This window comes from Nicotiana sylvestris, chromosome 3, assembly GCF_000393655.2.
Source record: "Nicotiana sylvestris chromosome 3, ASM39365v2, whole genome shotgun sequence".
Classification (NCBI taxonomy): Eukaryota; Viridiplantae; Streptophyta; class Magnoliopsida; order Solanales; family Solanaceae; genus Nicotiana; species Nicotiana sylvestris.
This window is the reverse complement of record NC_091059.1, coordinates 149,302,017-149,374,105: the sequence shown is the minus strand read 5'-3', so window position 1 is coordinate 149,374,105 and position 72,089 is coordinate 149,302,017. Positions and strand designations below refer to the sequence as shown.

Below are 72,089 nucleotides of genomic sequence, written 5' to 3'. Positions count from 1 at the left end.
TGGGAAGAAACCCGGGGAAAGTTTTCGCGAGTTCGGGTTCCGCTGGAGAGAACAAGCAGCTAGAGTCGATCCTCCCATGAGAGAGGGAGAGATGGTGGACTATTTCTTACAAACATTGGATCCAACCTACTTTGGCCACTTGGTGACAACAGTTGGAAAATCTTTCAACGAGGTGGTCAAGATAGGGGTCATGATAGAAGAGGGTCTGAGGTCTGACAAAATCTTGAACTATTCGGCACTTAAGGCCACGACCCAGGCTATTCAGAGCGGCACGGGAGGTGCGCTGAGAAGAAAGAAAGAAGAGGTTGCCACGATCGAGGCAGGCAGTTGGTCCAGGGCTGGCAGGCCACACTACAACCAACCCAGTCCTCACAGGTCAAACTACCCATACAACCCACCACAAAATTTCTATCCACCTCGAGAACCACATTGTTTCGTACACCAGGCCCAAGTATACACTCAGCCTTCGGTTCGCCCGCAATGGCGTGCGCCGGTTCCCCAGAACATATATACGCCACCACAAAACACCTATCCTCCACCGAGGGCGTATAGAAACCCTTCAGGGGCAGGCTTCCGGGGAAATCCAGATGCTAGGAATGACAGGTTGCGGAAGCAGAGAACTTTCACGGAGTTGGGAGAAACCTACACCGCTTTGTTCCACAAGCTGAGGCAATTGGGTTTGGTTAGTCCTGTCCAGACTCGAGAACCAAATCCCCCACCTCAGAATTTGGATCGATCAATAAGTTGTGAATACTGCTCAGGGATGCTCGGGCATGACACCGAGAAGTGTTGGAAGTTAAGGCATGCCATACAGGATCTTATCGACACCAATAAGATCGAGGTCCAGGCACCGGAAGCTCCTAACATCAACCAAAACCCACTACCAGCGCACCACGAGACTCACATGATTGAGTTGGTGTATGAGGGAGGAGAGTTGAAAAAACCCTTACAAACAGTGATGATGATCCAATCCGCCCCGAAGGAAGTCTCAACCAGTGGGGGAACGAAGGTACAGTCACAGGGAGAAAGCGTCAAGCCAGTAGTGATATTGGGAAAGAGCCCGTCCGCCATAACAAGCAAACCCGAGCCAAACAAGTTGGTAATATCAGGGGTTCCGCCCGCACCTGCTGTTGTGTTAAAGGGGGCATATAGAGAACTGGTCACCGTAAATCCTGTAGTCCAGCTGCCGATGATTGATAGCAAGACTGTGCCTTGGAAATATGAAAAGGCGGTGGTGATGTACAAAGGAAAACAGGTAGAAGAAGTTAGTTGTGAAGCGCAAGGACTGACTCGATCAGGTCGATATTTTGCTCTGGTGGAGCTAAGAAGAACCAACCCAGTTGCAACCAAGAAACCTATGTCCGAAGAAGAGGCTGAGGAGTTCCTGAGGAAGATGAAAGTGCAGGACTACTCCGTGGTCGAACAGCTGAGAAAAACACCGGCCCAGATCTCGTTGCTGTCATTACTGATCCATTCTGAGGAGCATCGACGGGCTTTGATGAAGATATTGAACGAAGCTCATGTACCCAATGAGATTTCTGTAAACCACCTGGAAACCATTGCCAGCAAGATTTTCGAGGTGAACAGGGTAATATTCTCAGATGATGACCTGCCAATGGAAGGTACGGAGCATAATAAAGCTTTGTACCTAGCTGTCAAATGTGAAGACTCGGTGGTAACTCGAGTACTGGTGGATAACGGCTCAAGTGCCAATATTTGCCCACTATCTACCCTGAATCAACTAAAGATCGACCACGGAAGGATGCACAAGAACAGTATCCGTGTCTGAGGGTTCGACGAAAACGGAACAGCCACTGTGGGGGATGTTGTACTTGAATTGACCATCGGTCCAGTCCTGTTTACCATGGAATTCCAGGTGTTAGACGCCACAGTATCTTACAACCTGCTGTTAGGACGACCATGGATTCATGCAGCCAAGGCGGTGCCCTCCACCCTACATCAGATGGTGAAGTTCGAGTGGGAAAGACAAGAGGTCGTGTTACACGGCGAGGATACAACGTGCACCATGGGCGGAGCCATTGTACCTTTCATAGAGACCGCTGATGACAAAGGTCCTTGGGTCTACCAGATTTTCGATACAGGGTCGGCCAACAAAATTTCTGAAGGAGAAATCATCCCGCACCCTAGGGTAGCTGCCGCAACAGTCATGATGGTCTCAGAAATGCTGGGTAATGGATTTGTGCCAGGAAAAGGCCTGGGAGTCGAGCTTCAAGGGATTGTCCAACCTGTCTCCCTTCCTAAAAATCTGGAAACTTTCGGATTGGGGTTCAAACCAACCGCAGCAGATAGGAAGCAAGCGCGAAAAATGAAGAAGAGGGTCTGGTTTCTGCCTAAGCCGGTGCCACGTCTCTCAAGGTCTTTTGTCAAAGCAAGTGCTAGGGGGTCACCGGTCCCGAAGATTCTAGGACCAGTGATCGGTATAAATGAGGACCTAAATCAGAGTTTTGAGAGGCTATTCGCTGATGTCAGTGTGGTAGAAGCTGGAGAAGGTTCCAGCAGAACAGAGATACAGTTTGTGGGGCCTGAGGCCAAGACCAACAATTGGACAGTTACTCCTCTTCCTGTCCGAGGGGAGTCTTGGTAGTAGGCTTTGATTTATGTTTTGTGTGTTTTGTTTTGTCCGGATTATTCCAGGGTGTAATCCAAATTTTACGTTTGTCTTGTAAAAGTGTGAACCCTTTTATCCCGCAAGTTTAATAAAGTTCTCTCTTTTGTCCTATTTTAATTTTTGTTTTGTTCTTTTTTCTTTCTGAACAGTTCTCTTTTTACTGGTTCTAATGACATGGCATGCACAACGGATCTTCGACCTAGTCTAATAAATCAATCTGAATCCGACTCAATGATGCAAGAGGTCGTTTGTGATGATGAATCTGAATGTGACGAAGGTGAAGCCTTCGAAGAGATAAACCGAGAACTGTGCCAATTTGAAGAGAAACCCAAGCCTAACCTAAATGACACTGAGGCTGTGAATCTAGGAGACGCTGATAACGTCCAAGAGACCAAAATTAGCATCCACATTGAGCCGAATGTCAGGGAAGAATTGATCAAAACCCTCATGGAATTCAAAGATGTTTTTGCATGGTCATATGACGATATGCCTGGATTAAGCACCAATTTAGTGGTTCACAAATTGCCCACTGACCCGGCATACCCTCCGGTCAAGCAAAAACTAAGGAAATTTAAAACAGAAATGAGTGTAAAAATCAAAGAAGAAGTGATTAAGCAGTTGCAGGCGAAGGTCATTCGGGTCACTCGATATCCCGAGTGGTTGGCCAATGTGGTACCAGTCCCAAAGAAGGATGGAAAAATCAGGGTGTGCGTCGACTACCGCAACCTCAACAAAGCAAGTCCCAAGGACAATTTTCCATTGCCCAACATCCATATCTTGATCGATAATTGCGCTGGGCGCGAGATCGGATCCTTTGTAGATTGCTATGCGGGTTATCATCAGATCCTAATGGACGAGGAGGATGCGGAAAAGACAGCGTTTATTACGCCATGGGGAACTTACTGCTATCGGGTAATGCCGTTCGGATTGAAGAACGCCGGGGCAACATACATGCGAGCAATGACTGCTGTGTTTCATGACATGATACACAAAGAAATCGAGGTGTACGTCGATGATGTGATCATCAAATCTTAGCGTCAGGAGGACCATGTAACAGACCTAAGGAGATTTTTCCAAAGACTCCGAAGGTATGATATCAAGCTTAACCCGGCCAAATGCGCATTCGGGGTTCCATCAGGAAAGCTGCTAGGATTCATCGTCAGTCGACGGGGGATTGAGTTAGACCCATCCAAAATTGAATCCATCCGAGATTTGCCACCGCCAAGGAACAAAACAGAGGTAATGAGTTTGCTGGGTAGACTCAATTACATCAGCAGGTTCATCGCTCAACTCACCGCAACTTGTGAGCCCATATTTCGGCTGCTGAGAAAGGATGCTGCGGTAGGTTGGACGACAGAGTGTCAGGAGGCCTTCGACCAAATCAAAGGGTATCTGTCTAATCCACCCGTATTGGTCCCGCCTAAGCCAGGGAAGCCCTTAATTCTTTATCTGACGGTCCTGGAAAATTCATTTGGTTGTGTGCTGGGGCAACATGATGACACAGGAAGGAAGGAGCAGGCCATCTACTATCTTAGCAAGAAATTCACAGTACATGAGGTCAAGTACACTCAACTCGAGAAAACATGTTGCGCCCTAACTTGGGTAGCTCAGAAGTTGAAGCACTACCTGTCTTCATATACTACTTATCTCATATCCCGTTTGGACCCATTGAAGTATATCTTTCAGAAACCTATGCCCACGGGAAGGTTAGCAAAATGGCAAATTCTGCTCACAGAGTTTGATATCGTCTATGTGACGAGGACAACCATGAAAGCCCAGGCGCTGGCCGATCATTTGGCAGATAATCCCGTTGATGAAAAGTACGAGCCCTTAAGAACGTACTTTCCCGACGAAGAGGTAATGCATACAAATGAGATGGAATTAACTGAGGAACCGGGTTGGAAGCTTTTCTTCGACGGAGCTGCAAATGCAAAAGGGGTTGGAATAGGAGCAGTACTCATTTCTGAAACAGGACGCCATTATCCTGTTACGGCTCAACTACGCTTCTATTGCACCAATAATATGGCCGAGTATGAAGCTTGCATTCTGGGTCTGCGCTTGGCTACTGACGTGGATGTCCAAGACGTCTTGGTCTTGGGAGACTCGAACCTCTTGGTACATCAAATTCAGGGCGAATGGGAAACACGAGATCTAAAGCTCATACCATACCGACAATGCTTGCATGATCTGAGAAAGCGATTTCGATCGGTGAAGTTCAAACATATCCCGAGAGTTCACAATGAGGTTGCGGATGCCTTGGCCACTTTAGCATCAATGTTGCACCACCCTAACAAAATGTATGTTGATCCTCTGCACATCCAGGTCCGTGATCAACACGCTTACTGTAATGCCATAGAAGAGGAGCCAGATGGCGAACCCTGGTTTCATGATATCAAGGAATACCTCGGAATGGGGACATATCCAGAACAGGCCTCTGGAGGCCAGCCCTTCGGCGTTTGTCGAATGGTTTCTTCCTCAGCGGAGGAGTGTTGTACAAAAGAACCCTAGATTTAGGATTGTTGAGATATATAGATGCCGGTCAAGCCACGACAGTTATGTCAGAGGTACATGCTGGAGTTTGTGGGCCACACATGAGCGGATATGTATTGGCAAGGAAAATCCTTCGAACAGGGTGTTATTGGCTCACCATGGAACACGACTGTATCACTTTCGTAAGGAAATGCCATCAGTGCCAGATACATGGAGATCTGATCCATTCTCCGCCAACAGAGTTACATACGATGACAGCACCCTGGCCGTTTGTAGCATGGGGCATGGATGTCATTGGACCTATCGAACCAGCAGCATCCAACGGCCACAGGTTCATTCTTGTGACCATTGATTACTTCACCAAATGGGTTGAGGCTAAAACCTTCAAGTCGGTAACCAAAAAGGCAGTGGTGGACTTTGTTCACTCCCATATCATCTGCAGATTTGGAATCCCAAAAGTGATCATCACGGATAACGGTGCGAATCTTAACAGCAGCCTGATGAGAGAGGTATGCCAACAATTCAAGATTACCCACCGCAATTCCACCCCATATCGTCCCAAGGCGAATGGAGCGGTCGAAGCAGCCAATAAGAATATCAAGAAGATACTGCGAAAGATGGTGGAAGGATCCAGACAATGGCACGAGAGATTACCCTTTGCTTTGTTGGGTTACCGCACTACTGTCCGGACTTCCATAGGTACAACTCCTTATTTGTTGGTGTACGGAACTGAAGCCGTAATACCGGCGGAGGTCGAAATTCCATCCCTCCGGATTGTCGCTGAAGCCAAGATTGATGATGATGAATGGGTCAAAGCTCGGTTGGAACAGTTAAGCTTGATAGACGAGAAAAGATTGGCGGCAGTGTGCCATGGTCAGCTGTACCAGAAGAGAATGGCAAGAACATACAATAAGAAGGTGCGCCCTAGGAAGTTTGAAGTAGGGCAGCAGGTATTGAAGAAGATCCTCCCGCATCAGGTCGAGGCAAAAGGCAAATTCGCCCCAAATTGGCAAGGGCCTTATATCGTGACCAGAGTATTGTCCAACGGTGCTTTGTGTTTGACAGATATCGAGGGGAGATGTGTCGACATGGCTATCAATTCTGATGCAGTCAAGAGATATTATGCGTAATTTCTTTAATTATGGCAATTATTGGTTCGTTTGTTTGTATTTGGCATTTATTGGATAATGAGATGACGGAGGCAATTCTTTCTTCTATCCAAACACTTTTAACCCTTGCTTCCCCTTTTGAGCCTTAAGTTATTCTTTCATACCCCTCTTTTGGAATCACTAATGGAAAAGACATGGAAAAAAAGAAAAAAGGAAAAGAAAAAAAAGAGAGAAAAGAAAAGAAAAAAAAATCTTTAAAGGAAAATGAAAAGAAGGAGAAAGAAAAGAAAAAAAAACAACAAAGAAAAAAAGAAGATAAAATCATAAGAAATACAAAACCGTGGGAACTACGTTTGACCTGATTCCTCAAAGAGGATACGTAGGCGCCTCACGGCTCGGTCATAGTGTGCATCACAGTGTATATAGGATGCATAATGTACATAGTGTGCATAATAGGCACAGTGTGCGTAACGCACGTAGCTCAACCTAAGTGTAAAAATAAGATTCCCCAAGCAAGAAAACTGGGGCAGAGGTTATGTTTTAAGTTCCAACAAAGGTTTGATTTCCAAAAGTTGTAGCACATCACCCATCAAATTATTTTCATTTTTATAGCCTTTCTTTAGCCCCACACCAAAACCAACATCAACGTCCAAAAGACCTCCCGATCAATGTCCAAGAGATGCCAAGTCAGGCAAATAAGGCCGAGAATAATACACCGATCACCAGCAAAGAAGAGGATCGTAAGACTGGGAATGAATTGATGGTCAAAGGAATCTCCAGAAGAGAGGGTCGTATCAACAACACCCCGATTCCTCGAAAGAAATAAAATGAGAAAGTCTTATCGGTGAAAACCTTCACAGGCACCGAAAGGCGACGTAAGATGAGGGATATAAAATGAGAGAGTCTTATCGGTGAAAACCTTCACAGGCACCGAAAGGTGACGTAAGATGAGGGATATAAAATGAGAGAGTCTTATTGGTAAAAACCTTCACAGGCACCATAAGGCGCCGGGAGATGAGAGAAAGAGAGAGTCTCATTAGTGAAAACCCCTCGAAGGGCACTATGAGGCGACAAGACAGATCAACAAAAAGCGACCACATTCGCAACGAAATGGACACTCATTTATCATCCCCAGCAAGTCAGACCATCGGGCAAATCGATTGATACAAATAGACTGGGTCGGGAATCTATGGTGCACGTCATGATCACGAGGACCAGTCATGTCCTCCAGATAAGTTCTTCTGAGTTTCTTCTCCCACCAAATATTGGTTCAGAAAGATTTTCTCCTTTTTCTATCTTTTATTTCTCTTCCTAAAAATTTGTCTTAAAAAGGATTTTTTTTTCAAAGCTTACTACCAGAGACCGAAGGGGAATTCATCCAATGCAGGATAACACAAACAGTCTTAAAGGCCGGCCCCAGGCAATGCAATGATCGTGCCTCGCAGTTTTTGGAGGAAGTAAGCTCCCAAAGGGAGTGGTTTCGGGAGTAAAAGCAGATTCCCACAGCATGTGCTTAAAGAGAAAGCAGAAAAGGGAACAAATTGAAAACCAGCCCCAGCAGGCTAGAGACCCCCAGCAGGCAATTTTGTCCACTAACCAATTATGGGGACATAGAGCAAGAAAAGGGGAAGAGAGGAAAAATCATCCGCCGGAAAGGCACCCTCTACCACCACGATTAAAACTAATTAAATCCTTTTGTCTGCTGCAGGAAAACAAAGGATTGATGATGGCAGCGAGATGCAACGCCAGGGAAATCACCAAAAACCGGGGCAGAAAATTTTCTGCCGATTGTCAAAAATTTTCTCGGAAGAATGGGGAAACAATTTCAAATACATTTAACTTCTAGGTCGCCCACCAGTATAATGCGAGAATACTTTTAAGTTCTAGGTCGCCCACCAGTATAATGCGGGAATACATTTAAGTTCTAGGTCGCCCACCAGTATAATGCGAGAATACATTTAAGTTCTAGGTCGCCCACCAGTATAATGCGGGAATACATTTAAGTTCTAGGTCGCCCACCAGTATAATGCGGGAATACATTTAAGTTCTAGGTCGCCCACCAGTATAATGCGGGAATACATTTAAGTTCTAGGTCGCCCACCAGTAAAATGCGGGAATACATTTAAGTTCTAGGTCGCCCACCAGTAAAATGCGGGAATACATTTAAGTTCTAGGTCGCCCACCAGTAAAATGCGGGAATACATTTAAGTTCTAGGTCGCCCACCAGTAAAATGCAGGAATACATTTAAGTCCTAGGTCACCCACCAGTATAATGCGGGAATACATTTAAGTTCTAGGTCGCCCACCAGTAAAATGCGGGAATACATTTTAAGTTCTAGGTCGCCCACCAGTATAATGCGGGAATACTTTTAAGTTCTAGGTCGCCCACCAGTATAATGCGGGAATACATTTAAGTTCTAGGTCGCCCACCAGTAAAATGCGGGAATACATTTAAGTTCTAGGTCGCCCACCAGTAAAATGCGGGAATACATTTAAGTTCTAGGTCGCCCACCAGTATAATGCGGGAATACATTTAAGTTCTAGGTCGCCCACCAGTATAATGCGGGAATACATTTAAGTTCTAGGTCGCCCACCAGTATAATGCGGGAATACATTTTAAGTTCTAGGTCGCCCACCAGTATAATGCGGGAATACTTTTCAGCTCTAGATTTTGGAATCAGTAACCCCACCTAAAGGCGGAAGGTTACAACAGAGACCCCCAAGCAGGAAACAATAAAATCTCCAGCACCAAGGAGCGGAAGGCTGCAAAAGCAAGCGCGCGATTCAAAAGGAAGAAGGAACGCGTCTCAGAAGAAGCAGTTGGGAACGTTATAGCATGCCCAACATAACGATTTTGATGAAGAAAGCCATACCACTGAAGAAACCATGGAAAGGCTTAAAGAAGAGGGCTATGTTCCCAGCAGATCAAGCGAAGTGATGAAAACTGGTATTCAGAAAAGGCGAAGGACCAGTATCATCCCCCCAAGTTCACAAAATAAAGGCATCAGAGGAAAGCGCTGGCCGACAAGAAAGCAAGGCAACAAGAACCAGTCGAGGATAGATGAGATCTCATGATCCATAGTCTAGCTTAGCTTCTTGTTTTTCCTTTCAAACAATGTAACAAGGAGATCAGTGAGCAGTAGCATCCTACAGCAGCATGCAACAACGCACAATAGCAGCGAGCACTACAGTCACACGGTAGTCCCAGCTACCAAAATTTCCCGAACTACATTGACCTGATTCCTGTTCAGCCCAGGATATGTAGGAAACCTCTGAAGCAAAGGTTCGGTCAAATCTTTTTCAAAAAATGCTTCACACGGAGTACTCGGACGAGCAAAAATCGCCCGCTTTATCTTTGTGTGAAAACCCTTCGTGTCTTCGTGCAAAGAGGGGCAGCTGTAAGCACGTGATTTTTACTTCACGGACAATCGCTCCAAAAGAAAACAAAAATAGTGACAAATGACTCCGCTGTACAATTCTTTCGATTTTTCGTGGCATGTGTTGTTTAGTCATTTGTGGTTCGGTCCATGTTGCATTTGATCTTATCAATCAAAATACAAAGTATGTCTGTCATGGTAATCAAACCGTAATTCGGTCATTGAAAAAAAATTCAAAAAAAATATATATATGTGCATCGTCCGTTCTAGTTTGTGATTTAACTTGCTTAAACATTTTAATTTGGCGTGATATTGGTGTTGAAGTGTTACATTGTTGTTTGTTTTAATTTCATTTGTTTTATTATTTATTTGTTATTTTTCATTTTTTGTTTTAAAATTAGAAAACAAATAAAAGTGATAAAAATTGATTTGGGCCCAAGAAATGAAACAAAATAGGCCCAAAACCACGTCCAAGGACCCGGTCCAAACCAGGCCGGCCCAGGCACCTCCCAAAACGACGCCGCATCAGGCGTCTGATCTGAGCCGTTCAAACACACCCATCCAACGGTCCACATACACACCCGTAACCCGACCTGTTTAGCCGGTCCAACCCAACCCATCACTTAAACCCAAACGACCCCGTTTTAATACCAAACGACCTCGTCTCACCCCTCACCATCAGATCCAAGCCGTTGAGATCATCTGATCCAACGGCTCAGATCTAAACCCCTAGACCATATATAAGCTTTCTATCACACCCCACGCCCCCTATCCGAACCCCCCCTTCACTCATCTCCTTCCCCAAAGCCTGAAACCCCCCAAACCCTAGCAGCCGCCCTGATTCCCCTTTCACCAGAACCCGGCGGCATGAACGCCGATAACCCCCTCTTGAACACCCTAAGACCCCCTCACTCTCCTGAACATGGATCTGTTACTCCCTAGCCTCAAATCACCTCCCATCGTCTCGAATCTGGATTTGAAGATTCGAGACAAAACTCGATCTATGCCAAACCTCACCATCTTCATACCAGACACTCCCCTGACCTCCCTCGTGACCAAACCAGGCCTGGTTTGGTCCGAATCTACCCACAACTTCTAAAAAACCAGATCTGAAAATCCAGACCTTAGAACACATGAACCTGGGGAATCCGGCTAGCCTTAACGGGGGTTTGAGGTCTAATAGACCTTAATCAAGGTGTTCTCATGTGAGAACACCCTGATTAAAGTTTGTTCGGCCTCAAAGGGTCAAAGTTGAGTCAGATTTGGTTCAGTTTTGTTTGGACATTTTTTGGTAAGTTTTCTTTTCCTTTTTGTTTTATTCAACTGCTAGTTAAGTTGTCAGCATGTTTCGTTGTGTATGTTTGGTTATTTTCTTTTGTTATTTTCCATTCGGATTTCTTCCATCTATGTCAAAGACCTTTTATTGGGTCAGTTGATTTTCTGTGTGTTCTGAATGTATTCTGTGGTATACATGATCGTCAATTAAATTAGTCGTCAAATGAGTTAATTCATATAGGTTCCCAGTGATTGAACAAAGTTGTCTGAAGTCATTCGGGACTCTATACGTGTTGTTTATATGAACGATTGATTGTTATGTGTTACGATTAATATAGTCGAGTCGATGTATGTCGTCAATTAGTTTCAGTCATTAATGGTAACAACTTGATCCGTGTTGTTTATTTCTACTGTGATCGTATTTGAATCCCATTAGGAACTGAATTGTATTGCCTATTGGTTTTGTTCAAAGTTGAATTAAAAGAACATCTAGGGGGTAGGTTATAATGGCAGTTCAGACTTTGAGCTTAAATGGATGCCATGTTCACTTAGTTCAGATGGTGGGCAGCATACGTATGGTCAGTTGTTTTGGATTAAAATAGCCTGACAGCACATGCTGTCAGATTATATTCCTGCTGCCCATACTTTGGTTAAATAAACAAGAGATTAGGACACTTTAACAACAAAAAGAGAGAGGGGCTGTCAGGGATTTCATGGGAGTTTTGTTATTTAAAATGAGTGAGTGGAAAAACAACAGGGAGGGGGAATTTTGAGTGGTCAAACAGACTGTAAAGTGTTAAGGTTAGGCTATAAAAGAGGCAGACTTTCCATTAGAAGGGAGATTTTTCTTTTGGGAGCCGAAAAGAGGAGGTTCTTCTGAAAAAAAAACTTAGAATTGAGAGAGGTCTTGTGAGTTAAAGGAAACTGAAAAAAATATAAGGAAATTTCCAGAAACACTGTAACCAAACACTGTCTGAAAACTACAGAAGAATTCATATTGGTCAAGCTGTCTTGGCCAAGTTCTGTTGTTTGCCCTGATTGAGCTGCTTGTGATTGTTGAACTGCTGGTGTTGCTGCATCGAATACTCTATTATTTCTTTTGTTTCACTACTCTTTTCTGGGATTGCTTGTTTGGTGCTCGACCAGCTGTTGGTTTTCTTTGTTCTGGAAACTGTTGCTGGTTGTCTGTGGACTGTGGAAAACACTTGTGGTTGTTGGTTTGTTGCTGTGTATCTGCTGTTGCTGTGTTTGTTGCATACTACCCAGCTGATCATTCCTTTCTTCTTTTGTTCTCTATACCAGGTACACAACCAATACACTGTCAAATGTAATTGGAAAATTGAGCATGAATACAAAAAGAAAAGACCTGAAGTTGACTTTCATACATAGATTGTTACATTAGATATCATGTACTGTATAATAATTTTCATTCCTGTGTTGACAATAGAAGTAGCCTGTATGCCCAGTGTATATCAATATAGATTAGCTGAATGATAGTTTATATATGTATGCTGATAGGTGAAAATATTCCCAATGAAATAGGTTGTATCTTAGACTTAGTTTAACTTTGTAGTATGTCCTTTAATGTAGGCCAAGCATGAAAATCGTACTCTACTAGTTAAGTTCTTTCCTTTCTGATAAACTGCTTCATATAACTGGTAAACCATGTTTTAAGACAAAGAACACGGAGACTGCAATCTCAACCTCACGAAGGTCAAGCCCAGGTCGAAACAGACCAAGCAGGCCTGCATCGAACAAACAATGGCCCAGGTATGGTCCATCACGCATGGGCTGGATTTGGGCCCTTAATTTTTGCTCGGCTGACTGTGTACGTGGCCGTGCTTCTGATTTTGTGCAAGCACTCGGAATTCTGTATAGATAACTTGCAAGCATGTAATTAACTAGGGCTATCTACTGTTTTCAATTAGTAGAGACAAACGCGACAAGAAACGTAGTTGCTATAGGATATCCTTTTAAAATAAAGGACGAGATGAGCCTCGACAAAAAAATAAAGAAAAACGCACAAATTGCGGGGCCCTTGTTAAATATATATATGTTGAAGCATTCAGTCCCTAAGGTGGGTCGTTTAGCAAATCTCACGACCCTCCCGGAATAATAACGCGATAGCCTCTTTAAGCGCGCATTTAATAATTTTACCTTCTTAAATTCGGGTGCGCATTTATGTGACCCAAATCCAAATCTCGACGGATTCGAAATGTGTTTCTAATCACGGGTACATTGATTGTGACGTGGTTCGAGATGCATGTCCATGACGTCGCAAATTCCTTTTAAAAATAGAACGAGACGAGCCTCGACAAACAAAATGTACAAAGCTGCGGGGCCCTCTAGATGTATGTATATATTAAAGTATTTAGAATTCGGGATATGCCGTTTAACGAATTTTTACGACTTTCCCCAAAATAACAAGACGCTAGTTGCTTTAGGCGCGCCTTTAACAATTTATTTTCCTTAATTCGGGTGCACATTTATGTGACCCAAATCCAAATCTCAACCGAGTCGAGATATATCGATAACCACGGGTACATTGATGTAACGTGGTTCGAGATATGTTTTCACGACGTTGCAATTCTCGTAAAAATAATAATAATGACAAAAGCGGTTAAAAGATAAAATTTGCACATGGTTCATAATTGTATTTAAAATCAGATAAATAAGCCGAATATAACAGTTGAGCGACCGTGCTAGAACCACGGAACTCGGGAATGCCTAACACCTTCTCCCGGGTTAACAGAATTCCTTATCCGGATTTTTGGTACGCAGACTGTAATATAGAGTCATTCTTTTCCTCGATTCGGGATTAAAATTGGTGACTTGGGACACCCTAAATCTCCCAAGTGGCGACTCTGAAATAAATAACCCAATCCCGTTTTGATTGTCCTTTAATTGGAAAAACTCCCCTGCCCCCTCGCGGGTGCGGAAAAAGGAGGTGTGACACCGGTCTCTGTTGCAGCAAAATAGTGGCTATTTTTCATTGACTTGGTAAACGCTGGCTATTTTTGAATGATCAATCTGAAAACTGACTAGACCGTGCTATTTTTATCGAGTTACGAGGTGAAAATAGTACGGGCTAGTCAATTTTCGAACTGGTAATTAAAAAATAGCCAGTGTTTCCAAAGTTATTGAAAAATAGCCATTATTTTGCTGCAACACGAAAAGTTCCAGCATAATATACTAGAGATTGTTGTACATGTGTATGAACTTCCAGCATATTATGATGGAACTCCAGGACACGAAAAATTGCATCATAATGTACTGGATATTAGAGCACTTGTGTATGAACTTCCAGCACATTATGTTGGAACTCCAGTATATTATGTTGGAACTCCAGTATATTATGCTGGAAGTTCACATGTAAAAAATTGGAGCTCCAGTATATTATGCTGGAATATTTTTTGAATTTTTAATAGTGTTTTTCTTCAGATTTATCTTTACATGAAAAGTGACTAAATTTCGATTAATTTTGAAACTGTGGTTATTTTTCAATTACCACTTATAAATCTGATTATTTTTTAATTTCACCCAGTTACGGGTTACGGAAAAATAAAACTATATGACCTCTCAAAGATTTTTATTACCCATATTTTCATCATTGACCCGAAGTAACCTTCCGGCCCAATTTATTAACAAGATGTACCCACCTTCTATTCCTAATATATTTCTCTTCCCGAGGCCACCTTTATTCCTATCTTTTTTTCTCTTTCTTTCATTGTATTTGATGCATAGCTTTTTCACCCCAAGACTAATTTCATTCCCATTCTCTTTCACTTTATCAAATTAAGCTTAGGTGTTATGAAACAATAAAAGAAGAAGAAGAGTATTGAAGAAAAAAATAGAGAGAGAATTCTTATTGCTTTGAGATGATTTACAATGGAATAGAACCCTTTATTTATAGGGAGAGGGTGACTTAGCCATCAAGTAATAAACCCTAGAATCTCTCTAAATATGGACACTCACCATAAATAAAATTCTATTTATAACACTCCCCCTTGAATGTCTATTCAACAGATAATGTGCCTTGTTAAAACCTTAACTAAAATAAAATCCAGTGGGAAAAAAATTCTAGAGAAGGAAAAAGAGTACTCATATCTAACAATTCGCCTTTTGGTTGCCTCATTAAAAACCTTGCAAGGAAAATCCAGTGGGACAAAACCTTGTAAGGAAAAAAGAGTGCAACACGCATTAACTCCCCCTGATGAGAGCATCAATTCAAATCTTTAAGCATTTGCATTCCAATCTTGTGCACCATCTTCAAAAGATCTTTGGTAGAGATTTGATAAACAAATCAGTCATATTAACTTGAACGAATTTTTTTCACTTTGAAATCATCATCCCTAATAGATGTATTGTCTTCATATGATCTTGTTGGAATCGTCAGTTCAATATCTTCACATGGAGATGAAAACTCTTGCTATCATATTATCATGCTTATAGTTATAGCAAGATACATTTGTGCACAAATTGCACTGAGGAAGTGGTACCTCAAGATCAAGAATTGTAGATGCTTCAAGCAACTTAAATCCTTCATGGATTGTCATATAAGTTAAGTCATATAAGCCATATAATAGACTTTAGATGCATATCAAGTTTTCATGTCATACTAGACATATAAGATATCAAAACTGATTGCACATATCATTGACTTTATACTTTTAAGTATTTGAACAACATAGACAAAATTATATGTCTTTCATATGAAACCAATTTTATTCGAATTGTGTCTCTTCCATTTGACCAATAGTTTTGTGTCTGTAAGCGACAGACTTAAGATCCTCATCTATATTTAGCGCTATCATAGATGTCATCGACGAACATTTTATATCGATTCTAACATTTATTCATAAAGACATAGCATAGAGATCTCTTCATTCATATATTCAGGTACCTGAACCTCTCTTGAGATTTTATGGAGTGTTACGTCATGTGATCTTCTAGATCACTTGCCTCCTTATTATGATCATTTACTCATCTTCTTTATTAAGAAGTTTATTTGAAACGATTTGTCTATGCGCTTTAAAAGTACCATAGACTTTGTCCTTCTAGGACTTAATAGAAGCATTTGCAATGAGAATATAGTTACTTTCTTTGGGTCAGCAAATGCATTTGGCATGCTTTGCATTATATTGCAAATGAATTATCTTTTTATGAACTTCAAGTTCATATTATCGTATTCGAGGATCTAGTTATACAAATGATAATTCATTTCACGTAACTTTTTCTCAATTGTTTATCATATCTCCCCCTCATGTTAGAAAAACTAACTTGTTTTCTTAACTTTGAGAACTCATCTTTGTGTGTTATGGTATTAATCAAAATATATCCCGCACATCAATAATAATAAGATAAAATTATTTGGTTCATGACCCTGAATCACTTATAAGGGGAGAATGTAATATACTTTCGTATATGACTATATCAAACTGATATAGATAACTTTGTTCTCATAAGCAATTGTTTAGCTATTAAGTGGAGGCACTCAATAAATTATTTTGCTAAACCAACTGCGATGTAAACCAACTTATCAAGATGAACTATCTTGAATAAAAAATCTGGAAATTATGTTTGAAATTAAATTATTGAGCAAGTTACCTCGTAAAACACCATGTTGCGAGTTAATAATAATTGCACATGTAACCATCTCATAGATGCATCTTATGTGGTATATATGACAAGTGAATGGGCCCATATTCACCTTTGATATTTCCAGCATTCACGGGATTCAATCCCAATTTTAGTTGGCCAATTAATTAATGAGAACAAGCAATATAAGAGAATTCGTAAAGAACTTTCTAGTTCTTTAATATTTACTCATGTGAATTCTCTATTATTTTTGCACATCATACTTAAATTGATATGGCTAAACTAGCTATGCCAACTGGATATCAATAAACTCCAAGTTTATTATGATATGGGTTTTTATATCAATAAACTTCTACTTTATTGTGGCATTCTTTGTTTGTGTAATACAAACTGGAGAATAAAGCAGGTAACATTTTACATACGTATTACCCAACTACAAGTTGTAGTAATAGAAGATATTAAATCTTTCCTTTATTTATAGTCTCAATATAATCAACCGTTTTCGCGTATACTTTGGAAACTGAATAAGTTTCTTTGAGACTTACTACAACACAATACCTTATTGGTAATCAATTGTGTTTCTCCAAAATAGTATAATTGACTCTTGTAGAGTTCTCAATTAATTTTGTACTACCACATATCATCAACATCCATATGGTGAATATCTCTTTTAAAGAGAAAGTTATACCATTATGGTTATGGTCAAAATTATATGCAAGATCTGTTTCTTGCATTACTGTTGTCTTTTAATAATCACATTACCAAAATATTTTAGCGTGCAATAGGTACGTGATCAATGACCATTCATGCCATAATAATGACATTATTTTCTTATATCATCTCAAACCTCCTTCTAGAGGTGAGTGTGGTATATTCACTGCCACTAGTACGTTCATATTCTTTCAAGAATGAATATGTATTCATAAGTCAGATGTTGTTACATTCACATCATGAATGGATCATAATCATCTATATGTGCTTTACAAAATCTCATGTCAAATCGATGACAAATATTACTTTCACAGAGTGAACGATTATTTTGAGAATCCTTATTATTCTCATTACCATAATGATGATGATTATAATTTCGTCTATTGCCACATCCACATCCATTGATACCTTTACGGTAATAATTTTGTCTTCTTTCAGACTTATTACATACTGCTATCACATTCTCTTAAAGGAATGGGAATGGAGCAAATTCAATGGGACGGGTTTTCAATTCTTTGCCCACAATCATACATGAATTTGATCATGACAAGACATAGAAATTTTACCACTTTAGGTGGTTATAATTTCTTTCAAACTCCATTAGAGTTACAATCAAAATTTATCGTCTTTGCTTGTGCTTAAAATCAAATTATAGAATGTCAAGAATTTAAAAGAGAAAAATAAAGTAAAATACTTACTTTAAATCCATAATTTAATCATGAAGGAAGTTCATGGAACAATTGACAATCATTATGCTCAATCTCAAAGCTTCTACTCAATTGGTTAGAGTCTCGTGCTGATAACGTGTTATGAAACAATAAAAGAAGAAGAAAGTATTGCAGAGAAAAGTACAGAGAGAGAGTTCTTACTGCTTTGAGATGATTTACAATGGAAAGAACCCTTTATTTATAGGGAGAGGGTAACTTAGCCACCAAGTAATAACCCTAGAATCTCTCTAAATATGGACATTCACCATAAGTAAAATTCTATTTATAACATTAGGTGATTTTTTCACCCTCTTTCTTTTTTTGTACCTTCTTCGTATTTTTTTCGTTCTTTGGCTATTTATCTTTTTATTTTATTCTTTTTCTTCCTCTATCTCTCATTTCAAATTTATATTTTCTTTCTCTTTATTTTTTACTTCATACTGGAAAAGCTTGTTTGAGTACCTACAAAACTCAAAGAAATTTTAATTCAATTCTTAAAAAAATTTACTCGATTAAAGCTACGGTGAATAATAATAGAGGCGTAGTAGAAGTCGTGAGGTTTTTTAGTCAAGCTTTGTGTATTTCTAATGATATTTTATTAGTGGTTATAGTAATTTTTTTTTTGAGGATATGAAATCGTATGGTAGCTCAGCAGGTTTTTCTTTTTTGTACGAATAATTGCTTCCTTTCTTTTTCTTATTTTTCTTCGTTGGGTCATAATGGTATTTTATAAGTGAAAATCTTTTGAAGTGGGTATTGATAGTGGGTTTGGATTTAATGGGGTGGTTGAGCGATATTTGTATTGCAATTTTACATAAATATTATACATACACAGTTATACATGCACGAAATTATATTATATCTTTGTATATTGCTATGTAATGTATAAAAATTATATATATTTGTCTTGTATTGTTAGTGTATATTGAGTGTCTTGTATTGTTAGTGTATATTGAGTGTATCCCGAGTGTGTGTGTTTATCCAAAGTGTATATTGAGTGTATTTGTTGGGTTTTTAAGCTTATTTTAGCTTAAAAGAGGGTGAATGAGAAATGGAGAGAAAATAAATTATTTGAGTTTTCCTCCTTGACAAAGGGACATTGTCCCATATTGGAGGAGGAAAAGACTTTTGATGGGTATATATACAATTGTTCTTCTTCTAGCCCTTAAAGAGTTAAGAAGAATGCAAGCATCGAGTCGTCATTGTCGCTCGCTCGGCTTCAGCTTCAGCTTCGGATTTAGTCAATTGATTGATTAATTTTTTGGACAAGATTTATTTTTTAGTAGTAAATATTAACGTAATATTATTAAATATTCATTTTTTGTAACGAAAAATTAATGTTAAATCCAAATTATCCGTTTTTTGTAACAGAAAAGTAAATTTCTCTGCGTTTGAATTCCCGTTTTAATTTGCATAAATGACCATTTAAGTTATGGCCGTTTTACGTAACTGGACTTTGAAGAGTTGCACCAATTCGTTTGAACTCAACAGGTTGGCTATAAAAAACAGTCTATTCTCTCAGATTTTCCATACGAATTCTGAATTCTCCTCCTTTCTTCTGCATTATTTTAACTACTAAGAAAGCAACAGTAAGTGTGATTTGCTACTGATCATTGTGCTCACTGAAACACTAGGGTTTGAAGTACCGCTACACCAATGTGTAATTCGTTCTATCCTGGGAGAAAATAATCCACAACCTCGGGTATTAGGAGGGGATTAAGTTCCTTAAGGAAACACTGTGAATTCAGGGATCGGATTAAATTCTGTTTCTTTTATATTTCTGTTTATACGTTATTTTATCTTCTCCAGAATTATTTTACAAATACAGTTTACTAAAAAGCTTAAGGAACTTAATTATTTTCTGTATTTGCGTTATACTCACTGTTCTAGAGACTAAAACCTTTGTAGTTTTCTACTCCCGTTTTGGAGATTAACGCCTTCGTGGCGATTTTCTAATCCATTGGAGATTAAAATCTACGTGATTTTAATATTTGTTTGTGTCATTCTTTTACAGAAATGATGAATGACAACGGGAACCAGACTGTTCCTATGGTGACTGCCAATGCATCGACAAGTCGAACAACACCAGCATTGGCACCGGCAGAAAAACCCGAAAAATTTTCCGAGATTGATTTCAAGCGGTGACATTAGAAGATGTTCTTCTACTTGATGACTTTAAGTCTACAGAAGTTCATTAAGAAAGATATTCCTGTTCTGCCCAACGAAACTCCAGACAATGAACGCTTTCTCGTGACTGAGGCATGGAAGCATTCTAATTTTCTATGCAAGAATTACATTCTTAGCGGACTGGAGGACGATCTATATAACGTCTATAGTAATGTGAAGATGTCAAAAGAACTGTGGATTGCGCTTGAAAAGAAATACAAAACTGAAGATGTCGGGTTGAAGAAATTTGTTGCCGCTGAATTTTTGGACTACAAAATGGTAGATAGCAAGTCTGTTATTATCCAAGTCCAGGAATTAGAAGTGATTATTCACGATCTCCTTGTTGAAGGTATAAGTCAAATTAGTACTGATGTTGAAAGTATTAATTTTATTATTTGTATTAACAGAATTTTCCTTGAAGGTATTGTCATCAATGAAACATACCAAGTTGCAGCGATGATTGAGAAGTTGCCTCCTTTGTGGAAGGACTTCAAAAACTACTTGAAACACAAACTCAAGGAGATGTCGCTTGAAGATCTCATTGTTCGGTTAAGAATCGAAGAGGACAACAAAGCTGTTGAAAAGAAAGGTCGTGAAAACTCAACAATAATGGGAGCAAACATTGTTGAGGATGCTCCTCAAAATAATAGAAATAAGAAGAAGGCTTCTGGACCGAAAAACAACCAAAGCAAGAAGCGGTTCAACGAAAATTGCTACAACTGTAGAAAAGCTGGACACAAATGTCACAACCCCGGTTCGCCCTCCATGCACCATCGTGACGGCACCTAGTCTCTATGACTAGGTAAGCCTAATTTGCGGAAGTAAAACAATTTAAAACCGAAATAAAGTAGTAACAGTGTTTAAATGTGCCGCTCGACTCACACCATGTTTAACTCTTAATACCAATACATAAATCCAAGACCCGAAAACCCACGAATCACAAGCTAAGACCAATACTACATAACTCTAACTCCGGAATGTCTAATAAGAACAAAAAAATACAGAAGGGCTAAATACTAATAGCAGGAATAGAAAGGGACTTCTCGGTCTGCGGACGCGGCAGATGTACCTCGAAGTCTCTAGAGCAGTTGCCTCCTCAAGGATGATAGGCCTAAGTAGCGGTACCTGGATCTGCATATGAAAAACATGCGCAGAAGAGGCATTAGTACACCACAGCGGTACTTAGTAAGTGCCAAGCCTAACCTCGGTTGGGTAGTGACGAGAAAGTTCAGGGCCCTACTAAGATTGAATAAATATAAAGATGGCAGGATAAGATAAGCAGTACAATTGAAATCTACAGTAAGAATCTACATAGGATAATAAGAGTACAATAATGGAAACAGAGATGAAGGCAAACAACAAGGAAGTACCACTCATAACAAGGATGATAAACAGGGATCTCTTGGTATCCCGAGGATCTCTTGGTATCCTCAATATATGCTAGGGATCTCTTGGTATACCGAGGATCTCTTGGTATCCTCAATATATGCTAGGGATCTCTTGGTATCCCGAGGATCTCTTGGTATCCTCAATATATGCTAGGGATCTCTCGGTATCCCGAGAATCTCTTTGTATCCTCAATATATACTAGGGATCTCTTGGTATCCCGAGGATCTCTGGGTATCCTCAATATACGTGTCAGGGATATCTTGGTATCCCGCACCTCAGTTCAGATCATAAATACATACGGGGGATCTCCCGGGATGCCATCCCGTAGTCCCAAAGTAAAAACACACAGCAGCAACACAAGAATACCCAATTAAGCTAAATTTCGTACCAAGTAAACAATTAATTCTAGCCTAGCATGATTCATGTAATGCAATTAAGGCAGATTAAGCAAATAGGCAATTAAGTCAACTAAACATGCTTTTCTAAACTAGCAACAGGCTAAATTCATAAGTAGAATAAAACAGGAAAAAGAACTCAATTGAAATACTTAAGGAAAAATCGGATTTTCAACAATTAGCTCAAGTACGCGCTCGTCACCTCATGTACAAGGCATTTCAATTATCAAATATATTATATCCTAAGGGGAAGGTCCCCCACACAAGGGTAGACAAGCCACTTGCCTCGAACCGACTCAAAAATCAACCTGTAACCACGCTCTTGTCACGAGTATTTGACTCCAAATGGCCCAAATCTATTCAATTTAATTGCATAATGTAAATAACACTTCAAGTAACTGATTCTACAATTAAATTGTAAGCTAATACGCGAAATTATGTAAAATGACCAAAATGCCCCTCGGGTCCACGTCTCGAAAGTGTGTAAAATTTATATTTCTAGAATTCTCACACTCTCATGAGTTCATGCATAACAAAATTACCAAAATTGGACCTCAAATGGTCCCTCAAATCATTACTCAAAGGTCTCCAATACTAAGCCCTAGTTTCCCCAAATTTTCACCCTTAATTTCCATGATTTCTAGTTCTAATCCGTGAAATAATAGCATAGGAACGAGTTTTAGGTCCAAATTCCTTACCTCAATGAAGTTCCCTTGAAATCCCTCTTTCAAATCATCCCAAAAGCTCCCAAGCCGTGATAAAAATGGTGAAATAAACCCCAAAGTCACAGAACCCTTTTTAAAATAATCTGCCCAGCAGTTTACGCATTTGCGGCCTTGGGACCGTTTCTGCGGTCCCGCATTTGCGGAACAAGGGGTCGCATCTGTGACTTACACTTAAAGTCCAATTTCCGAACCTGCAATTTCCCGTCCGCAGGTGCGGTACCGCTTCTGCGATTAACTACCCGCATCTGCGGAACCTGCTGCTTCTCCACAACTCCGCTCCTGTGATCGCTGAGCCGCACCTACGGAACCCAAACCACACGTGCGGTTATGATAGCACCAGCAGCTAAAGCTGCAACTTAAACTCCAAAACTTCCTCCGTTAACCATCCGAATTCATCCCGAGGCCCCCGGGACTTCAACCATGAAGCACAAACATCACCTAATACCTTATTCAAACTTGTACCAATCTTCAAAACACTTCAAACAACATCAAATCAACCAAAACACATCAGATTCAAGCCTAAGTTTCTAAAATCTTCCGAATTCTACTTGTGATAAAAAACCCAACCAAACCACGTCTGAATCACCTGAAATTTTGCACACACATCCCAAATGACACAGCGGAACTACTGCAACTCTCGGAATTCCATTCCGACCCTCGGATCAAAATCTCGCTATCGAATCGGAAACTTCAAAATTCAACCTTCGGCTTTTTAAGCCTAAATTAGCTACGGACCTCCAAAACACAATCCGAACATACTCCTAACCCCGAAATCACCCAACAGAGCTAACAGAACCATCAGATTTCTATTCCGAAGCCATCTTCACACTGTTCCAACTACGGCCAACCTTCCAACACGTAATCTCTCATTTAGGGACTAAGTGTCCCAAAACTCTCCGAAACTCAAAACCGAACATCCCGGCAAATCAAAATAGTAGAAATAAACTCGGGTAAAGCAGTTAATAGGGGATTAGGGAGTTAATTCTTAAGACGACCGGCCGGGTCGTCACATCCTCCTACACTTAAACATTCGTTCGTCCTCGAATGAGCGTAGAGACATACCTGAAGTAGTGAAAAGATGAGGGTAACGGCTGCGCATATCCTGCTCGGTCTCCCAGGTCATCTCCTCTACTGGCTGACCCCGCCACTAAACCTTCATGGATGCAATATTCTTTGACCTCAGCTTTCTAACCTGCCTGTCCAATATTGCCACTGGCTCCTCAACATAGGTTAGATACTTGTCCAACTGGACTGAACTGAAATCCAACACGTGTGATGGGTCACCATGATACCTCCGGAGCATCGAAACATGAAATACCAGATGAACTCCTGCCAAGCTGAGAGGTAAGACAAGCTCATAATCAACCTCCCCAACATGCCTCAATATCTCAAAAGGGCCAATAAATCTCGGACTCAACTTTCATCTCTTCACGAATCTCATAACGCCCTTCATAGGCAAAACCCGAAGCAGAACCCTCTATCCAACCATATAGGAAATATCACGAACCTTTCGGTTCGCGTAACTCTTCTGTCTGGATTGGGCTGTGCGGAGTCTATCCTGAATCACTTTAACCTTATCCAATGCATCCTGAACTAAGTTTGTGCCCAATAATCTAGCCTCACCCGGTTCAAACCAACCCACCGAGGATCTACACCGTCTCCCATATAAAGCCTCATACGGTGCCATCTGAATGTTGGACTGATAGTTGTTGTTATAAGCAAACTCCGCCAATGGCAAGAACTGATCCCAAGACCCTCCAACACAATCATACACGTACGGAGCATATCCTCAAGATCTAAATAGTGTGCTCAGATTGTCCGTCCGTCTGAGGGTGAAATGTTGTACTCAACTCCACCTGAGTACCCAACTCATGCTGAATAGCCCTCCAGAACCGTGATGTGAACTGAGTACCTCTATCTGAAATGATGGACACCGTAATACCATGCAGACGAACAATCTCCCGGATATAGATCGCCGCCAACCACTCCGAGGGATAAGTAGTACACATAGGAATGAAATGAGCGGAGTTGGTCAGCCGATCCACAATCACCCAAATAGCATCAAACTTTCTCAAAGTCCGTGGGAGCCCAACTACAAAGTTCATGGTGATCCGCTCCAATTTACACTCCGGAATCTCTATCTGCTGAAGCAACCCACCTGGTCTCTGGTGCTCATACTTCACCTACTGACAGTTGAGGTACCGAGCTACAAATCCAACTATATCCTTCTTCATACGCCTCTACCAGTAGTGCTGCCTCAAATCCTGATACATCTTCGAGGCACCCGGATAAATGGAATACCGCGAGCTATGGGCCTCCTCCGACCCTGCATCCTCAATACCCCATCATCACCAATAGTCACATCTCTGGCATCACCGTGCTGAACCTTGTCCTTTAGGACAAGCAAATGAGGGTCATTATACTACTGCTCCCTGATACGGTCAAATAAGGAAGACTGAGAAACCACACAAGCTAGAACCCGATTGGGCTCTGAAAGATCCAATCTCACAAACTGGCTGGCTAAGGCCTGAATATCCATTGCCATAGGCCTCTCTGATGCTGGTAAATAAGCCAAACTCCCCAAACTCTCTGCCTGGCAACTCAAAGCATCAGCCACCACATTGGCCTTGCCCGGGTGATACAAAATAGTGATATCATAGTCCTTCAGCAACTCTAACCACCTTCTCTGGCGCAAATTTAGATCCTTTTGCTTAAACAAGTGCTGCAAGCTCTGATGGTCAGTATAAATCTCACAGGGAACCCCGTATAAATAATGGCGCCAAATCTTCGGGGTGTGAATAATGGCAGCTAACTCAAGGTCGTGAACAGGGTAATTCTTCTCATGTATCTTCAACTGTCTATACGCATAGGCAATCACCCAACCGTCCTACATCAACACTACTCTGAGGCCAACCCTCGGGGCATCACAATAGACCATATAAGACCCCTAACCTGTAGGTAGTATCAAAATTGGGGCAGTGGTCAAAGCTGTCTTGAGCTTTTGGAAGCTCGCCTCACATTCCTCTGTCCACTGGAACGGAGCACCCTTCTTGGTCAACCTAGTCATAGGGGCTGCAATCGATGAAAACCCCTCAACAAAACAACGGTAGTAACTCGCTAAGCCAAGGAAACTGCGAATCTTTGTAGTTAAGGATGGCCTGGGCCAACTCTGCACGACCTCTATTTTCTTAGTATCCATCTAAATACCTTTACTCGATACCACGTGGCCTAAGAATGCCACTGAATCCAACCAAAACTCACATTTCGAGAACTTAGAATATAACTTCTTCTCTCAAAGTCGGAAGCACAGTCCTCGGGTGCTACTCATGATCTTCCCGACTCCGGGAATACACAAGAATATCATCAATAAAGACAATGACGAACAAGTTAAGATATGGCCGAAACACACTGTGCATCAAATGCATAAAAGCTGTTGGGGCATTGGTCAACCCAAATGACATAACAAGGAACTTGTAATGACCATACCGAGTCCTGAAAGCAGTCTTTGGGATATCTGGCTCCCAAATCTTTAACTGATGGTAACCTGAGTACAAGTCAATCTTAGAAAACACTCGTGCGTCCTGAAGCTGGTCAAATAGATCATCAATATGAGGCAAAAGATAACAGTTCTTAACTGTAACTTTGTTCAACTAGCGATAATCAATGCACATACACATAGAACCATCCTTTTTCTTCACAAACAAGACAGGAGCACCCCAAGGTGATACACCGGGACGAATAAAACCCTTATCAAGAAACTCTTATAACTGATCCATCAACTCCTTCAACTCAAGAGGAGCCATACAATACGGAGGAATAGAAATGGGCTGAGTGCCCGGCAACAGATCGATGCCAAAATCAATATCTCTATCAGGCGGCATGCCTGGAAGATTAGCTGGAAACACATCGGGAAAATCCCGTACTATTGGGACTGAATCAACTGAAGAGGTATCAATACTGACATCTCTCACATAAGCTAAGTACGCGTCACACCCCTTCTCAACCATACATTGAGCTTTAAGAAAAGAAATAACTCTACTGGGAGTGTGATATAAAATACCCCTCTACTCAACACGCGGTACACCTGGCATAACCAACGTCACGGTTTTGGCGTGACAATCAAGAATAGCATAATGGGGCGACAACCAGTCCATGCCCAAGATAATATCAAAATCTACCACGTTGAGCAATAATAAATCGGCTCTGGTCTCAAAACCACTAAGAACAATCAAACACGACCGATAGATGTGGTCCACAATAAGAGAATCTCCTACAGGAGTAGAAATATAAACAGGGGAACTTAAAGAATCCTGAGATACACCCAAATGCGGAGAAAAATAAGAACACACATAAGAGTAAGTAGATCCTGGATCGAATGGAACCGATGCATCTCTGTGGCAAACCAATATAATACCTGTGATAACAGAATCAGAGGCAACAACCTCGGTACGGGCAAAAAGGGAATAGTATCTGGCTTGGCCTCCCCCTCTAGGGCAACCTCTACCTCCCCGACCTCCACCTCTAGCTGGCTGAGCAGGTGGGGTAGCAACTGGAGCTGTAATCATAGCTTGAGAACTCTGCGGGGCACATTGTGGCTGAGAGTCTGTGGAGGTGCACTCCTCCCAAGTCTAGAGCAATCCCTCACCACGTGGCGTGTGTCACCACACTCAAAACAAGCTCTAGGAGGACGTGGCAGCTGTGACTAGCTCAGGCCAGGTCTGCTAGACTGACCTCTGAAAGCACCCCGCACAGGAGGCGCGCTAGAAACCGGAGATGCATAATAGGGCTCCTGAGGCCTAGGAGGAGCTGGAATACCACTGGCTGCTGGAAGAGCTGAATGAACAAGGCGACTCATATAACCCCTACCATGATAACCTACAGCTAGGGCACGGGCACTAGAGAAATGGCCCGACTCTCGAGACCTCTTGGCCTCCCTCTCCTCTCTCTATCTAGCATGTATACCCTCAATCCTCTTAGCAATGCTCACCACTTGCTGATAAGAAATATCCATCTCCAATTCACGAACCATGCTAGACCTGATGTTGGGAATAGTGAAAGAAACCCCACTCGATCCTGATATACCCATGGTACGGAGAATGAGGTAACTCTCATCTAGAAATCCCAGAGCATCCTCCGATGCTAGGCCGCTGAATATATGAGGCTTGTACTTCTTGAACCTCTCAAGCCTCAGCTGCTCCTCCTAGGAAGATGATACCCTGTCCTCGGGCTGAGCTGGCACTGCAGGTGGCACATGAATAATCTCAGGGACCTTCTCAACATGCACTCGCTTCTCAGGAGTGCGGGCAGCGAGAGTCTGTGCTCCTCCCCCGGCCTGAGATATAGCTACATCGAGGGGAGGCAACCCTGCCTGAGCCAGAGTGGTGTATATGCTCATGAACTGTGCCAGAGTCTCTTAAAGGGCTAGAGTAGTAGTAACAGTAGGCGTATCAGGTGCCTGGACTCCGGCTGGAACTATGGGTGGTACCTCGGCGGCAGCTCGCACAGGTGCTCTGGCTGCACCACGTGTGCGTCCTTGGCCTCTACCCCAGCCCCGACCTATGACGGCTGCAGTAGGGGGCGCGGGTGCCTGATCATCTTGGGTAGCACGTGTCCTCACCATCTGTGAGAGAATAGAAGACAGAAGTTTAGAATTGTGATGTCAAAATATCGCATGACAAAGAATCAAATGAAGTGGAAATTTTTCTAAAAGTTACATAGCCTCTCGTAGATAAGTACAGACATCTCCGTACCAATCAGCGAGACTCTAAAAAATCGGCTTATGATCCATGACTCCTATGAACCTAGATCTCTAATACCAACTTGTCATGACCCCGGTTCGCCCTCCGTGAAGCATCGTGATGGAACCTAGTCTCTACAACTAGGTAAGCCTAATTTGCGAAAGAAAAACCAAAATTTGCGGAAGTAAAACAATTTAAAATAGAAATAAAGTAGTACCAGTTTTTAAATGTGTCGTCGGCTCACACCATGTTTAACTCTTAATACCAATACATAAATCCAAGACCCGGAAACCCACGAATCACAAGCTAAGATCAATACTACATAGCTCTAACTTCGTAATATCTAATAAGAACAAAAAAAATACAAAAGGGCTAAATACTAAAAGCTAGAATAGAAAGGGACTTCTCGATCTGCGGACGCGGAAGATGTACCTCGAAGTCTCTAGAGCAGTTGCCTTCTCAAGGATGATAGGCCTGAGTAGCGGTACCTAGATCTGCACATGAAAAACATGCGCAGAAGAGGCATGAGTACACCACAAAGGTACTCAGGAAGTGCCAAGCCTAACCTCGGTTTGGTAGTGACGAGGAAGGCCAGGGCCCTACTGAGATTAAATAAATATAAAGATGACAGGATAAGATAAACAGTACAATTGAGAATCTACAGTAAGAATCTACACAGGATAATAAGAGTACAATAATGGAAACAGAGATGAAGGCAAACCACAAGGAAGTACCACTCATAAAAAGGATTATAACTGGGGATCTCTTGGTATTCTCAATATATGCTAGGGATTTCTTGATGTCCCGAGGATCTCTTGGTATCCTCAATATATGCTAGGGATCTCTCGGTATCTCGAGGATCTCTTGGTATCCTCAATATACGTGCTAGGTATCTCTTGGAATTCCATACCTCAGTTCAGATCATAAATACGTACAGGGGATCTCCCGGGATGCCGTCCCGTAGTCCCAAAGTAAAAACACACAGCAGCAACACAAGAATACGCAATTAAGCTAAATTTCGTACCAAGTAAACAATTAATTCTAGCCTAACATGCTTCACGTAATGCAATTAAGGCAGTTTAAGCAAATAGGCAATTAAGTCAACTAAACATGCTTTTCTAAACTAGCAACAGGCTAAATTCACAAGTATAATAAAACAGGAAAAAGAACTTTGAAATACTTAAGGAAAAACAGGATTTCAACAATTAGCTCAAGTACGCGCTCGTCACCTCACGTACAAGGCATTTCAATTATCAAATATATCATATCCTAATGGGAAGGTCCCCCCACAAGGTTAGACAAGCCATTTACCTCGAACTGGCTCTAAAATCAACCCGTAACCACGCTCTTGCCACGAGTACTCGACTTCAAATGGCCCAAATCTATTCAATTTAATTGCATAATGTAAATAACACTTCAAGTAACTGATTCTACAATTAAATTCTAAGCTAATACACGAAATTATGTAAAATGACCAAAATGCTCCTTGGGCCCACATCTCGGAAGCGGGTAAAATTTATATTTCCAGAATCCTCACACTCTCAAGAGTTCATGCACACCAAAATTACCAAAATCAGACCTCAAATGGTCCCTCAAATCATTACTCAAAAGTCTCCAATACTAAGCCCTAGTTTTCCCCAATTTTCACCCTTAATTTCCATGATTTCTAGTTCTAATCTGTGAAATAATAGCATAGGAACAAGTTTTAGGTCCAAATTCCTTACCTCACTGAATTTCCCTTGAAATCCCTCTTTCAAATCGTCCCAAAAGCTCCCAAGTCGTGATAAAAATGGTGAAATAAACTTACGGAACCCTTTTTAAAATAATCTACCCAGCTGTTTACGCATCTGCGGCCTTGGGACCGCTTCTGCGGTCCTGCATGTGCGGAGCAAGGGGTGCATCTGTGACTTACACTTAAAGTCCAATTTCCGCACCTGCGATTTCCCATCCACTGGTGCGGTACCGCTTCTACGGGTAACTACCCGCATATGTGGAACCTGCTGCTTCTCCACAACTCCGCTTCTGCGATTGCTGATCCGCATCTGCGGTTTGGGTTATGACAGCACCAGCAGCTGAAGTTGCAACTTAAACTCCAAAATTTCCTCCGTCAACCATCCGAATTCATCCCGAGGCTCCCGAGACTTCAACCAAAAGCACAAACATCACCTAATACCTTATTCAAACTTGTACCAATCTTCAAAACACTTCAAACAACATCAAATCAACCAAAATACATCGGATTCAAGCTAAGTTTCTAAAATCTTTCGAATTCCGTTTTTGATAAAAAAACCTAACCAAACCACGTCCGAATGACCTTAAATTTTGCACACACATCCCAAATGACAAAACGGAACTACTGCAACTCTTGAAATTCCATTCCGACCCTCGGATCAAAATCTCACTATCGAACCGGAAACTTCAAAAATTCAACCTTCGGCATTTCAAGCCTAAATTAGCTACGGACCTTTAAAACACAATCCGAACACGCTCCTAACCCCGAAATCACCCAATAAAGCTAACAGAACCATCAAATTTCCATTCCGAAGCCGTTTTCACACTGTTTCGACTACAACCAACCTTCCAACACTTAAGCTCTCATTTAGGGACTAAGTGTCCCAAAACTCTCCGAAACTCAAAACCGAACATCTCGGCAAATTAAAATAGCAGAAATAAACTTGGGAAAAGTAGTTAATAGGGGATCGGGACGTTAATTCTTAAGATGACCGGTCGGGTCGTCACAACAAATCTGCAGATTGTCGTGCTCCAAAGAAAGACAAGAAGAAGGGTCAAGCAAACATGGTTGAAAAGCACGAAAATGTTGATGACTTATGTGCTATACTTTCTGAATGCAACCTGGTGGTAAATCCTATGGAGTAGTGGATTGATTCTGGAGCCACTCGGCATGTTTGTGTTGTTAGAGAATCGTTTGCTACATATGCTCCTGTTGGACCCAAAGAGACGCTTTCTATGTGAAATTCTGCAAGGCCAAAATTGAAGGATATGGCAAGATATTTTTGAAAATGACTTCTGGCAAGGTGGTGACTCTGAACAACGTCCTTTTTGTTCCCGAAATTAGGAAGAACTTAGTACTGGATTCTCTTTAAGAATGAGTTTTAAGTGAGTTTTTGTATTTGATAAGGTTGTAATAAGTAAAAATGAGATGTTTGTAAGAAAAGGTTACCTCACTGAGGGACTTTTCAAACTGAATGTAATGTTAATAAAACTTCAACTTATTCTTACTTACTTGAGTCAAATGATTTATGACATATACTTTTGGGACATGTCAATTATAAAACCTTGTGGAAAATGATTAATTTGGAAGTATTGCCTAAGTTTGAATGCGACAAATCAAAATATCAAATATGTGTGGAATCTAAGTATGTTAAACATCCTTATAAGTCAATTGAAAGGTGTAGACACCTGATTTTTGACCCTCCCCGAGAATTTTTACATTTTTAGCATAAATATGTAATTTAGGTCTAATATAGCTATTTTGACTATTTTACTTTATTTCGTTGCAAAAAAGAAAAATTACAAAAATATATATATAAATTTTTAGTTTATGTATTTCTCATAAACTTTAAAAAATACAAAAAATAATACCTTATTTTGTACTTTACATAATTTCGAAAATTACCAAAAAATATAGTTCTATTAATGCTTTGTAGTCATTTTAAATTTTGAAAAATACAAAATATTACTTTATATTTTATCTTTATATAAAAACGAAAATTACAAAAAAAAATAGTTTTATTAATATTTCGTAGCTATATTAATCTTGAAAAAATATTAAAGATATAGTTTTGTTTAAATATTAGTCTTATTTTGGTAGCTATTTTTCTTACATAGGATTAGTCGAACAACGTCGTGTTCTTAATCGGGTCCGGGCAAAAGAATAATATTCGGGTTCAAACTACCCGGTTTTAGGCCTAATTTTCGGACCTAGCCCATAATAATCCGAGTCCACCACACATGGGGGACACGCGTGGGGAACACGGACGGAACACGACACATGGGGAACCCCACCACGCGTGGGGGACACAAGCCTTGAACCCCACCACGCGTGGGGCTCATTTTTCTTGGCATGGGGTATCAAATACACGGGCAAAACACATTTGGAAAACGGACTTTGAAATTTCTAAAAGAGGAAAACACTGTTCATCTTCTCCTTCCTCAAGAGAAGGAGAACAAAAACCCTAACGGGGCTCCACCCAAACACCACCTCCATCGTCGTCCCTGCCCCCTACTCCCTCGCGACCAAACAGTCTACCAGCCCCCCTCGACCCTATTGTCACTCTTCGGCGAACACCACCGGACAACCCCGACCGGAGCTGCTCCACCATTTTCAGCTTCGCTGCATTTCCGAGCAGCTGTTTCTGCATGCTTTCGCCTTCGTCGCACCCCCCGTCGCCAAAACCACCATCACCAGGCACCACCAAACAGACCACCACCCAAACACCACCCTAAACCATCGTCAAACCTACCCAAAACCACCACGACCCTTCCACCTCTAGCTGCCTCACCCGTCATCGTCACGGCCCAAACAGTCCAGCAAACACCACCTCCGTCAACAACCCACCACCAGTCGACCATCCTCCTGTCTGAACTCCCGTCGTCACCCTTCCAAACGACCCCCCATAGCCTCTTCCTTCCTCACATCCAAACGACCCCTTCTACTGCAGCGTCACGCACCAGTTGCTGCGTCGGAAAAAAATACAGGAGCTGCTGGCTGCGTCGCTGCGTTGCCGAGCAGCTGTCGCCGCACTTCTTCGCCAACGACCCCTTTCGCTTCATATTCACGTACCAGTTGCTGCGTCAATAGGAAAAAACAGCAGCAACCAACCCCTCGGGTCGTTAACAGTCTTGGTCCGATCTTTCTGTTTTCTGTTGAGGACGTCTTTGTTCGTCGAGGTCTGGTGCGTCGAGGTTGTTCGTTGAGGTCGATGTTGAGGTTTGGTCCATGGCTCTATGCGTTTCTGTTTGTTCAGGTTAGTAAACCTCAATGTATTAGATAAAGAAACTTTACGTTAAATGTTCGAAGATGCAATATAGAAATTGGTATGATAATTTTCTGCTTATGTTTCACCGTATACATTTTAGTTCATCTTTGTGTTATGTTATTATTGTTTACTTGATGTCATTTGATTTAGTTGTATTAGTAGTCCTAGGACACAGTTTGACGTTGACTCGCTCGTCCCTTCATTTTCTTAGTTTATTTGGACAAAAATTAGTATTAGTACCTGTTGTTACTACGCCTGAAACACTCATTCGCTTAACTTCTTTTATTAAACTTTTGACAAGTTATGATATTTTAGTTGTAAAGTGGCTGTAGGGTTTGGTATTGTTAAAGGTATTAAAAATGGCATCCTTTAAAAAATAGAATTGAGACGAGCCTCGCCGAATAAAAATACAATTTGCGGGGCCCTCATAGATATATATATATATATATATATTAAAAATACATAGACTTCGGAACGGGCCGTTTAGCAAATTTCACGGCCCTACCCAAAATAATAAATGCGCTAGTTGCTTTAGGCACGCCTTTAATAATATTATCTCCTTAAGCTCGGGTGCACATTTATGTGACCCAAATCCAAGTCTCAACGAAATCGAAATGTGTCTCTAATCACGGGTACATTGATTGTGACGTGGTCTGAGATGCATTTCCATGACGTTGTAAATCCTTTTAATAATGAATGAGACGAGCCTCGACAAACAAAAATGTAGAAGCTGCGGGGCCCTCTAAATGTATATATATTAAAAATACTTAGAATTCGGGACATGCCGTTTAGCAAATTTTACGGCCTTCCCCAAAATAACAATACGTTAGTTGCTTTAGGCGCGTCTTAATAATTTATTTTTCTTAATTCGGGTGCACATTTATGTGACCCAAATCCAAATCTCAACCGAGTCGAGATATGTCAATAACCACGGGTGCATTGATGTAACGTGGTTCGAGATATATTTTCACGACGTTGCAATTCTCGTAAAAAATAATAATAAAAGCGGTCAAGAGTTTAAAACTTGCACATAGGTTTAACATGTATAAAATCAGATAATCAAGCCAAATATAACAGTTGAGCGACCGTGCTAGAACCACGGAACTCGGGAATGCCTAACACCTTCTCCCGGGTTAACAGAATTCCTTATCCGGATTTCTGGTACGCAGACTATAATATAGAGTCATTCTTTTCCTCGATTCGGGATTAAAATTGGTGACTTGGGACACCCTAAATCTCCCAAGTGGCGACTCTGAAATAAATAAACCAATCCCGTTTCGATTGTCCTTTAATTGGAAAAAACTCCCTTACACCCCCTCGGGTGCGGAAAAAGGAGGTGTGACAGCTCTGACGACTCTACTGGGGATTAGTGACCCAGAACTACTGGTTCAGGGTTAGAAATTCGAGCTCAGAATAATTGTTATTATTTGGCTTTATTTATTATCTGATTTTATTATATGTTTGGGCTCAATGTGCTAAATAATGCTTTTACCGCTTTGATATTATTTGAACTGTATATAAACTGTGCCAAAACCCTTCTCTTCTTACCTCCGGGTATGTGCTTACTGGTTGAGACTCCCCATTCTGTTAGTGTCATACCCTAAATAAAAGAGGCTCGGAAAGTTTCTAAGCCGGTTGGCCTTTTGGTTCCCGGAAAGGAGCTCCTTCCTCAACTCGAGTTGTCCGCTCGGGTACACTGTCTAGAACAAATACCCAGGTTATGAACTTAGAATAACTCAGCTTCATGCCGGATCCCTAGTAGGAACGTTTATTTGCATCATGTGCATTTGACTTAGGGGACTCAACACAGGGGTTGAGTCCGTCTAGGACAAGCAACCTGAAAATAATAGACCATCTTTGGCATCCTATGTGCTACGTGTTGTATTTATTCAAGGGTGAATGGGTCATTTGGCGGACCAATCATATTTGCGGACAAATGACACTCCTTATCATGCTGATCACGTTAAATAAGAAAGTTGCACGATTTTTTTAGATAAGCATGCTATTATATTAATTAAGCACATGGGGAACATTGTGGAATTCAAGAAGCCTTGGTATTCCACATGTCCCCCAAACTTCATTTTTGGGAAAAGCACACGGGGAACATTTGTGGAATCCAAGAAGCCTTGGTATTCCACATGTCCCCCACGCTTCATTTTTGGGAAAAGGCACATGGGGAACATTTGTGGAATCCAAGAAGTCTTGGAATTCCCTATGTCCCCCATGCTTCACATGTTGGAAAAAGCGCATGAAGAACATTTGCGGAATCCAAGAAGTCTTGGAAATCATTATGTCTCCCATGCCACATTTTTTTTGAAAATAATAATAAATATAAAATATATATATATATATATATATATATATATATATAAAAGGGAGCATTGAAAATTCAAAAAGATTTTGAATGTTGTCATCATTCTCCAAAAATTAGAAAATAACAGTGTAGAGATGTAGCTACTTATTTTTAGAAAAAAAAAACAATGTCCAAGCAGTATCGAAACTCTGCCGAAATTCTGAAAAAAAAGAGAGAATGTTTTATGTTAGTTTGTTTGATTGTTATGAATGAAAAAATAATAGCTTGTTTGTTTGTTGTAAAAAAGAAAAATAGAAAATGGAAAAGGGTCTTCTAAAAAATAGTTTATTTGCCCGAACTACGCGGGTTTGATTCTCACCGGATGTGAGATACGTAGGCAACCCTCATCGGGTCCAACCCCCTTTTTGCTAAAATAGCCAAAAACAAATAAATAATAATAATAAAAAATGTGTCTCATTGTTGTTACCTTTCATTTGGTCCGAACTACGCAAGGTCTGATTCATGCGGGGTCATGATACGTAGGCAATCTCCATAAGATTCGACCACAACAAAAAGAAAAGGAAAAAAAAAGAAATGAAAAAAAAAATGAAAAAGAGAATGAAAAAAGAATGGAAAAGAAAAAAAGAAATGAAAAAAAAGAAATGAAAAAAGGAAAAAATGAATGAAAAAAAAAACATCGAAAAAAAGAAAAAGAAAAAAAGATGTTGTTAATAATGAGGGCCGACTGAGTCCATTCTAACCTGTTTGTTTCGCAAATAAAGTTAAGGTGGTTGGTTTGTGGTAAGACGGACAATGACACTCAGAATCCTTTACTTGCACCTAAGGATACACACTCTGCGGGGATCAGGCCTGATAACAGAAGCACTTGAATCCTAGTGGGAACTTGTTGACGGAAGTTGATGATATTAAAGTTGGCAATGGTCTGGACAATACTGATGCGAAGCTCAGTGGCTAAGATGCCAATTTTGATAAAGTGGGAGAACGCTCTGTTCCTTGGTTAGCAAGAGAGAAGCTTGTGGTGGTTTATTTTGTTGTCATTTCTGTTTGCTCGGATTATTAGGATTGTAATTCGGATTTTGTTTTGTGTCAATATCTTTCCGCTTATCTTTCCGTTTTGTCATAGCGGTTTGTTTAAGTTTGTCCAGGTTGTTTTAGGATTTCATTCTGGTTTGTTTTGTTTGTTTTGTTAATCAAACCATTTCGCCGGTAGTCTAATACAAAGCCGGTCTTTTGTTATTTCCAGTCATCTTTTAGTTTAGTCCTTTTATCATTTTTGTTCGACGCCGATTCTAGTAACATGACATGCGCACACAGTTTGGGCCTAATCTTAAAAGTTAATCATAAAACTCTGTAAAGGCGATCAAAGCATTAAAAGGAAATAAGGACGGTCCGAGATTATTCAGAGCCCAAGTCATATGGAACTGGGGCAAGTAAAACACAAAGAAAACCGTTAAAAGAAAGATTCGCCGAATTGGCATGAGGGTCATTCATGATAATGAGAGTGTCGCCCAACGGTGCTTTAGAAATGAGAAAGGGAAAAGCAAATGTTTAACATAATTGTCAAGTCCAGCACCATCAGAAGAGACTACAAATTTAAATTGTATTGTTTGCACTTGGCATGTTTTGAAGACTGGAATGACGAAGGCATTTTGTTCTGCTACCTAAACACTTTACCCTTCGTTACCCCTTTTTGAGCCTTATTTATTTTTCTTTCATACCCCTCGTTCGGAATTAGTAGCAGCGAATAGAAAACGCAAGCGCGGCAGGTAAACAAAAGAAAGAAAAAAAAAAGAAAAAAAGAAGGAGAAAGAAAAGAAAACAACAAAACGAAAAAGAAAAAAAGAGAAAAGAAAAGAAAAGAAAAATGATAACAAAGAAAAAAAAAGAGAAAAGAAAAAGTCAAATGAGAGAGAGGAATTGGGAACTACGTTTGACCTGATTCCTCAAAGAGGATACGTAGGCGCTTCACGGCTCGGTCATAGTTTTGAAAAATGAAAAAAAATATAAATCAATCAAGTAAAATATCCCCAAGCAAGAAACTGGGGCAAATGTTGCGTTGTAAATAAATCTATTTCCGAAGGTTGTAATTAATAACCCAAAATCGATGCATTTTTGAGCCTCTAATACCCTTTCTTTCTAACCCTATCCAAACCCACATTACGGTCCAAAGAAAGACCTTCTGACCAGCCTTCAAAAGATGCCAAGTCAGACAAATGAAGAGTCTTACCGGCGAACATAACATTGTGTTCCACAGCAGAAAGGACTCTAATCTCCAGCAGAGAGAGTCATACCGGCAACACTCCAAATCCCCAGCCGGAAAGTGATGCAAATGAGAGAGTCTTATCGGTGAAAACCTTCACAGGCACCATAAGGCGATGAAAGCTGAGAGAAGAACCAAAAATGAGAGAGACTTGATAGTGAAAACCCTTCGGGCACTACAAGTCGAATAAGATTGAGAATCAGATGGGGAATCGCCAATTGAAGATCTTGAAAGATGATTGACGGTAAAGGATAGGCCACATACGCATGTCATGGCCATTAGAGTCGGTATCTGCACTTGATAGGGTTTTATTTATAGTTTCTTTGTTAAAGAGTCATTTTTTTCCTTGGTCTTTTTATTCTGTTCCCTTTTATCTTTTTTTCTTTCATAGAAAAATCCCCAATAGAGTTTGTCTGGTCAGAACAAGTGTGAATTGACTTCAAAATATGCCATCAGCTTTCCAATTATGCAAGATAAGACCTGACTAGTACATCCACGTGGTATAGTCAGCGAGGAACAAGCGCAAGGCCAGTGTTAAGAAAGATATCCCCAGCAAAAGGGAATTGACAAAGGAGTGACGAGTGTCAAGAGAGATATCCTTGCCAAAACCAAGGTTATAAACCTCAAGGCCAAGGCCCATGAACAGAGCAAGGAGAGCAGTGAGCATGATTTGGCGAAATCCATACTAGACTAAAAGGTCGGGGAAATGCCAGTTTCCGAGCTATGCCACAAAAGAAGAGGGATAGCCCCAGCAGAAAGGGATTATCCCCAACAAATAATATCATCCCCAACAAGCGGTGGAGCGCAGAGCAAGGAAGGAGAAAAGGAAAAGCCATCCCAGTAGGGGTATCACAACCAACCACCATGTTTTAAACTAACAAATTTTGTTTGATTTGAAACAGGTAAAGGAAATGGCATTGATGCAGAAATGCATGCCACAAGGGATATTATCAAACTGGGGCAAAAAATTTTCCATCCATTTAGAAAATTTTCTGGAAGTCAGGTACCAATTTGGGGAAGAATAAAGATAACGCCAGTCTCAAGGGAAGTGGTCTTTAAACCAGTGTTGCCCCCAACATAATAAGTTTCAATGGAGGAAGTCGTTCCCCAGCAAATGGATGAAACTTGAGCTCAGAAAAAGCAAGAGGCCAGCATCATTCCCAACAGCCTTCCGAAGAGTGAAACACTAGTTCTGAAGGAATTAGAGTCCCCCAGCAGTGTTATCCTCGACAGCGTTATCCTCAGCTAATAACATTTTACCCCCCAGCAGGTAAGTAAATAATCCCCAGCAAGTTTTCGCGATAAGACATTTTCAAGTCTTAAAGATATGTTGGGTTCATCCGCCCTCAAACAGGATATGTTGGGTTCATCCGCCCTCGAATAGGATAGTTCGGGTTCATCCGCCCTCAAACAGGATATGTTGGGTTCATCCGCCCTCGAATAGGATATGACGGGTTCATCCACCCTCAAATAGGATAATTTGGGTTCATCTGCCCTCGAATAGGATATGTCGGGTTCATCCGCCCTCAAACAGGATATGTCGGGTTCATCCGCCCTCGAATAGGATATGTTGGGTTCATCCGCCCTCGAATAGGATAGTTTGGGTTCATCCGCCCTCAAATAGGATATGTCGGGTTCATCCGCCCTCGAATAGGATATGTTGGGTTCATCCGCCCTCGAATAGGATATTTTGGGTTCATCCGCCCTCGAATAGGATATTTTGGGTTCATCCGCCCTCGAATAGGATATTTTGGGTTCATCCGCCCTCGAATAGGATATTTTGGGTTCATCCGCCCTCGAATAGGATATTTTGGGTTCATCCGCCCTCGAATAGGATATTTTGGGTTCATCCGCCCTCGAATAGGATATTTTAGGTTCATCCACCCTCGAATAGGATATTTTGGGTTCATCCGCCCTCAAATAGGATATGTTGGGTTCATCCGCCCTCGAATAGGATATTTTGGGTTCATCCGCCCTCGAATAGGATATGTTGGGTTCATCCGCCCTCAAATAGGATATGTTGGGTTCATCCGCCCTCAAATAGGATGTTATTTTCAAAGTTATTGATGAAGACAGGCGCCCACCTGAATAACGAGAGGAATACATTTTATGTCTTTTCATTTCTGTTCTAGGTCACCCACCAGTATAATGCGGGCATATCATTTTTCATGTCTTTACCAGGCGCCCACCTGTATAACGAGAGGAATACATTTCAGTCTTTAAATTTCATACCAAGCGCCCACATGTATAACAAGAGGAATACTTTTTTGTCTGTCCATTTCATGCCAGGCGCCCACCTATATAACAAGGGAATACATTCCACGCCTTTACCAATAGGAGACGCATTTCCTAAGTCTAAGTTTTACCCATAGGAGACGCACATCCTAAGTTATTTCACCCATAGGAGAGGCATTTCCTCCTAAGTTTAGTTTTACCCATAGGAGATGCATTTCCTCCTAAGTTTGTTTTAGTTTCACCCATAGGAGAGGCATTTCCTCCTAAGTTTGTTTTTTACCCATAGGAGATGTATTTCCTCCTAAGTTTAGTTTTACTCATAGGAGATGCATTTCCTCCTAAGTTTAGTTTCACCCATAGGAGAGGCATTTCCTCCTAAGTTATTTCACCAATAGGAGACACACTTCCTAAGGAGACGCACTTCCTAAGTCAGTTTCACCAAAAGGAGACGCACATCCTAAGTTAAGTTTACCAGTAGGAGACGCACTTCCTAAGACGCACTTCCTAAGGAGACGCACATCCTAAGTAAGTTTCACCAATAGGAGACGCACTTCCTAAGTTTAGTTTCACCAATAGGAGACGCACTTCCTAAGGAGACGCACATCCTAAGTAGTTTCACCTAAGGAGACGCACATCCTAAGTAGTTTCACCAATAGGAGACGCACTTCCTAAAAATAATTTCACCAATAGGAGATGCACTTCCTAAGGAGACGCACTTCCTAAGATAAGTTTCACCAGTAGGAGGCGCACTTCCTAAGTCAATAGGAGACGCACATCCTAAGTTAAGTTTACCAATAGGAGACGCACTTCCTAAGTTAATTTCACCAAGAGGAGACGCACATCCTAAGTTTAGTTTCACCAATAGGAGACGCACTTCCTAAGGAGACGCACATCCTAAGTAGTTTCACCTAAGGAGACGCACATCCTAAGTAGTTTCACCAATAGGAGACGCACTTCCTAAAAATAATTTCACCAATAGGAGACGCACTTCCTAAGGAGACGCACTTCCTAAGATAAGTTTCACCAGTAGGAGACGCACTTCCTAAGTCAATAGGAGACGCACATCCTAAGTTAAGTTTACCAGTAGGAGACGCACTTCCTAAGTTAATTTCACCAAAAGGAGACGCACTTCCTAAGTCAGTTTCACCAAAAGGAGACGCACATCCTAAGTTAAGTTTACCAGTAGGAGACGCACTTCCTAAGTTAATTTCACCAATAGGAGACGCACTTCCTAAGTCAGTTTCACCAAAAGGAGACGCACATCCTAAGTTAAGTTTACCAGTAGGAGACGCACTTCCTAAGTTAATTTCACCAATAGGAGACGCACTTCCTAAGGTAGTTTCACCAAGAGGAGACGCACTTCCTAAGATAAGTTTCACCCAGAGGAGACGCATTTCCTAAGAATAATCTCACCAATAGGAGACGCACTTCCTAATATAAGATTCACCAAGAGGAGACGCACATCCTAAGATAAGATTCACCAAGAGGAGACGCACATCCTAAGTAAGTTTCACCAATAGGAGACGCACTTCCTAAGTTTAGTTTCACCAATAGGAGACGCACTTCCTAAATAAGTTTTACCGATAGGAGACGCACTTCCTAAGAACAGTTTTTCCCAATAGGAGACGCACTTCCTAAGTTCATTGTACCCATGGGAGACGCACTTCCTAAGTTTATTGTACCAATAGGAGACGCACTTCCTAAGTTTATTGTACCCAATAGGAGACGCACTTCCTTAAGTTTAGTTTTGCCCATAGGAGACGCACTTCCTAAGTTTACTTTTACCCCATAGGAGACGCACTTCCTAAAATATTTTCATTCATAGGAGACACACTTCCTAGTTTAAAATCATTAAGGTTTCACCCATAGGATACGCACTTCCTAAGACTATTTTACCCCTAGGAGACGCACTTCCTAAGTTTAATTTCATGCACAGGAAACGCACTTCCTGATTTAAGTTTTCATTATTAAGAGACACACTTCCTAGTCTGGTTCGCTCAGGTTATACTTTTGCTTTAGGAGACGCACTTCTTAGTTTGGATTTTTCAGGTTATATTTTATTTCAGGAGACGCACTTCCGGAATTGAGATTTCACCCTTAGGAGATGCACTTCCTAGTTTGATTCATTTTAAGTTCGACCATAGGAGACACAATTCCTAGTCCAGTTTTTGAAGTTTACCCGTAGGAGACGCACTTCCTAATCGATATTTTATTCATAGGAGACGCACTTCCTAGTTCTAGTCACTGAAGTTTTCACCCTTAGGAGACGCACTTCCTAGTTTAGCTCATTCCGATTCAACCATAGAAGACACACTTTCTAGTTTGAGTCATTGAGGTTTTTATTTTAGCAGACACATTTGCTAGCAAGAGTTTTGGTTTTACTCATAGGAGATGCACATCCTAGCCTAGTCTTTAGTTTACTCTCATCATTGCATCAGTAGTGTAAGTGAGTTACAATTTTGCTAACGACTCACAAATCTTCCCAGTACAAACTGGGTTAGGAAATTTTGTTTGTTTTGTTTGTTTTGGTTGTCAGGGACCCGCCTGTAGAACGGAGGTTGTTGTATGTCGAAGATCGAAGAAGTCAGGAATCCGCCTGTAGAACAGAGGAACATTTTTCAAGATCAAGCAGTGACCCACTGGAAAGCAGAAGGTTACAACAGAAATCCCCAATATTCAGTCCAAGTTAGAAATAGTAGAAGCTCGCCTCAAGAATGCGAGTCAATAGTCTGGGATGATCAACAGAAGCTGGTCACAAAAACAAAAACAAAAAAAAAAGAGAAAAAGAGAAAAAAAGAAAAGAAAAAAGAACCAAAGTACGGAAGTAGAGAACAGATGTGGTCTGCTCAAGAACTAGCACCTACAACTAGCAAGTGTCAAGGTTTAAATCCAAAGTCTGTATAAAGCACCATTCAAGACTCAAGATCACGTTTCAGAGGACTTAAAGATAGGAATCCTTGTAACTAGTAGCTGATAGGCTTAGTTAGTCTTTTTCAGTTTTCATTTTTGTTGTAATGACAGGACCGCGGACCGGAACCTCAACGGAACGGCACCTCGATCGGCTCTCCACCTCGGTACACTTCACTATCTCTCTCATTCCCGAACTACACGTGGCCTGATTCCTGTATAACCAAGGATATGTAGGCAGCTCAGATACCAGGGCTCGGTCACATTCCCTCCCTTTCCTTAAGTGTAGTCCGTCCAAGTAATGGTCGGGTCAAAAACACGTCTAGTCGTTCTTTGTCGGAAAACTCTTCGTGTTTCCAGTCAAAGAGGGGCAGCTGTAAGCACGTGATTTTTGACCCTCCCCGAGAATTTTCACATTTTTAGCGTGAATATGTGAAATTGGGTCTAGTATAGCTATTTTAACTATTTTACCTTATTTTGTTGCAAAAAGAAAAAATCACAAAATATATATATATAAATTTTTAGTTTATGTATTTCTCATAAACTTGAAAAAATACAAAAAATAGTACCTTATTTTGTACTTTACATAATTTCAAAAATTACCAAAAAATATAGTTCTATTAATGCTTTGTAGTCATTTTAAATTTTGAAAAATAAAAAATATTACTTTATATTTTATCTTTATATAAAAACGAAAATTACAAAAAAAATAGTTTTATTAATATTTCGTAGCTATTTTAATCTTGAAAAAATATTAAAAAAGATATAGTTTTGTTTAAATATTAGTCTTATTTTGGTAGCTATTTTGCTTACATAGGATTAGTCGAACAACGTCGTGTTCTTAATCGGGTCCGGGCAAAAGAATAATATTCGGGTTCAAACTACCCGGTGTTAGGCCTAATTTTCGGACCTAGCCCATAATAATCCGAGTCCACCACACATGGGGGACACGCGTGGGGAACACGGACGGAACACGACACATGGGGAACCCCACCACGCGTGGGGGACACAAGCCTTGAACCCCACCACGCGTGGGGCTCATTTTTCTTGGCATGGGGTATCAAATACACGGGCAAAACACATTTGGAAAACGGACTTTGAAATTTCTAAAAGAGGAAAACACTGTTCATCTTCTCCTTCCTCAAGAGAAGGAGAACAAAAACCCTAACGGGGCTCCACCCAAACACCACCTCCATCGTCGTCCCTGCCCCCTACTCCCTCGCGACCAAACAGTCCACCAGCCCCCCTCAACCCTATTGTCACTCTTCGGCGAACACCACCGGACAACCCCGACCGGAGCTGCTCCACCATTTTCAGCTTCGCTGCATTTCCGAGCAGCTGTTTCTGCATGCTTTCGCCTTCGTCGCACCCCCCGTCGCCAAAACCACCATCACCAGGCACCACCAAACAGACCACCACCCAAACACCACCCTAAACCATCGTCAAACCTACCCAAAACCACCACGACCCTTCCACCTCTAGCTGCCTCACCCGTCATCGTCACGGCCCAAACAGTCCAGCAAACACCACCTCCGTCAACAACCCACCACCAGTCGACCATCCTCCTGTCTGAACTCCCGTCGTCACCCTTCCAAACGACCCCCATAGCCTCCTCCTTCCTCACATCCAAACGACCCCTTCTACTGCAGCGTCACGCACCAGTTGCTGCGTCGGAAAAAAATACAGGAGCTGCTGGCTGCGTCGCTGCGTTGCCGAGCAGCTGTCGCCGCACTTCTTCGCCAACGACCCCTTTCGCTTCATATTCACGTACTAGTTGCTGCGTCAATAGGAAAAGACAGCAGCAACCAACCCCTCGGGTCGTTGACAGTCTTGGTCCGATCTTTCTGTTTTCCGTTGAGGACGTCTTTGTTCGTCGAGGTCCGGTGCGTCGAGGTTGTTCGTTGAGGTCGATGTTGAGGTTTGGTCCATGGCTCTATGCGTTTCTGTTTGTTCAGGTTAGTAAACCTGAATGTATTAGATAAAGAAACTTTACGTTAAATGTTCGAAGATGCAATATAGAAATTGGTATGATAATTTTCTGCTTATGTTTCACCGTATGCATTTTAGTTCATCTTTGTGTTATGTTATTATTGTTTACTTGATGTCATTTGATTTAGTTGTATTAGTAGTCCTAGGACACAGTTTGACGTTGACTCGCTCGTCCCTTCATTTTCTTAGTTTATTTGGACAAAAATTAGTATTAGTACCTGTTGTTACTACGCCCGAAACACTCATTCGCTTAACTTCTTTTATTAAACTTTTGACAAGTTATGAGATTTTAGTTGTAAAGTGGTTGTAGGGTTTGGTATTGTTAAAGGTATTAAAAATGGCATCCTTTAAAAAATAGAATTGAGACGAGCCTCGCCGAATAAAAATACAATTTGCGGGGCCCTCATAGAGATATATATATATATATTAAAAATACATAGACTTCGGAACGGGCCGTTTAGCAAATTTCACGTCCCTACCCAAAATAATAAATGCGCTAGTTGCTTTAGGCGCGCCTTTAATAATATTATCTCCTTAAGCTCGGGTGCACATTTATGTGACCCAAATCCAAGTCTCAACGAAATCGAAATGTGTCTCTAATCTCGGGTACATTGATTGTGACGTGGTCTGAGATGCATTTCCATGACGTTGTAAATCCTTTTAATAATGAATGAGAGGAGCCTCGACAAACAAAAATGTAGAAGCTGCGGGGCCCTCTAAATGTATATATATTAAAAATACTTAGAATTCGGGACATGCCGTTTAGAAAATTTTACGGCCTTCCCCAAAATAACAATACGTTAGTTGCTTTAGGCGCGTCTTAATAATTTATTTTTCTTAATTCGGGTGCACATTTATGTGACCCAAATCCAAATCTCAACCGAGTCGAGATATGTCAATAACCACGGGTGCATTGATGTAATGTGGTTCGAGATATATTTTCACGACGTTGCAATTCTCGTAAAAAATAATAATAAAAGCGGTCAAGAGTTTAAAACTTGCACATAAGTTCATATTTGTATAAAATCAGATAATCAAGCCAAATATAACAGTTGAGCGACCGTGCTAGAACCACGGAACTCGGGAATGCCTAACACCTTCTCCCGGGTTAACAGAATTCCTTATCCGGATTTCTGGTACGCAGACTATAATATAGAGTCATTCTTTTCCTCGATTCGGGATTAAAATTGGTGACTTGGGACACCCTAAATCTCCCAAGTGGCGACTCTGAAATAAATAAACCAATCCCGTTTCGATTGTCCTTTAATTGGAAAAAACTCCCTTGTACCCCCTAGGGTGCGGAAAAAGGAGGTGTGACAAAAGGAATTCAAATCTATTAGACTTAATTCACACAGATATTTGCGACATGAAGTCAATACCATCTCGCGGTGGAAATAAGTATTTCATAACTTTTATTGACAATAGTACTCGATATTGCTATGTCTACTTGCTTAATAGTAAAGATGAAGCAATAGACACATTCAAGCAATATAAAAATGAAGATGAAACGCAACTTAACAAGAAAATCAAAATGATAAGAAGTGATAGGAGTGGTGAATATGAATCTTCTTTTGAATAAATATGTTTAGAATATGGAATTATTCATCAAACAACGGCCCTTGCATGCCCAATCCAATGAGATTGCGGAAAGAAAGAATCGTTCATTAAAGGAGATGATGAACGCATTGTTGATAAGTTATGGTTTGCCATAGAACTTGTGAGTAGAAGCCATTCTTACGGTTAACCGAATGCTAAATTGAGTACTACCCCATAGCAAAATGCAATCCATTCCATATGAAAAATGAAAAAGAAGAAAGCCCAATTTGAAATATTTTAAAGTGTGGGGGTGTTTGGCAAAAATGCAAGTTCCTAAACCCAAAAGGGTAAAAATAGGACCAAAAATTGTTGATTGTGTTTTTATAGGATATGCGACCAATAGTAAAGCATATCGATTTCTGGTTCATAAATCAGAAAATCCCAACATTCATAATAATACGGTTATAGAATTAGATAATGTTGAGTTATTTGAAAATATATATCCATATAAAAAGGAATATGAGTCAATTGATGAAGGATCTAAATGACCTCAGGAAGAAACAAAAGAAAGTACATTTAATCAAGAGGACCCAAGACGTAGTAAATGTCAAAGAATGTGTACTTCATTTGGACCAGATTTTGTGACTTTGTTATTGTAAAATGAGCCTTGAACATTTAAAGAAGCTATGTCTTCTTCGAAGTTATTATTTTGGAAAGAGGCAGTCAATAGTGAAATAGAATCCATATTGAACAACCATACATGTGTGACGACCCGACCAATCATTTTATGAGTTACTGCTCCATTTTCCCCATTTCTTCTTCTTATTGTTCTATGTATCAGTTCTATATATGGTTGGGTTGGTTGGCTCAGGTTCGGAAAGGATTTGTTAAGGTTTGGGACACTTAGTCTCTTTTGAGGAAGCTTAAATTGGAAAAGTCAACCGGATGTTGACTTATGAATTAGAGGGCTCGGATGTGAGTTTTGATGGTTCGAATAGCTTTGGGGAGGTGATTTGGGACTTAGGAGTGTGATCAAAATGTGTTTTGGAGGTCCGGAGTAGATTTAGGCTTGAATTGGAGAAATTGGATTTTTGGCGTTTTTCGGTTGATAGGTGAGATTTTGATATAGGGGTCGGAATGGAATTTCGAGATATGCAGTAGTTCCGTTATGTCATTTGTGTGTGCAAAATTGCAGGTCATTCGGACGGGGTTTGGTAGGGTTTTGATCAAAAGCGTAATTCGGAAGATTTTGGGAACTTAGGCTTGAATCCAATGTGTTTTGGTTGATTCGATGTTGTTTGAAGTGTTTCGAACATTGGTATAAGTTCGAATAAGGTTATGGGATATGTTTGTGTTTTTGGTTGAGGTCCCGGGGGCCTCGAGGTGATTTCGGATGGTCGACGGAGAGTTTGGAGTTTTAGTGAAGCTGTAGATTTTGCTGCATCTGTTGTTTCCGCACCTGCAGATTGAGGACCGCAGGTGCAACGCTGCAAATGCGGAGGACTGATCGCAGAAGCGGAAAATCGTGAAGTTGGCAGGAACCGCAGAAGCGGTTAGGTAACCGCACTTGCGATGGCGCATATGCGAAAAGTTGGGACTTAAGTGAAAACCGCAGAAGCGGTTAGTTGACCGCAAATGCAGTACCGTAAAAGCGGGCATTTGGCCACAGATGCAAAATTCCTGGGCCAAAATGTATAAAATTATTTCCTTCGTGATTTTTGAGCTATTCCACCATTGCTAAGTCGGTTTTTGGAGCTTTTTGGGCGATTTGAAGAGGGGTTTCAAGGGGACTTCATTGAGGTAAGGATTTTGGACCTAAAACTCATTCTTATGGTATTATTTCACGGATTAGAGCTATAATTAATGGAATTTAATGGTTAAAATTGGGGAAACTAGGGCTTGGTATTAGAGACCTAGACTTGAGGATTTGAGGGGCCATTTGTGGTCGGATTTTGGTACTTTTGATATGTATGAACTCGTGGGGAGATAAGAAATCCATTGATATGAATTTTATCGAATTTTGAGACATGGGCCTGGGGGTTGGGTTTTGGTAATTTCAGGATTTATGTTGTAAATTGATTATTTTCGCATGCGCTTCGCTCTCTTAGCATATTTTGATGTCGTGATTCTGATTTTGGATAGATTCGACGTGAGTGGAGGCCGATTCGAGGGGCAAAGGCGTCGCGAGCTAGAGTTTGCACCGGTTTGAGGTGAGTAATGATTGTAAATGATGTCCTGAGGGTATAAAACCCCGGATTGCATATCGTTGTGCTATATTGAGGTGACGCACACGCTAGATGACGAGCATGGGGTCATGCACTGTTGGGGATTGTGACTTAGTCCATCCCGAATGACTATTTTACCGCATATTTGACTGAAAACTATTTGCTATCATCATGTTTTGATATTGCCGAGAGCCTAGTGATAATGCCACGAGATGGCTTGATATTGCGCTTGGGCCGCAAGGGTCCCCTCCAGGAGTCTGCACACCCCCAGTGAGCGCGGGTACCCATTGTGATGTGAGATATAGCCCGAGGGGCTGGTGTTGTTCTATGATATTGCCTGAGGGGCGATCCTTTATGTGTTTATCTTTTCTAGTTGCCTGTCATTTACCTGCATAATTGTTAAAAAGGCATTTCATGAAGTTTAAACTGAACTAAAATGACTTTACTTATCTTCACTGATTCACTGTTTTTACTGCTTCATTGTAGCCTGTAATGTGCCTTACATGATTTCATATCTCTCAGTCTTTATTTATGATTATTACTCATTGAGTTGGAGTACTCACTTTACTCCCTGCATCCCGTATGTAGATTCAGGCGCTGCTGATCCTACTTGCGAGGGTTGAGAGCTCCCAGTAGATTTCGGAGTTCACGAGGTAGCTGTTCGGCGTCCACAGCCCCGTGACTCTCCCCCTTTATCTCATTTTCTTTCTCTTGTTAGTGATTCTGTAATAGCTTTGTAGACGCTTCAGGCTCGTAGTATATTGATAGATGCTCATGACTAGTGACACCCTGATGTCGGGCTGTGTTGGTATTATTTTCTGCAACTATACTATTTCACCCTATCTATTTGGGATATTTATTATGTTTAAGACTTACTTGCATTATCTTAACTGTTTAAAAATAAATTGGGAATATGTCGGTTGGCCTTGTCTTCACGAGAGGCGCCATCACGATGGGTTTCGGGTTTAGGGTCGTGACAACATGGAAATTGGTTGATATTCCTCTTGGAAACAAACCGTTGGGTTCTAAATGAATTTTTAAGAGGAAAATGAAAGATGATGACACTATTGATAAATATAAGGCAAGACTTGTAGTCAAAAGATATAGACAACGAGAAGGTCTTGACTATTTTGATACATACTCTCCAATTACAAGAATTACGTCCATACAAATGTTAGTAGCATTAGCTGTAGTTTATGGTCTTAAAATTCATCAAATGGACGTTAAGACGGCTTTCTTAAATGGAGATTTGGAGGAAAATCTACATGGAACAACCTGAAGGGTTTATGGTTCCAGGTAAATAAAAGAAGGTATGTAGACTTGTTAAATCCTTTTACTTACTAAAACAAGCACCCAAACAATGGCATGCAAATTTCGACCAAACATTATTGTCAAATGGTTTTAAGATAAATGAATGTGATAAATGTGTATATATTAAAAATGTTCCAAATCACATAGTCATTGTTTGCTTATATGTGGATGATATGTTGATAATGAGTGATGACATTGCCAACATAAATGCGACTAAGCGTATGCTAACTAGCAAGTTTGATATGAAGGACTTGGGAGTTGTTGATTTAATTCTGGGTATTAAGATCCATAAGACTCCTCAAGGTCTGGCATTGTCATAATCTCATTATATTAAGACAATACTTGAAAAATTCAAGCACTTAGATTTTAAAGTTGCAAAGACTCCAATTGACGTGAATCTTGCACTAGCAAAGAACAAAGGCCAAAGTATATCACAATTGGATTATGCTCGTGTGTTGGGATGTTTAATGTATATCATGAATTGTAAACGACCACATATAGCTTGTGCTATAAGTAAATTGGGTCGATACATGAGTAATCCAAGTCAATCTCATTGGATGGAAATGAAACGAGATTTGAGATATTTAAAACATACCCAGGACTTTGCTTTGCACTACAGTAAATATCCTGCGGTGATTGAGGGATACTGTAATGCAAATTGGATCACTGGTTTAACTGATTCTAAGTCCACTTAGTCCAAAAGTGGATATGTATTCACTATTGGTGGAGGAGCGGTATCTTGGAAGTCGTCCAAACAAACTTGGATTGCCCACTCTACAATGGAGGCTGAGTTCATAGCCTTAGATAAAGCAGTTGAAGAAGCTGAATGGCTCCAAAATTTCTTGGAAGACATTCCATTTTGTCCCAAACTATTGGCACCAATATTCATACATTGCGATAGTCAAGCGGCAATTGGAAGGGCTGAGAGCGTTATATATAACAGTAAATATCGTCATATACGACGAAGATATAAAATCGTTAGGCAATTACTCTCTAGAGGAATTATCACGATTGACTACATAAATTCAAGTGATAATGTGTCGGATCCACTTACAAAAGACTTAACTAGAGAGGTAGTTGAGAAATCATCGAGGAAAATGAGACTATGGCCGAGAACAAGTCATTGTGGCGGTAACTCTACCTAGAAGACTGGAGATCCCAAGATCTAGGTTCAAGGAGATCAAACAAAGTCATTAATGACGGTTCAACATTGTCAACTAAAATTTTAGTCCATTCTTGTGATGAGACAATGTTCAATACCAAGGATAAAATATTAAGGCTTTTTAATGATTTTTAAATTTGATACGGGGTATATCAAATAGTGTATCTATGGGATGACACGTTTAGGAATCACCGATGTAAGTGTAAAGTGTTAGCCGCTTCAAGGAGAATTTTGTAAGGCTAGTTCTCTATACACTTATGAAACCAGGCGATTTTCATGGCTGAAACAAACACAACAATGAGAACCAAAGACGGTTAAGAGTTGATTGTGTGACTTATTGTTATCTAGGTATACACCAAAGTTCGACGGTTCAAAGATATCAAATCGACCGATTGACCGAGTATATCCGATATAAGTTCACTACGGAAAGTTCAAAGGGAAACCTACTTATCCTGATGTGATTAATCCTTGCTTGCAAATCACACAGTTTTTCATGCATATTTCCATGATATAGCCATTCCACATTCATGTAGGGGATTGTTGGGTTTTTAAGTTTATTTTAGCTTAAAAGAGGGTGAATGGAAAATGGAGGAAAATGAAATATTTGAGTTTCCCTCCTTGACAAAGGGACATTGTCCCATATTGTTGGAGGAAAAGACTTTTGATGGGTATATATATATAATTTCTCTTCTTCTAGCTCTTAAAGAGTTAAGAAGAAAGCAAGCCTCGTGTCGTCGCCGTCGTCACTCGCTCGACTCGGCTTCAGCTTCGGATTTGGATTTGGATTTGGATTTGGTCAAATGATCGATTGATTGATTAATTTTTTGGACCAAATTTATTTGTTAATAGTAAATATCAATGTAATATTATTAAATATACATTTTTTGTAACGAAAAATTAATATTAAATCCAAATTATCCATGTTTTGTAACGGAAAAGTAATTTCCTCTGCCTTTGAAATCCCGTTTTAATTTGTGTAAATGGCCATTTATGTCATGACCATTTTATGTAACTGACCTCTGAAGAGTTGCACCTCTTTGTTTGAACTCAACAGGTTGGGGCTATAAATAGCAGTTCATTCTCTCAGATTTTCCATACGAAATTCTGAATTCTCCTCATTTCTTTTGCATTGTTTTAACTACTAAGAAAGCAACAATAAGTGTGACTTGCTACTGATCATTGTGTTCGCTGAAACACTGAGGTTTGAAGTACTGCTACACCAGTGAGTAATTCGTTCTATCCTGGGAGAAAATAATCTACAACCTCGAATACTAGGAGCGGATTAAATTCCTTAAGGAAACACTGTAAATTCAGTGGGCTGAGATTAAATTCTGTTTCTTTTACATTTCTGTTTATACATTATTTTATCTTTTCCATAATTATTTACAAATGCAGTTTACTAACAGTATTTGTGTATCATGAGCGTCTACTCTTTTTACATAATATATAAAAACGGTATATACATCCCCTTTTGTTTTTTACTCTTCTCATTCTTACTTTTCTATTTCTTCTTCTTTTTGTGATTTTTTAAATAAATTCTCCCTCTTTTTTTCTCTCTCTTTTAGTTCTTGATTCATTAGGTTGGTTGGTAAAATTATGGATTGATGAGGCTGGTTCAGGGATGGGTGAGTCTGATTTTTGAAAATCTATTTTTTGGAGTATGAGTAGGGCGGTTCGGTGGCGATGGTGCACTGCAGCGACAACGACAGTGTAGGACGATGGGTGGAGGAGTTTTCTGTATAGATGTCTAACTGACAATAGAAATGGAAATATGGATGGAAATGATATTGTTATTATGTTTTAAGAGTTGCATGTGCAGACCATTCTATGCCAATAGCATACGAAGCACCACACAAAATTTGGACTGTTATATAGTGCATTAAAAGTTATATATACACATCTATATATTGCATAAATTTTGTATATAAAGTGTATCGTGCGTTGTTGCAATGTATCTCCAATGTATCATTAATATATCCCGAGCACTTTTGTGTATCCAAAATATATAGACTATTCTACGATGTATAAAAATGTATATATTAAAGCGAATATATATATATATATATATATATATAAATGTATTAATGAAAATGTATATATGAAAATATCATTTATACAAAAAAATATACAATTTTAAACAACAAAGCCATAAACTTTCAAATATTTTACTTTACTACACGTTGTGCACACTAGTATTATATATATATATATATATATATATATTAAAATATCATTTATATTTTAATGTATATATTTAATAAAATGTATATATTAAAATATCATTTATATATATGGCTTTGTTGTTTAAAATTGTATATTTTTTGTATAAATGATATTTTATATTGTATATATATCTTTTGTATATTGTTTACCCTTAAAACGTATAACAATAAAATTTGTACGCTATTTTAAGGATATGTGGATTGACTAAACACAAATAGTCAAGAATATTAAACGAGTTAAAGACAAGATGAATAATCAAACTAATTGTAATGTTGCAGACCGACTCGAACTTAGGCTGAATAGTAGTTTTGCCCTCGATCGAACCCTTGGATTGAAGCCGATTGCAAATGAAGAAACGATGGGAAACGATCGGTGAACCCTGATTTCTATCCTTGTACGTTACAACTGAGATGACGGGTAAGTCGAAACGTCCCATCAATCGCGTTGTTCTGACTTTGGACATGTGTCAGTCAGCGGCTGGTTGTCTTCGAATGTGAAACGTCACACATTGATTGTCGTTTCCCCTATAAAAGCTTCAAGCCTCTTCACTTCTTTATTTTTCCGATTCTAGACTTTACCTTCGAACATTCTATCGGCTTTTTCCTAGATCTTCATACATTGTTCATTGAGCCTTTATATCTTCATCTTCATCTTCATACTTTTTCTTTGAACGTTTATCCCAGACCTTCATACTTTCATACCATCTTCAAATCTTCATACTTTTCTTCAGACCTATATTTTCCATATTATAATGGCCAAAACTTCCAAGTCAGTGCCTCAGCAGGCTGTCCCTTCATATTCCCACTCGGCCGCAGATGCCGAGGTGGTTGTTCCTGAGGTAACTTAGGAGCCCCTCGTGAAAAGCTTCATTCCTAGGGGCTGTCTGTCGGGAATGACTTCAAGGACGAGAAGGCCTCTAGTCAACAAGACCGAGGCGAGGGAGCATGGAGATACATATGCTCCGTCGCCGAAGAAACCTTACCCGTAGTCCAAAAAAACTGTAAGTGGGAGGGTAAGGACGTGGTCATCCTCGGGCCTAATGACGATATTACTACTAACGAAAAGGGGTACCTGAGTGTTTACACTTTTCCCTTCACACTCGCCCCCGTGGACCCCATAGTACTTGCTTTCTACAAGAGGTACGAGGTGTACCTTGGGCAAATCCACCCGTCCTTCTGGAGGATTGAGATCCTCTTGCGCCATCTTGTAAACAACATCAAATCTCCTCGGTTCCCCCTCGACCACCTACTCCACCTGTACAATCCTCGAATCTTCCGAGAGGGACTGATCAAGCTCGTCTGCCAAGCAAGCAAGGCTACTTTGTCAAGCGTTGACGAGGACCGAAACCGAGGCTTTCTTAGGAGGTTCATTCAGGTGAAAGCTGAAAACCTGACCCCCTCTCCCCCCCCCTCGCGAGTTTCTACCATTCCCCGAGGAGTGGAACGCATCCTATAAGTATTGTCTTTCTTGGGTATTTCCTTCTTTTTATTCTTTCTCTCATCGCCTGTGTCTATGGTCGTGCAACTGTTGCCCAAGTTACTGATGCGATCCCCCGATTCAAGAAATAGATCGAGGGGATTCATAAGCAGATGTCGTACTCTGAGCGCGCATGGTGCAAACTTTGAAAGAGAAAATGGGAGGCCCTTTCTCATGGTGAAGTTCTTCCCTGAATTGTTACCATCATGCTCTTAACTTATACAGTGCTAACATTTTCTTTTTTTGTTACAGGTGCCTAAGACCACCGAACTTAGGTTGCTGGATGAGGATAAGGATCTGTCCCTGCTTGCCGACCCCTCCATTTCAAGACAGCCCGGGGCAACCACGAAGGAGGAAAAGAAGAATAAAAAAGAAAGTCCTTAGGTTTTCTGGACTCCAAGGCGAAGAGGAAGAAAAGGGCGGCCACCCGGGTCCAGAAGACCAAGAAAAATACCAAATCCAGGGTACTGGACTTTAGAGGTGGGCATAATACCAGCCGAACCGAAAAAACGGTCGAACCGTAAATTTTAATTTTTTGGTTTTGGTTTAATCGTTTATTTAGTTGGTGCGCGGTTTATAAATTATTAGATTTTGGTATTCGGTGCGGTTAATGATTTTGGTGTTTCGGTTTTCGGTTAAATCAAAAAACTGAATATTCCTGGCCATATTTCTGCTAGCAGTAGAATAAGCCGAATGTTTAAATACGTCACCCATGTTAATCTATTTGTTGATTTGAAGTGATAACCTATTATGATAATGATCCAGTTCTGACCTCCTACTAGCTGAAGATATTCTTGCCTCTTGGTGTCTCTGGGAGTGATAGAGTACCATTATTTAGTGAACAAAAACAATTTAGTGTAATCAACTTCTACTTAAATGCTAAGACTGACTTTCATTCTTGATCAAAGAAAGCAACTAGAGTGTTCATTTCGAGAGTGTCAAACTGACAACTAGAAGCAGTGAGAGAATTTGCTACAATTAAAGATCCATAGTCTACATCAGATATAAAAATCTTGAACCGTTAATAGCCGAAAAAACTAAATCGGAAATAACCGAACCAAATCTTGAAAAAACTGCACCGAACCGTAAATACTTTGGTTTGGTTTGGTTATTAATATTACAAAACTAAAAACTAATAAACCGAACCGTACTTCCATACTAACCGACCGAACCGACCGATGCCCACCCCTACTAGACCCTGACTTTCTCTACCGGCTCAGGGATGAGCCCGATAAATACAACATCTTTATCACTCATGGATTGATCCTACTGGGGAGCAGGCGATGACCGAGAAAGGGGACCACGAGGTTGATCCCCTTCTGACTCGGGGATCTGAGGGGGAGATGTTGGTTGCGACCTCTTAGGAAGCCGCTCCTGTTTAGAAGGAGGCGACAAATTTCATTGACATCATGGAGACGCCCTTCTATATTGATTCCATACTCGAAGAGGGCCAAGCGGGAAAAGAAAAGTCAAGTAAGGGAGCGCAGGGTTCATATGATCCCCTCAACTCCTTTTTCCACGGCATGGCCATGTCTGCCTTGGAGGATTTTTCTGGGTTGGGTTACTTGGAGATCTTGAAGAAGGACGTGCCCTCGAGAGTTGGTGGGCCGAGTTTGAGCCCAAAATAGTGAAGCAATTTCTCGCACCAAATGTGGACCTCGAGCGCAAGAGAATGGTCGTACTTACGATCCCGGAGGATGCTCGGATCCTGTCTGCTCCGGTGGGTGTATCTAGCTACCTTCGATGCCTGATGAACGAGGAATACCAGGCAAAGATAAATGAGGTGGGCGCATCAAGTCTTTTCAACGAGGCACAGCAGGTGCTGAACTGGGTAAGGCGTAACACTTTTGTACGCCATTATGAATCCCACTTAGGTTTTCCTTTGATGTCTCTTACTAATTTCATCGTTTTATAGGCTTCAGTTCTTCACCACAAAAGCTTTCTTTGGTACCTCTCATAAATTAGCCAGCTTGAGTTCGAGATCAAAGAGCAGGTCCAAAAGAAGGACATGTACATGACCCTTAGCGAGCAATAGAATGAGGCCCTTAAAGACCTCCCAATTCTCCAGGCCGAGCTGGAAAAAGCTCAAAAGGAGGCCTCAACCCTAATGTGGGAACACACAGACTTGGTTGAGAAGATAAAGGTCTTTGAATCTAAAAATGAGCAGCTAGTCGTGGTGACTAACAACACAACTTCGCAGGTCCAATAAAAGATAGACCTAATCGACCAGCTGCGAGTTGAGATGGACGAGGTCAAGGCCACTACCAAAATGGGGAAGAGCAGGATGGACCTGCTGGCCTCAGAGAAGGAAGCTGCAAAGGCAGAGCTAGCATCGATCGAGAACCAACTTTGGGTGGCGAAGGATAAAGCCGACAAGTGGTCTCAGTTGAATGATGATCTACGGGCAAAACTGAGCTCGGCTATCACGGAACGGGATGCCCTCTGAAGAGAATATGTGGCACTGAGGTCCAAATTGAACACAATCTCTGTTGATTCTGAGGAAAAGGTGGCCCAGTATAAGGCCGACGTTGAAGCAGCCAAGACCCGCTTAAAGACAAAGACTAAATACATGAAACAACTACCCCGAAGAGAGACCCTCAAAGAGATCCACGCCCGAGGTTTCAACCTATTGGCTGAGATTGAAGAAGCTAAGAGGCTCGAGGAAAAGGAGCTCTACGAGCCTGAGGCTGCTGAAGGCTCTAAGGGTTCCGAGGGCTCTGGGGGATCAAAGGGCTCCAACGGTTCTGGTGACGAGTCGGACCTCGATGAAGACTAGGCTTAGATGCCTTAGTACTTTTTCAATTTTTTATTTTTCCTTATGTATTTTTTTTATTATTTTGAGGTTGTTCTATGGGGACTTTGTAAATATATTTTGGAATACATATAAATATTTTCCCTTTCTGGCAATATCTTGTCTTTACTTTTCTAGCATCTTCTTGCAATTTCTATTCATGTATTGTTTTTATGCCTTTGCATAGAATCAGATGTAGTTATGGGGCATTCATTTTTCGGAGGTTCGAACGAAGCCCGATTTTGATGCAACTTTGTTTGCTCTTGGCTTCAAACTCTCTGTATGATCGAAGGTTTCCAAGATGCTTAAGTGTCTTTAGATGATATTTTTGCCGAGGCTAACCTTTTAGTAGGTTTCAAATTTTCGTAAAGGCCTTACTTTCTGATTACGGGATTCGGACATCTTCGAGCCATTTTTAGGGTGGTCGTAGCCTTTTATATTTGGGCACTGCCTAATAGGTTTGGTGCCTCGGGGATTCGGTAGCGTGGGTCATCTAAAATTTCCTTGGGCGACATTCCCCGAGTAGGGGTAGCCCGTGGACTCCAGTATCCGGAATCAAAAAAGCAAAAATGCATAATAGTAAAGCGAAAATTTCTTTTATTTCTTAGTATGCAAGGTACATGATCGAAAGCGTATAAAAACTTGTGCCACGACTATACTGGACTATGTGGGCACGGTTCATACGATCGTTTGGCCCTTACAATGAATCCTAACCACCAAGCCTTAGCTTTTAGTACACAAAATTTCCTTTTCCCTTGCTAAAGACCTTAATCCGAGGATAATGGCCCCCAATATTCGAGGTCGAACTCGTGAGGGATCGGGTACTGTTGACCTGAAGCGAACGATTATTGAATCCAATTTGAAACTGGTCTTCAAATCTAAATTAGCATGTTTTACTGGTGCCTCGTTAAAAGCTTTATCGAAACATCCACTTTGGGAAAAAATCGGTTCAAGGGAAAAAGAGTGCAACGCGTGCTTTCAGACCTAATAGCCATATATGTCCTTAGTCATTTACCTGCATATGTTAGTCTAATTTATAACATGATTAAAGAGTAACTGAGTTTGTATTTTAGTAGTAGTACCGCTTTAAGTGTGCCATGTTCTAGTTTTTCGATAGTTGTACGTCGTTTCTCGCTTTGAGTTTGTACGAGCCCTTTAGATTATTCCGACAACTCGATATGGTCCTTCCTAGTTTGGTCCCAACTTCCCTTCGTTCGGGTTCCTGGTGTGTAATGTTACTTTCCTCAACACCAAGTCCCCGACTTGAAAGTGTCGGATGCTGGCTCTCTGGTTGTAGTACCTTTCTATTCATTGTTTTTGGGCAACCAACCGGACCAGGGGTGGCCTCCCTCCTTTCATCTAATACTTCTAGGCTCGTGATCATGGCCTTGCCATTTGGATCTTCTATCACATATTGGAACGTAAGGCTCGATTCTCCTACTTCGACCGGTGTTAAGGCTTCATCTCCATAGACCAACAAAAATGGGGTGGCCCCGGTACTAGATTTTGAAGTCGTACGGTATGCCTACAGGACTTCAGGCAGGATCTCCTTCCATTTCTCTTTCACATCGACCAACCTCTTTTTCAGGTTTTGAAGTATGGTCTTGTTTGTTGATTCTGCCTGCTCGTTCCCACTAGGGTGATAAGGCATTGATAGTATCTTCTTGATCTTCGAAAAAATTTATTTACCTTGCCGTCGACGAATTATTTTCCATTATTGGGAATGACCTCGGACGATATCTCAAATTGACATATTATGTGGTCCCAGATAAAGTCAATGACTTCTTTCTCCCGGAACCTTTTGAATGCTTGAGCTTTGACCCATTTAGAGAAATAATCGGTGATGAATAGCATGAATTGAGCTTTACGGAGTGCCCACAGTAGGGACCAACGATGTCCATTCTCCACTTCATAAATGGCCACGGGGACAAAACCGAGTGGAGCATTTCTCTCGGTTAATGGATCATCAGGCGTTTCTCTGGCAGTCGTTGCATTTCCGCATGAAATCCTTCACATCTTTCTCCATTTTTCAGTCCAGTAATAATCGACCCTGATTAATTTCCGAACCAAAGATTCTGCCCATGAATGGTTCTCGCAAGTGCGTTCGTGAACTTCCTCAAGGTGTATTCGATCTCTCCCAGTCGCAAGCATTTGGCTAGCGGGCCGTCGAAGGTTCTCCTGAACAATGCCCCTTCGACCAAGCTAAATCTTGCAACCTTGGCACGCAGGGCTCTCGATTCTTTGGGATCCTAGGGAAATTTTCCAATCTTCAAGTAGTCTATGTACTTGTTCCTCCAATCCTAAGTTAAACTCGTTAAGTTTACTACGGTGTGGCCTTCTTGATGGGCTCAAGGTCTTTTAAGCTATGTTTTGATGATCTAACAAACTTTCTGTCTGAAACCAGATAAAAGACCAAGAATGCTAGTAAAAAGTCAGAGGAAACATATAGGGAAACAAGTGTAAGTAAGGGCATAAAGTCAGGGGGAACCTGTGGTCTCCTGTTATTCAATCTGGTTCTCTGAACTATAACTCTTTATTTTCAATGCTAAGTTTGTCATCATCAAAAAGGGGGAAATTGATAGGATTGATAGGTTTTAAATATCTTTGACTTGTGTTTTGATGATCTAACAAACTTAATATCAAGAACCAGATAGGGAACATGACTCACTTGGATTACACTGCATCTAACGGATTCCAGCCAAATGTGAACTTGCTACAACTTCAAGAGGTAGGAACCCAAACAAGGACCTGATACTCTGGTGGGTTCCTCACGGTAGTACAAAGTCAATTGGACACAGTTAGAAACGAAGATTCTGCCGCACTGCACTGTTTCCAGCGCCCATTCATTCTCTAACCAACTAAAGTGCTCACATCACTTCAAGTGATGTAATCAAGGTGTACCTACAATGAGTTTGTACGAAACACCATTCAGTGGACTCAACTCAAGACAATCTGTGCAGTGTGCGCAAGAATCAGATCAGGAACCTGATCCCTTGGTGCCCCCCTGACAGAAGTACAAATCAACTATATAACTGGAACGCAACTGCAGGAAGTGACTGTCCGCAACTGTACAATGAGGAACACAACAGGGACCTGGTCCCTTAGAGTTCCCTGACAAAAGTATAAGTCAACTATACAGCTGGAACGCAATTGAGTGATTGTCTGCAACTGTACAAAGAGGAACACAATAGGGACCCGGTCCCTTAGGGTTCTCTGACAGAAGTACAAGCCAACTACAATTGGAAAGCAATTGCAGAAAGTGACTGCCTGCAATAGTGCAACAGCCCCACTCCATTTAGACTTGACATCACCATTGAGATTGGACATCACTAAGGATATCTTGTGTAGTATAAACCTTATGCAAGGTACAAGATTCAGGTTCAACGCTTGCAAAATCAGAAAAAGGAAAATATTCTCTCAAGTGTTCAAGAACCTCTCTCAAGAACAAAGCTGATGCAACCTCAAGGACCTGATCCGAGATTGATGATATCTTAAGTCCTTAGAGTTGTTGAGTCTTTGTTACGTGTTCTTCATTGTAACTCCTATCCATCTTTCTTAGAAGCGTTGATTAGGTTGAGTCATAAGAAAAATCCTTTGTAACCGTAGTATGACAAAGTGGCTTGTGGTGGAAACATCACAAGTTAGTCAAAGCCTTTGTAACCGTAGTGTGAGAAAGTGGCTTGTGGAGGAAACAGATGCGAATCCAGGATTTAAATTTTATGGGTTCAACTTTTAAGTTTTTTAGCATTAAACCCGTTATATCTTAAGTTATGGGTTCATGTCTACTATTTATTACAATTTCAGTGAAATATTTTGGATAAATTTATGATCGGCACTGAAAGTTGTGGGTTCAGTTGAACCCGTACCCACTATGGTACATCCGCCTCTGGGTGGAAATATCACAAGTTAGTCAAATTCTTTGTAACTAGGATAGTTATAGAGTGGCTTGCGATGCAAGCATCACAAGTTAGTTGAAGTCTTTGCAGTAGAGTTATTGTAAAGTGGCTTGTATTAGGAAGATTGCAAGTTAGTGAAGTTAAAAACCTATAGGTGTAGGTCGTGGTTTTTTGATCCCCTTGTGTGGGATTTTTCCACGTAAAAATCCCCGGCCTTATTTATATTCAGCTTTACTAACATTCACAGCAGAACCCGATAAAGGACCAGGTACTCTACTATTTGGTGGATTCACACAAATTTAGCACTGTACCAAACTAATATAGGACCAAATCACTATATAGTTTGGTTCATTAGTATTTTCAGAGTAAACAGATAGAGAACTCGGTTCTCTATACAGTCTGGTGGACGCACAGTTTCTAACAAGTGGTATCAGAGCGGGTTCCTCCTATCGGGCTAACACCTAGGAACGATCCTCATGGTTGCTCCACCAAATCTTGAAAGGAGAAAACCAAAGAAGGAAAAGTACCAGGTACTTAAATCTGCTAACAATAATTCGAGTGAGGAAGACAGTTACATGGCTTACTTAACCAAAAGGTTTCAGAAGATGGTTAAAAGAAACGGAAAAGTGCTAGAAAGGAATAGCTCTAACAGATCAAAGAACATTGATCTTTGTTACAAGTGCGGAAAGGGTGGACACTTCATGAAAAATTGTCCTCTCTTGAAGCAAGAATTCTCCAAGAACTTCAAGAGAAAAACATCAGCTGAATATGACTCAACCTTTGCGTTGATGGCACAACCAGATGATGATAAAGACAATGACAACAAAGAGGTAAATTTCAGGGATGTTCAGAGAAATTGAAGTCCTATTCTCCAAGAAAACTTATGTCTTTAGCTAATGTATTAATCAATGCCTTTCATAGTTTTGTGGATGATAGGGATTCTTTGACCTTTGAATTAGCAGAATCTGAACAAAATAGAGACGACTTAGTGGATATAGTTACTGACCATAAGAGAACCATTGAAACTTTCAGAAAAGAAAAGAATGATCTTTTGGCAGAAATTACAGACCTAAGGAAATCAATATTGAAACCTGAGATTAAGTCAAAACCTGACAATTTTGGAAAAGGAAAGGAGGGAGCCAGTGAGGAACACATTATGCATGAAAATGAGTTCAAAGCTGCTAGAACTAGGATATGTGGTGAACTCGAGAAAAATAGGCATCTTCAAGCTGATTGAAGAGAGTAAAAAGTGATCTTGAGAAATCTCTCAAGTGGACCTGGTCCTCAGATGCTGTCACTGCCACGTACTTCAATAATAGTGGAAACAGGCAGGATATCGGGTTCCAAAAGGAGAAAACTCCTTACAACCCTCACATCAAGTACGTCACAGTTCCTGATAACTGGCTGTGTACCCACTGTGGGAACAATGAGCACTTCAAAGAAAGTTTCCAGGCCAGGGCTCAATCTGTTCAGAAAAACAAAGTGCTTACTAACAAAGTGACTACTAATAGGGGACCAGGTACCGCTCGCAAGAAATAATATTGCCTGCATGGACTAGAAAAGCCCTTATCCATCCCTTCTATCATAACAAGGGACCCAAACTAGTTTAGGTTCCTAAATCTAACCCATAATTTGGATGTGCAGGGAATAATGGAAGGAAGCGGACTACAATAGATCATGGACAGTAGATGCTCAAAGTACATGACTGGAAATACCATGGATTTTCTCTCACTGAAAGCCCTACAAGGAAGGGATATACCCTTTGGAAAATGGAAAGAAGGGGTACATTCTAGGTATGGGGAAGAAAACAAGGTAGTAGTTCGTGTCTAAGCTGGTGATATGAGCTACTTGAATGCAGTTGATAATGATTCAAAGGCATGGCATAAAAGAGTAGGGGTACAAGTGTCTCACTTTTGGATATATTGATAAAGAAGGACCTGGTCCATGGTCTATCAAATTCAAAGTTCAAAGAACACGGAGCATGCAATTCCTATGGGAATACTGAGCAGGAGTGAAAAGAGGTGCATGATCAGACCTCTCCTGAACAAAACCCCCTATGAGTTTCTCAATGGAAGAAAACCAAAGATAACTCATCTGAGAACCTTTGGATGAAAATGTTATGTTCTCAACAACGGGAAGGACCAGATTGGGAAGTTTGATGCAAAAAGCGATGAAGGAATCCTTCTAGGATACTCCCCTCAAAGCAAAGCCCACAAAGTCTACAACAAAATGGCACACTGTATGGAAGGAAGTGTTCATGTGCTATTCAATGAGACATCCTCCTCTATAAGGGGGAAACAGTGATGATAAAGATAATGAACCACTTTTGGTCCCTGGGAAATATTTGGAGTTTCAAATGGGAAGGCTGATTTGATGAGTAAGATGAAGGAGACAGGTGAGAGACAATGCAACATCCTCTTCTACTTCTCAAGATGAACCTGGTTCTTCCATTCCTACCCCTAGCCTTCTCAGCATTTCTATCCCAAATAAAACCCAAAAATATCAAGGAAGCCTTGTAGGATGCAGACTAGAGTACTTAAATGCAAGAGGAGCTGCATCAATTTGAAAGAAACAAGGTATGACATCTGGTACCTAGACCCTCAAACAGAACCATCATAGGGACCAGGTGGCTATTCAGGAATGAGCAGGATGAACATGGAAATGCTACAAGGAACAAAGCAAGGCTTGCTATCCAAGGATTCAATCAGGAGGAAGGGATCGATTATGATGAGACTTTTGGCCCAGTAGCTCGCATGAAAGCTTTTAGGATCCACATTTCCTTTTCTTCACATATGGAATTCACCTTATTCCAAATGGATGTGAAGAATGCATTCCTGAATTGTTTTCTCAAAGAAGAAGTCTATATCAAACTACCTCCAAGTTTTTGAACGTCATGTACATCCTGAACATGTATTCAAATTGGATAAGGCACTGTACATATTGAAGCAAGCCCCTAGAACCTGGTATGAGAGACTATCCAAGTTTCTCTTGTAAAGTGGCTTTACAAGAGGAAAGATTGACAATACATTGTCTTTGAAGAAATAGGGAAGGAACCTGCTCATTGATCAGGTTTATGTGGATGACATCGTATTCGGAGATATAGCTAACTCATTATGTGAAGAATTTGCTAAACTCATGGGAAGTGAGTTTGAAATGAGTATGATGAGGGAGCTGAATGTCTTCCTGGGTCTTCAAGTGAAGCAGTCCATAAAGGGAACATGTATCAGTCAGCAGAAATGCATCAAAGAACTCTTGAAAAGGTGTGATATGGAAGCATGAGAATCATTGGATCTCTACTCTACCTTACTACCAGCAGGCCAGATAATGTATTTAGTATGAGATTATGTGCAAGGTTCCAATCAAATTCTAAGGAATCTCATCTGAAGGCTGCTAAGAGAATTCTAATATTTTAAGGGCACACAGAACCTGGTTCTGTACTATCCTTCAGCTGAAGCAGAATATGTTGCAATTGCCTCGTGATGTGCTCATTTACTGTGGATTAAGTAACAATTGGAAGATTTTGTTGCACAGAAGATCAAATTGCAGATATCTTCACCAAAGCTCTGATCAGGGAACACTTTGAGAAACAAGATGGGGCTGGGATTACTTAAACCTAATTGAGAACTTGGTTCTGCTGACATGGCTATGATGGTCACATTAAGTAAAATTGGCTAAAGTGTTTTCTAACTAGGCCTAACTCACATCTATACCTTTGCAGGTAAACACGCATGATAATCATAGAAGCTAAAGGTATAGTGTTGAACTTTGGAGGAGAGCTGCAAAAAACCCTTTTACAAAATAGGCCAGGAACCTAGTTCCTGTACCACAGGTTAGTAGTAATGTGTTTTTCGCATGCTTTTTTAAAAAAAAGGATAGCAAAATTAATTCAACTGCCACATCATCTGAATTTTCAGACCAGCAGTTCTAAACCATTGTCTCCCTTTGCATTTTTTTAGTTTTTCCTTCAGAACTCTCTACAACTTCTCTCACCATGACCAACGAATAATCGTCTTGTTATCTTGCCATCAACATAACTCCCACATCTCCTCCTCCCTTAACACCATCATCAGAAACCCACTTCTTCACTATCCCTGATACTACTATACATATACAGATTTCCTTCTCATCTCCAGTCTCACTTCCATGTGTTGCAAACCCTACTTCTACTCTATTCCTAAATCTTAGGGGGGGAAAATTTACATTCTTAGGGGATGAAAGAACTCTGGTGCTTTTTGAGTCTACGGTTCATGACACCGTCATAGAAGAATCTGTTGAAGAACCTGATTCTCTTTTAGCTGAAACAAACCAGGTGGTTGTCGAAGAAAGAGGCTTTTAAGTCTGCCTTGCAGAAGAGTAAGCAGAGTATTAAAAAAAGGGGGAAGCTATGGTTGATAAACACATTCCAGTGGTTGAGGTTGATAAAGATGCTATGGAGGAACCTAGTTCCTTAGTGAAAAGATCTACAAAAGGTTGTAGCTGAGAAACATTTGTTTGAGGGTGACATTGTGGCTGTTGCAAGCAAGAATGGAAAGTTTATTAAAATATCTAGAAAACAAAAGTTGGAAACTGTGGGAGGACCTGGTTCAATGAAGTAACAGTGGCCTTGGGCAGAAGAGTTAACTCAGAAAAGTCTTGCGGGGTCGCACGCTTGCATAATAATCTAGGAGATAGCAGGTATGAGACAAGCCCTGGACTTAGGCAACTAGTGGAGAACCTGCGGGAGAAACTGCTTGACTAACAGTTGTCTGCAACTACCCGTAAGGACCTAGCTCTCAAAACCATTGCTGCCTACTCTTCCAAGCCTCCCTCTTCTAGTACCCCTAGGATCCTCTCAGTGGCCAGTTATCTTTTACTCTAATGATTTTGTGGCTATTGCTTGTCTTTTTGTTTGTCTTTTTGTGATGGCATGTTGGATTTCACCGTTGCTGCTCCTATGGAAACAGTCATATTTTTTATCAATAAAACAGCTCTTCTTTTACTTGTACAATGCTGGCTTTCCCTTTTGCTTCTCTTTTCTATCATGATTGTGTGCACATATGTGGCATGAGTTAGCTTTGTTGGACTTCTTTATGCCTTTTTTCTGACTGTGTCTTTTTGTTGATACCAAAAAGGGGAAGAAGAATATAGAGTTAGGGGGAATATATGTCAAAAGGGGAAAGAATAGAGTCAGGGGGAACATATGTCAGGGGGAAGAATAGAGTCAGGGGGAACATATGCAGTTGCTGGTACCTTATCTGGTTAAGTCAAATAGTCATCAATGTTAAAAGTTTGTCATCATCAAAAAGGTGGAAATTGATGGTTTTAAGGTCTTTTAAGCCATGTTTTGATGATCTAACAAACTTTCTGTATGGAACCAGATAAAAGACCAAGAACGCTAGTAAAAAGTCAGGGGGAACATATAGGGAAACATGTGTAAGTAAGGGCATAAAGTTAGGGGGAACCTGTGGTCTCTTGTTATTCAATCTCGTTCTCTGAGCTCTAACTCCTTGTTTCAATGCTAAGTTTGTCATCATCAAAAATGGGGAAATTGATAGGATTGATAGGTTTTCAATATCTTTGACTTGTGTTTTAATGATCTAACAAACTTAATGTCAAGAACCAGATAGAGAACCTGACTCACTTGGATTACACTGCATCTAACGGATTCCAGCCAAATGCGAACTTGCTATAGCTTCTGGAGGTAGGAACCCAAACAAGTACCTAATACTCTGGTGGGTTCCTCACGGTACTACAAAGTCAATTGGACACAGCTGGAAATGAAAATTCTCCTGCACTGCACTGTTTCCAGTGCCCACTCATTCTCCGACCAACTAAAGTGCTCACATCACTTCAAGTGATGTAATCAAGGTGCACCTACAATGAGTTTGTACAAAATACCATTCAGTGGACTCAACTCAAGACAATCTGTTTAGTGTGTGCAAGAACCAGATCAGGAACCTGATCCCTTGGTGCTCTCCTGACAGAAGTAAAAATCAACTATACAGCTGGAACACAACTGCAGGAAGTGACTGTCCGCAACTGTACAACGAGGAACACAACAGGGACCTGGTCCCTTAGAGTTCCCTGACAAAAGTACAAGTCAACTATACAGCGGGAACGCAACTGCAACTGTACAAAGAGGAACACAATAGGGACCTGGTCCCTTAGGGTTCTCTGACAGAAGTACAAGCCAACTACAGCTAGAAAGCAATTGCAGAAAGTGACTGCCTGCAATAGTACAACAGACAGTGCAGCAGCCACTTTCCATTTAGAGTTGACATCACCATTGAGATTGGACATCACTAAGGATGTCTTGTGTAGTATAAACCAAGGTATAAGATTCAGGTTCAACGCTTGCAAAATCAGAAAGGGAAAATATTCTTTCAAGTGTTCAAGAACCTCTCTCGAGAACAAAGCTACTGCAACCTCAAGGACCTGATCTGAGATTGATGATATCTTAAGTCCTTAGAGTTGTTGAGTCTTTGTTATGTGTTTTTCATTGTAACTCCTATCCAGCTTTCTTAGAAGTGTTGATTAGGTTGAGTCATAAGAAAAATCCTTTGTAACCGTAGTGTTACAAAGTGGCTTGTGGTGGAAACATCACAAGTTAGTCAAAGCCTTTGTAACCGTAGTGTGAGAAAGTGGCTTGTGGTGGAAATACCACAAGTTAGTCAAATTTTTTGTAACTAGGATAGTTATAGAGTGGCTTGTGATGAGAGCATCACAATTTAGTTGAAGTCTTTGCAATAGAGTTATTGTAAAGTGGCTTGTAATAGAGAGATTGCATGAAGTTTAAAGCCTATAGGTATAGGTCGTGGTTTTTTGATCCCTTTGTGTGTGATTTTTCCACGTAAAAATATCTCCGGCTTTATTTACATTCAAATTTACTAGCATTCACAGTAGAACTCGATAAAGGATCAGGTACTCTACTATTTGGTGGATTCACACAAACTTAGCATTGTACCAAACTGATATAGGACCAGATCGCTATACAGTTTGGTTCATTAGTATTTTCAAATGAAATAGATAGAGAACCCGGTTCTCTATACAGTCTGGTGGACGCACAGTTTCTAACACTTCTTCTATCACCGACTTCATGAGCTGCACTACTGTTCCCCAACTGAATTTGTCAGCATCAAACGACAACCCCGAGTTAGCCAGAGCATTAGCCTTGCTGTTCTGATCTCGAGGTATGTGATGCAGGGTCCATTAGCTTGATTTACCACGAGGAGGGAGTCGCACTTAGCTTAGATCACATCGACGCCAAGGCTTTATCCAATTCTAGTCCTCCAATCATGGACTCATACTGAGCCTCATTGTTAGTCAATTTCACAATTCTAATAAATTGCCCAATTACATTTCATGTAGGCAGTTTTAATACAATGCAGAGCCCAGACCCCTTCGCATTCAAAGAACCGTTCATAAAAAGGTTCCAGATTCTCGAAGTGGTCCCCAAGGTTAACAATAATTCCCTTTCAACTTTAGTATTGAGGTCGGCGTAAAGTCAGCCACGAAATCTGCCAAAATTTGAGATTTTATGGTTGTTCGGGGTCTATACTCGATATTGTGCCCGCTAATTTCGATGGCCCATTTGGCCAACCAGCCCGGGAGTTCGAGTTTATGCATGTTGTTCCTCAACGGGTAAGAGGTCATGACACATATGGGGTGGCATTGAAAGTATGGCTTTAGCTTTCTAGAGGCGCTTAGCAAAGCGATCGCCAATTTTTCCAGGTGAGGATTCTTGTTTCGGCGTCTCCTAGAGTTCTACTAACATAGTAAATGTCACACCTCTTTTTTCCGCCCCCGCGGGGTGCAAGGAGTTTTTTCCAATTAAAGGACAGTCGAAACGGGATTTGTTTATTTATTTCAGAGTCGCCACTTGGGAGATTTAGGGTGTCCCAAGTCACCAATTTTAATCCCGAATCGAGGAAAAGAATGACTCCATATTACAGTCTGCATACCAGAAATCCGGATAAGGAATTCTGTTAACCCGGGAGAAGGTGTTAGGCATTCCCGAGTTCCGTGGTTCTAGCACGGTCGCTCAACTGTTATATTCGGCTTGATTATCTGATATAATACGTATTATAAACTTATGTGCAAATTTTATCCTTTAGCCGCTTTTATTATTTTTTATTTATTGTTATTATTTTACGAAGAATTGCAACATTGTGAAAACGTATTTCAAACCACGTCGCAATCAATGCACCCGTGGTTATCGACACATTTCGACTCCGTTGAGATTTGGATTTGGGTTACATAAATGCACACCCGTATTTAAGAAAATAACATTGTTAAATACGCGCCTAAAGCGACTAGCGTATCATTATTTTTGGGTAGGGCCGTGAAATTTGCTAAAACGGCTCCTCCCGAATTCTAAGCAATTAAATGTACATTTATTGAGGGCCCCGCAATCTATACATTTTATTAAGCGAGGCTCATCTCATTTATTTTAAATGGACAAATCTTAAAGCGACTACATTTTTCTATAAAAATTAGTCTCTAAAATAAAGAAAGAAAATCCTAATTAATTACTAGCTTTTATTTTATTTATTTAAGAAAGCATGACATACTAATTGCTAGATTAATACAAATATTGATGAAAAGGAATTTTATTTAAAAAAATTCGAAATTATAAATAAAATAAAAATTTGACAACTAATATTTAAAAGAATCAAATACAGCTAGATTAAAACTCAGCATTGTTATAAAAAAACTATTGAGATTAATTATTCACGACCATTTGAAACTAGATTTTAACCATAATTACTAAAGCTTTTTAGAAAGTCTTTTAGATTTAAACGAAGTTTCTAATCTTGCCTGAACTCAAATGCCTTAATGCCTAATTTACGAAATTTAATTTAAATTCATGTCTTAGCTAAATTTAGCTAGTTACTCATGATTAACCTACTGTTGATAATCTTGAAACCTTCATAACTAGTGAATTAACCTGTTTTGCCGAACTGATTCATTAAAGACTAACTTATGTTATTTTTCTTATTCCAATTATTATTTAGTAATACATGAAATAGCTTAAATACAATCAACAAAAGGAATAAAGAAAAACGAAATTAAAACTTCAAAATTTCATTCTTCATATGTATTCATGCTTCATATTTCGGATTACAATAACCAGCGTGTCAGTTGTGTACCTGATATTGGAAGCAAAAGAAAATGAAGATGAGAATCAGCAACAGTAATAACAATACAGCAACAACAACTGCCCAGCAACAGTAACAACCCAGTAACAGACCGGTGGAGTAGTAATCCCAAAAACAAAAGCTTCAAGCTTTGATGAAACAACAATTAATTCTGATTTCAAACAATGAAAGAAAGCAGAAGATTTTTTAGTTTTTTTTATTTGAAAGTTTGAATATTTTTCGGAATTTTTCTCTCTTAAATATTCAGCTCTTTTTTTCTTTATTCTCTGTCCGTTTTTTTTTCTCTCTCTCTCTATTCTGTCCGTCCTGTCTGATTTCAAGACTTCTCCTTATATCCCATCCCATAAATCTTTTAATCAATTAAAATCAACCCATTTTCTCTACCAAACCCATTATCTTCCCACTCATCCCCATTACATTAAATAAATATATCACACCACCCCATTATATTTTGTCCCCCATGCCTAATATAAACAAATACAAGATTCCCCCACACTAAAATTTGTCTTGTCCCCCCTTTATATTAAATAACTATATCACAACCCACCCCATTTCATCTTGTCCCCCATGCTTCACATAAAAATTTACAAAATGTACAATTCCTAAACTACCCCTCCGACCTTACTGAAATTACCAAACTACCCCATCATCTATAACAAATCAATTAATCACACTCAACCAAAATATAGCCAATGTGACCAATTTCTACACAAATTCAAACAACAAATCTCATGAACATGATTTCTTCAACATTTCAACAACAAATCACATGAACATGATTGGACAACAAAGAACAACTAAAAATTTGATTGAACAATATTTTCAGCAACAAACCTATTTTCAGATTCAACAACAACAACCAAGTATATTCAAATTTCTAAATTCAATAATATTGAACTTAAAATCAACTCTAACAACATTACAACAACAATTCCTATATTAAACTTAAACAAGATTATGAAACAAATTCAAGAAATAATCATAAATGATAAACAAGAAATCAAACTATACAAATTTCGGATTCAAGATCAACCAAACATAATATGAACATGAATTAAATCTAAAAATAAAAACGACGGATTCAAATGATTAAAACCAACATACTTCCCTATTACAACTAAATTCTTTTAGGCAAATAACAAAACAAAACCTAAGAAGAAACAATTATGAATTTAAACTTGAACTTAACAATATTAACAATTTCTGGAAAATACATAAAATACATGAAACAAATTGAAGAAACAATTAATTAAACTTCAATTTGTATCTAACTAACATTAAACTAACAACATTTACCTAAACAATAATACAAACATGA

General features: G+C 40.3%; 1 protein-coding gene across 1 annotated transcript; it reads left to right on the top strand.

The window, feature by feature from the left end:
- The first annotated feature begins 20,050 nt into the window (after positions 1-20,050).
- On the top strand, positions 20,051-20,851 carry LOC138888163 (uncharacterized). Its single transcript, XM_070169979.1, has one exon. The coding sequence runs from the start codon at positions 20,051-20,053 to the stop codon at positions 20,849-20,851; it is 801 nt and encodes a 266-aa protein (XP_070026080.1).
- Positions 20,852-72,089: the final 51,238 nt, after the last annotated feature.

Excerpts from the sequence above, each read along its gene's own strand:
- LOC138888163 (XM_070169979.1), top strand. The coding sequence starts at position 20,051 with ATGTTCTTCTACTTGATGACTTTAAGTCTACAGAAGTTCATTAAGAAA.